The sequence below is a fragment of the Zootoca vivipara genome, chromosome 8 (genome assembly GCF_965207765.1).
Source record: "Zootoca vivipara chromosome 8, rZooViv2.hap1.1, whole genome shotgun sequence".
NCBI lineage: Eukaryota > Metazoa > Chordata > Lepidosauria > Squamata > Lacertidae > Zootoca > Zootoca vivipara.
The window spans coordinates 55445565-55499118 of NC_142591.1; the positions used below are offsets into that span (position 1 = coordinate 55445565).

Consider the following 53554-nt stretch of genomic DNA (forward strand, 5'->3'; position numbering starts at 1 on the left):
CTAAATAATATAGGACACTTCCTTCACATGCCTCTTCCCTCAGAAGGCACAAAATTGTTTGCAGAGAGGTCTGATTGCTGTTCCTTACCAGCCATTGGATGTCACTGTGACACTACTGAACAGCCTGCTCTGCTGCAATACACACACAGCCTCTGCAAATATGTGGGCATCTTGCCTAATATTTTTAAATAGTCAAAACCACCAGCATAATGAAGTTCGGTGGCCCTGGTCTCTGTATTTTATAAACTAGTAGGGTTTTTTGTGATTTAGGTAACAGTTCCACATTGTACCTACTGATGACAGAAATTTATGTGGAGCCTAATCACTCTAATCCAAGTGGACTGATCTAAAAATAAAGCAATGTAACCCCGCCAATTAACTCAGCAAGGGGGGGGTCATTAAAATTGAGTTTCACATTTTGTAATGCATCAGCTCCTGAACAAACACAATTCCCAAAAACAACATTTACGTGCTGTTACAGAGGAGACTTCTGCACCAATCAATTCACTAGATGAGAGCACATAGATATAATTTAGATGGGCAGATGAAAGCAATGCGGTGGGGGAGTAGCATCTGTACTTTACTCATTTGCCAACAATTAATTATACATAATTCCATGTGGTAAGGGTTGGAGGAGGAACTCTCCCCCACCCCAATAGAGCCTTTATAATAGCTAGAAAATTTCATCACTAGCCCCTTATTGTTCTGTATATGCTTAGACTCTGCTTTTCTAGAGAAGGGGGTAGGGAACCTATGGCCCACCACATGTCGTGCCTCCCATCAGTCTCAGTGGGCACCAGCCACCCACCCACCCACCCACCTACTGCTCCATCCTGCGACAGAGATCCCCAAACCCACACATTTGTGGTTGAGAATGTACAGCAACAAAACACACTGAGAAGCCATTTTTATTTCAAAAGGTTGAAGTATTCAAGGGGTTCACTTGCAAAGAGATGTTTACAACAAATTTTGCCCATAAAGTTTATTTTACAGGAACTTGCACATAGGGTTGGAAAACTCTTATTTGTTCCATGGAAGTCTTATTTAAAAACTTCACTAAAAAGAAACCTACTGTATCCATCAAATTGCATTTTTGTTAGCACGGGCACAGTAGCTAAACACTTTACCGTTGGACACATTAAAAAAACAACAACCCCATTTATGCAGTATAATCTTTTTAACTATCTTGCTCCTTTGATTAATACCATATATTTCTTTTCAGGAACATGGTTTAGCACTACGGAGATGGGTCTCAGTGAGTCCAAGTGAAGCTTATTGCCCCTTCCCCATGTTTCATTTTTAAAGAATTTTGATTTAGCATTACAATTTAGTTTGAGCCAGGAATGTTGGGTTTAAAACTAAACCAGCATCATAATCCATGGTTTGTAGCCAGCTTATGATGAAACTTCGCAGAATTTAAAAATGAAACAAGGGGGAGGAGAGGGGCACACCATTGCATGCAAGTAGCAAAGCCCCTTTTGCCCGGAAGAGAGAGAAGTAGCCAAGTATTTAAAAAGCTAACAGCGATTGAAAATTGCATATTTTTGAAGTATTTCTAGTTAAGTTAATCCCTGCAATTTTATTCTCAGGTAGAATTACTACATATTTCCAGTAAGCCTCAAACATGTGGTTACTGCACAGCTTTGCTAACTGCTCTGTTCTGCAGGAGAGTACTACCTTTTTTAAAGATCACAAGCCAAAAGGCATAGTTTGACTGTCTCCACTGACACTATCACCATGTTCATTCAGTATTAACCTGACCAAATGATTGTGGGGGCTATTTAGAAGGAATATCAAGTGACCAATAAATGTGTTTTATGTCTGCCACAGAAACCTTGAAAACTTGCCTATCACATTTGTTTAGCAAAACTGAAACACAGTGTCTTTACTATCCCTTTCCTGAAAGTTACATTTTCAGATCAACAGAGTAACAGTCAATTCTCCATGCCTAAAGTACCTAAAGATATTGGTTTAAATTTTGTACTACTTCAGCCAAACAACCAACATGTGGAGCAGAAGTGTGTGCCCAACCTACCAATAATTGTGTGCACTTTTGTAGACAACAATGAGAACTTCAGAAGGCAAGCACATGCAGCTATTTAAACTTGTATGAAATATTCTCATGCCAGAGAAAGAATTACTTCATCACATTAGCACCAGGGCAATATGTATCTAGTTCAAAAGGTAATCCAGTTGATTCAGTTGTTTGTACTGGAAGTACATCTTTCATTACTTTCTCTAATAAAGGGGAAGGGTTCAGTCACAGCACTCCTACAACAAGTCCTGGGCTTACACCCTGTGTTTTATGACAATGTATTGCAGGATACAAGAGTAGTAACATACACTATAAATACATAAATGACACAATGATCTGAAATAAATAAGCTCAGACTAATGCAGTACATTGGAGGCAACTTTGGATAACATTTCAGATTTCAAGGGTGTAAAACCAACACTGATAATTGTAGATAGAAGAAAAAACTGAAGAGTTTGAGGCAATATTAGGTTTGTATAAATATGCTTAATGCTACAACTATAAACATGTATTTACATTAATATTTATGGCTGCCTTCTTCCATTTACACTATATACAATGTTCTCAAGATATTTAGAACTTAAAACACTGTTGGAGGGGGGGGGGAACCTTCAACTGAAGTATTACATTGCTCCCATAAAAGAGTTGTCCCCCCTTCCTCCATATCTGAAAGGGTTGGCATCAAAGCAGACCAATAAAAGAACAGTAATGTGAAGCAATTAAGTTGTATGACCAGACCTCCTGCTACCGCTTTCAACAATCACAGTGACAGTGAAGGTCTCTTGAGCATGAATCTTCACAGACATGCGTACCACTTGGAAAATGCTGGCTGAAGGGCAATTTTGACTTGAAATCTGCATTTTCAACACACTTCCTTGAAATACAGGGCTACTGCTAGTTCATATGCAACCCTGGCTCCCTGCAAACCACAAAATCAGGAGCCAGCTTCATGAACATGAGTGCCGCCTCCTCAACTTTTCAGAACCACAGTGCCTCTGATAATCCATTGTCAGCACTAACTATGCTTCCACATTACATGTTCATCAATGCAAACTGGGTTTGGAAGATCCGCACTGCATATGCGCAGTGCCATAGCAACCACTAGCATCATTTATATGCACGTTACCTCACATGCTTCTCACTTTTTCTCACAGTATTTACCTTAATGCTTTCTTCTGCTAGAAATGTGGCCTGAAGCATTCGTCCTTTTCATATTTCCTCTTCATAATGCCTAGAACCTCTGACAACTGCATCCGCAAAGTGGGATTACAACATCCCACTGCGTGCACTGAATTCCCTGTACCGCTCTTTAACTGCAAGAAGGAAAACCATCACAACAGAAATCCTTCATAACTTCAAATACCTTTGATACAATACACAGCACAGCCTGCAGTACTTCCAAGACATAAACAACAATCTCAGTGAACACCCAGAAGCCTTTTTCATCTCACTGGGAATATACTGCATAAACTATCTGGGAATTACACCCCCACAAAAACGAATGCAAAACAAAAGAAATTTGATAAATTTAAATCAAACAAAACAAGAAAACCTGGAACTTTGGATCAAACTATATACAACACTTAGCTGTGTGATTCTTTCCATCAACAGTTTCAAAATATATAAAGTAAAAAAATATTTTAAAACCCAAGTTAAATGGAGGAAGAGCAAGCACGGCTGCTCAACTCTTCCTTCTTGCTATATGCCCACTCAGAAATCCACCGCCCTTCCAAGCTATTGCCCCACCTATCAGGAAAAGACAAGAGGGAGAGCAGCATCAGAGAAGCTGAAGGGTGTAATTTTTGAGTAAAGATGGGAAAGCATTAAGCATCTTGTCCTAGTGACAGTGCTCTACTCTAGACTGGTTGGCACACAAAAAACCACCCAACTATAAGATGGAAGAATCACACAACTATTATATATGTAGCTTTTGAATCTGTTTCTCCATACCTTGGAAGCTATATACGCATGTATCTTCTAATACTGCAGCAAGGGAGATCAGCTCTGGCTGTCCTACAGCCAAGCATCACTTGCCCAACAATTCACCCTTGGGGAATTGGAAAGAATTCAGTGCACATTACAGCAGGCCACATGGGAAAACAGGCATTTAATTGCACTATCACATACTCAGATTGACACTTAGTGCATGATGAGATATGTGAGTGGCGATCTGTTCATTTGACAAAATAAGCAAACCACTGTGCAATTCCACCAGCTTTAATTAACATGAGATTCTTCTCAAATTGCCACAACCCCAAAAGGTCATCCTTTTTGTGTGTGTCCATTCATTCTAAGATAGCTTGGGTGTGGAATTGGTGAAAGCAGTATTAGAGTATCTGTGGCAGATTATCTCCTTGTTGCAAGAATACACAAATACCGAGCTGCTCATTATGCACATATTTAAAATGCTTTAATGTTACTACAGATTAATACTAAAGTACTGATGGTAATAATTCTCTGTGCTAAACTAAAAAATACTACATCACCATGCTAAAATTAAATGAATTGAACAGGTTAAAACTATTATGCCTTAGAATTTCAGACCATACCCAGTGTATTTAACTGTTCTATGGTTTCAAGTACTCTTTATTTAAAATATAACAAAAATGCCCTCTTTTCTAATTCAGATGATTTGAGAAAATTTTGAGGGGGGGAAACAAAAAAGTTATCCAATCCAAGTTGCATAGCCGAGACTGGTTTTAGTTGTGCTTTGAAACAGAAGTCAAAATAATTACTTACTCCTCCCCAGTCCAGGAGTTGTGGATGCATTACCTTACTGGTTTTGTAACTTTGGATATTCATTTCTGTCAATCTTCTCTTGAGTTCTGCCTTTTTAAACACTTGCCTGGAACTTGGGGATTTAACAGACACAGCTGAAATACTTACAAACATGTTTTAAAACTCCCTTCCCAGAAAGGGAAGAGCAAGCTACCTGGGTTGTTTTGAGGTTTCCAGCCCTCAGATAGGTTATGGCTCTGTGCATTTAGCTTTGTTGGTTTGTTATCTTTTGCAGATCAGGTTAAGAAAAAGAAGGCACGGGTGTTTCCAAAGGCCCCATACTTAAAAACTGACCAACAAACCAAATTTGAGGTTACCAAAGGGCTCTACATCTCAGGAATGGGTACTTCTAAAACCTTCTCATCTGGGGCATTTATTGCTTCTGTAAGGGGGCCGGGATAGGTCTGCGCTATGTAATGCATCCCTAGTGACAAACCAGCATCTTCAGTATGTTCGCCTTGAGAGCTAAAAGTGGGGCAGGATCTAGTCCGTGCATAGTTTTGTTGAGCTCTGGTGTTCCCCACCACCTCACTCACTGTGTTGATAGATGAGCCCCTCCCCATCTGCCTTTGCAGCTTCTCTTCTTTGTATTTAATGGAGTACCAGGCAAGGAAAATGAACAGGAATCCAACACATTTTAGGCCAGCAGCCAGCCCAAAGTAGACGAAACGAAATGACGTCACATCGTATTCCCAACATGAGCCTTGCACACCACACTCCTGTTGCCATAGCATGCAGGTTGTGTCAATGACAGCTCCAAAATAAATTGGAGTGGGAATGTATGCTGAAATAAACAGGAAGACTAAATTAATTGACTCCCAGATTAAAACAGTTAATATACGATTGCATAATAAAACCGATTTGCTTTGCAAAGGCCAAAATACTTTGCAACAACTATGCATACCTAAAGTTTAAGAAAGGGCAAAAGATCTTGTGGATGATATTTACCTTTAAATGGGTTCAAATGTAGCAAAGCAACTTACTCAACTGGGTTCCAAGCCAAAACTAGTGTCTCAAATTTAACTCCATCCAATTACGTATTTTTGCAATAATTTTCCTTAATAATATGATCTGAAACAATAGGTTACCCCTACATGACTGCACTTACCAAGGGTTCTTAATAAAACAAATTGCATCCCAAGTGCAAAAGGCCTCTCACCATCTTCCACAGACCTAAAAAAGACACATGGTATTTTAAAGCCTTAAACTGCAATGCATATTTAGTAAAACCTTCCATTTCTCTTATTTTTTTTAAAAAAATCCTTATTGAGAATAAGTTGAGAGTGTGAGTCCACTTATTAGTATACAAAAAAAGCATTCACAGAGTTAAGTGCAAACAAGGCAGTTAATAGACTCAAATCCAAAGGTTCTCATGAAGTAATTTAAGTGACGAAGCAAACTAAAAAGCTTTGCATCCTGATTGAATCAACTCTTTTATCAGGCTTTGTTTTCTATCCCCATTAAATTGCCTCTCCACCCTACTTTGGAGAGCTCAGGACAAACAAGAATTTGGAAGCCAAAGGCAGCAAAGGACTCACTTTTGTTTCCTCTGTGATATTTGTATTCTTTTTATGACTTTTATTCTGTTTCTACTAAATTGTATCATTTGATGAATGTAATAAATTGACTGAATTTATCCAGAAAGAAAAGTAGCTTCTATACTACTTCTAGGACCTAGATCATCTTAGAAGTATTGTGTCAAGCAAGCTAAGAAGATCACAGATCATCTTCACCACTTCTTCAATCCATTAAAATTATTTATATATATTAAAAAGTTCAACATATACATTCTGAACTAGTGAGATCAAATAAAGCAGCGGATCCACTTCTTCCTGACGGAATCCCCTCCTAGATTGTTTATTAAGTGGTTTTATCTGCAATGGCCCACTCCTACTGTGTCCCTCTCTCACACTTTATCTTCAAGTGCCTCTGTGAACTGGGTGCATATAACTAAAATATATCAAAGGGGTCACTTCGATATCTATTATCAGGTTAATGAGGATAAGGCATATCCTGTTGAAGATGACACAGACCCCCAGAACCTGGTAGCAGCATACTACCCCTCTAATAAAACTGTAATGATTCAGGCACCTCTCACCTGAGTGTTACTATGATTGCTGATGGCTGGGCACATGCTGTGATGAGCGTAACAATGAAGAGAAAAATGAGGAATGGAATGAGTGTATTGCAGGTTCGATTACACTTCCCAGACACAGCATAACCATTCTCATTGAGATATGTTTTGACGATCACCACTCTCAGCTGACTGCGCTGTCCAACTGTCGGTGGTGTAATAACTTGTCTGCTTTGGACACAGGCACATTCTGTATAATTTCTTATCTGTGGAACATCAAAGACAAGGAGCATCAGATGCTAAGGTTTCTTGTTTGTATTTTATGCTTCCATTGAATTGGCACAATACTCTGGCTAGGGGGAAAGTGATGAGCTACAAAACAAAAGTGACTGATTGATCTTATGTTGTCTTATAACGTTAAGGAAAGGGCAAGGTATTTATAGGAAATAATCAGTGCAAATGATTAAGCACTCCCCCCTTCCACCCCCTATTCTCTCCTAAAAAACAACACCTGCACACACCTGTTACCTACACAAATGCAGGTTTGGAACATGTGCTTGCAGAAGTAAATTGGAGTTCCATCCTATATAATCATGCAGTTCCTTGTGGGCTAGGACAAGATACCCAAACTGGTCTGTGGACCACACATGGTCAGCAAGCTTCATTTGTGTGGTCTGTGGCATGCCTGCATTAAATATTCATTTTGATTTTTAACTGCATTTTTACAGCTCTTCTTGCTTATATGGAATTCAAATGGTAATGCAATAAAATAAAATCCAAGAAATAAAAGGAGCAATAAAAATGTAGGCAGCATCCAGCCCAGCCCATTACAATTGCCAGAACAAGCAGAAAAACCACTGAGTGGTCCTCCAAGACCCTCAACATTTTTGAAGAGCTCCATGAGGGGAAAAGTTTGGGAAATACTGGGCTAGAAGGAATGAGCTGCTAAAGACTTTAGGGTCTAAGAGAAGTCAGTGCAGAAATCAAGGCAAAGGAAGTTAGTTCTGTAAACACACTATGGTGGGTCTGGCAGGAGAGGTTAGGATGAAGTAGAGTTATGAAATATTAGAGCTGGACAGCACAAGTGGGAAATCAGGCCAAGAGTAGAGCTCGATGACCGAGTAGGATAGGTAAACAAGGATATAGCATTGAGGAACTCGGGGGGGGGGGGGAGTAGCAGATTAAACCACCACTTAGCTAGAACAACCTTCTCTAACCTTGCTTCCCCCCAGATGTTGTTGGGACTACAACCCCCCACCACCCCTAGCCATTGGCCATGCAAGCTGGGAGTGGTGGGGGTTGTAGCCCAGTAATATTCTAGGAGGACCAGGGTTGGAGAAGGCTGAGTTACAGCTAGTGACTGGCTAATTTGGGGCAGGCTAGCAGCTTCCCTGAATAAGATTGGCTGGTGGGTGTTTAATCAGTACAGCTCGCAAAATCCAAATGTACTGCCTCCCTGAGTGGAAACACCCACCCTTTCTGTGTGTTCTAAAAAGAGCACTAACACATCTTCAGTTAGTTATGGAAGGAAGGAGACCCTCCCCTTTTAGAAGAACAGGATCTTAAGGCAGAAAGACTATAATAGCAATTGGAATTAAATAATGCCTGAGGTTAGATCATTTGAAAAACAGAAGCCCTCCTTGGCTGTGAAAGCACAAAAGGGTTTTGCAAAACTTGTAAGCTAAATATTACGTCTGAAGAAGAAGGTCTCCTATTTCAGTCTTAGATATTTTTCCATGCTTAAGGCTGGGGATCTCCTTCCGTAGAGGAGCAACTGTCATTTTCTGTTAAGCTATATGTCAGTATCTTTAGGAACTTGCCTTATGTTAAGTCAGATCATTGGTCTATCTAGATTAGTAGTGTCTGCACTGACTAGCAGTGTTGGGGTTTCTGCATATACCAGGGGTTTAATATGGGGCCTTTTGCCAGAAAAGCATGTGCTCTGCCGCTGAGCTAATGCCTGTCTCGTAAGTTTGGGGATGGGTAGCATTGAAAATGGAAGAAAGGGGTAATGACCTTACTTGCTTAAGTGTTTTTCTGCATGGCATGAGAAGTACAGTTTGTGTACTTGTGGATATCCTTACCCCTGTGCTATGATTTCCACTGCTGATGCAACCAGCCAGACAAGGGTTGAAATACGTGATTCCATCTGACCCACACACAGGTTCATATTCATGGATTTTGCAGCCACAGTTGACATTACAGCTCCCAGTGAGATTCCTATGTGCCATGGTGAGTGTAGGACTACAGAAAAAAGATATTACAGTACACATTAGATGAAGAAAATGTTAAATAGTTATAGCGTAAGACCAACTGAACCACCCTGAGACCTGCGTGTGTAGGGCAGCATATAAAATAAGAAGAAAAATACCACCATTCGTCAAATGAAAAGTGACTTGGAGATGTGCCCTGCCCCGTTTTCACTGGAAGTCCTGCCTCCTTTTAGGACAGGTTTAGGATTCCCCCAAAATGTGATATTTTGGAGTGCTGCATTGTGGGTCTGATTACACCATTTAAGATCAGACTTGCCTGCCTCTTGCATCAGCAACAGCAAGTATTATAACTTGTCAACAATATTTCTCAAACAGAAATATTTTTTGCACTTTTGTGTTTATTGGTTGGACATGACTGGGGATCCTAAGGTTTTGGGGTCATATGGGGACGATTACTTGAAACATAATCCATGGGGTCACCATGGATCACAAACCACCCCAAAAACAATGTTTAGGGTGGTAAAATAGCACATCGAGGGGGCAGGAATCCTACAAGAGGCAGGATATTGAATAAAGGAGGTGGGGCACCTGTCACCTTTAGTCTGCTTCTCTATTCCCGCATTGGCACAGATACTTTAGAAATTGTTTTCTCCAGTCATACAATTACTAATATATGAAACAGCCATTAATTTTTATGTACCGGTAGGTGGGTCCACATTTTATGTGGCACTTCAGGGACACTAGAGTTCACTGCACTTACACAGCAGTTATATGAATGGAAGGCATGGGGTCCCAAACAATCAAAGATTCATGGACTGAAATTCTGTCCACTGTGTATGTGGAGATGTGCATCTTCACACTTTGCTTTTACACAGCATCACATGTAGATTGGTGCTTTATGCAGGAAGATGCAAATTAGCTCTTAGTTACTACTGCTAGAGGAGAAGAGCTCACGCTTCTGCCATGAACAAAAGGAGTCTGGTGGCCGTCCATGTAGATGGAGTTTAGACCATTTTCAATATTCCAAATCTTGACTATAAGATCATTTCCGATTCCAGAACCATTCAGATACACATCTTGCTTAAACTGACTAAATAATAAAAGTTCCTAACTATATAGTTGTTATTGTTTCAGTTTTGTTGCCTGCATATAACCATGCAAATAATAATAATAATAGTATTTATATCCCGCCCATCCAGCTGGGTTTCCCCAGCTACTCTGGGCAGTTCCCAACATTAAAAACCACATATGTCCCTCAAAAACATCTGTTTAGTAAGCATACATACCTGCATAGCAGAAAATGAAAATTCCAGTCATCTATTATTGCATAAGTTAGTAGGAAAGTACCATAAATATCAATAAAAAAAGTTACAGCACAGGTTTCCATAGAAACCTGGACTTGGCCCAGCAAGACAGCTTATAAATATTTAAATAAAATGAATAAATAAGACTTGTAAGAGTCTGAGTCTCTTTGCCTTTTAAAATGATCTTTATGTATAATGCTACCTTCTATAGGTTTTTCTACCCAATGTATTTATGCACTTTTAAATTATCTGATTTTTAAAAATACATTTTATTAAAGTTATTCTTCAGCTATCTCTGCATTTTCTAATTACTGTATTTATAGTACTGGGCTAAAGTATTAGCTTCAGTCAATTATACCAGAGGCAAGACTAAGTTTTGCAGTAGAAGAAAACACTAAGGGTGCTTCTTTTGTCTGCAGCAGAAATTATATTGAATATTCATGACCAACACTGAAAAGACATCACTGACCAAAGCTCACTGAGAAGCTCTCAACAAACAAATAACATTCTGCAAAACATAAAAGCGTTTTGAAAGCTGATTATATTTACACATGTCTTTTATGAACAGTTCAATACTGTTTGAATAAATAAGCAGTGAACTCAAATAAGAACACAGCACTGAGAAACTTTTGAGTCATCATTTTATGGTGAGCACTGGATTTTGAAGCATTACTTAGCTCTCATTGGGGGAAGGGGGACCAAAAAGGTGAATTAGATTTCTAAACGAAGTGTTGTTCACCTTCAGTGTTACTCAGGAATTTGAAAAACAGCTCTATACCGTACTTTAAGCAGCAACAGTGAACGCAACTGCCACATAAGGAGCGGAAAAATCCTTAGGGTTATTTCAAAGATGGTGTGATTTTATTTTTCAAAATAGGATGAAAATGATGAAAAGCCTTTAAAATAGCCTTTATCCAATCAAGTGTTGGTTACCAAAAGATGCTGACACAAGGGGAACTCCTTCTTCCTCCTCTCCACACAGCCCTCCTCACACACACACCCCAAAAAACCACATTCCTGAAGGTTGGGGGATTCTCCAGAAGCTAGAGTAGAAGTAGGGAATTTGGGGGGGGGGGACAGGCCAAGCTTCACTCATGCAAGCTTTCTCCCAATTCCCTTCTCCAGTTTCAGCTCTTCTGGTACTTATTCCAGGCCTTTCCTGAGAGTCCGCAGCTCTTTGGGAGAAGCTCTTCTGGGGGTGGACAAAGAGAGCTTTCCATTGCATCGTAAGCACAAGGGGACATAGCCCTATATTTGGGAAGATGGACCCCCGAGAGTGATGAGTGCAACTACGCCAAATACATTGTAAGCATGCCATTCATAGAAGGAAGCTCCTTAAGCAGCGATTAGCTAAGACTCCCTATGGAGTGTATCTTCGGAAGCAAACCTGGATTTGCAAAATGTACGAAATGGTACCAAGTGCTTTGAGCAGCCACTAGAGGAGATGCCATCCCTCAAAAGCACAGTTGCCCTGCGTACGTAGTGAAAAATGTGGGAAACCGCCAACTGTCTGCAGCGCGCCAGACGTGGCTCCTCTCTCTGGCAGAAAGCATGCTGCCACAGATGGTCAGAGAAAAAGAGAGGGAGCCACGAGATCGCAATCCTGCTTGGACAAGGAGGGCAGGGAAATGTGACTCCAGGGAGCTGCTGGGGCTGTTAGTTGGGGGAAACTGCCCCTCACAAGCTCAGAGAGAAAGGAGGAGACACAGGAAGTGCCACGCTCCTGGCCCAATCACTCTAAAATGAACTCCATTAGAATCCTAAAAGCCCAACTGCAAACACCGCAGCAACACCACTACCTCCTCATCCACAATTGGGACGAAGGGAGACAAACGAGTACAAACACCCTCACACAGGCAAAAAACTAATTACAATCACCCAGAACGAAAGACAGAGGAGAGGAACACTGAAGACTAGAATAAAATAAGGAAACTCCCCTCAGACAGCCCTCCTATCAAAGTAGTGGATTATCTGAGTCAAGTACTGTTGACTACTCTGCTTCAGTTACTTTCTGCAAAGATACCAAAATATTCACCAACTCATCCTTGAGCTGCATTTCAAATCTGTAGCATGCAAATTCCAGTTCCCTAGACCAAAACAAATGAACCAGAGACAAAGTCCCAAATATTAATACATTTAATTTACTGTGCCCTAAAGGAGCCTACATAACTAAGGAGGCATAAAAAAACTGAATTGTTGCTGTAATTGATCTTTGCTTCAAATTACTGATCAAGGTGAAGAGAGAAGGAATTGAAGCTGTTGAGCCTGGCACTTTAAGAAGTGGAGTAATGACTGATTTCTGGCTGCCATTTGGAACATTTTGTGAGCTCCTTCAGGCTTGTCATATAGCAGTCAGATACAGCTGCAGCCGACACAAACAACAACATGAATGTATCCAGCTTGTAAACAACAGACCCCTCACTAATGAATTTACTCGTGAACTCACTGTTGACACTGCTCTTTTTATTTTTCCATTTATACTCAATGCAATGAAGATTAGCCTGTTTGTCTGATATAAGGAGGATCCTTTTGGATCAAAGGAAGGGCCACTAGCTCCAGCATCCTATTCCAAAAGTGTCCAGACTGAGGGTTTGGGGAATCCTGCAAACAGGACTCAAAAGCTTCTTGGGCTCTTCTGTCCCCCTGGCCCCATCTTCCTCATTGCAGAAAAATATTCTTACTTGGCATTTAATCCCCCAACTTTATTTAATTACCTGTATTTCTCTTTGGAACATAGGTTTGAATACTCTGCATTTGAATACTCAAGCACTTCATCTTGATTTATAATTTATTGTACCTTTTGTGCTTCAGTTATTAACAATCATGCATTAAAAACTTAATAAAAATACTTTTAGATCAATGAAGGGCAACAAAGGATTGCCATTGTCTGTCCCACACACATGCACACACCAGAAACTTAAATGCAGAGGCACTGAAACCTGATGTTCCATTTGACTATCATAACCAATGTCAGCTATCTCCACAGCATAGATAATATTATAAACCTCTAACTACGCCCCTACTTAGCTGTCTAATAAACAACCTTCAGACACAATGGTCTAGCTGCCAATATCAATCCTAAGATATAATACACAGGAAGTCCTGGAGTTTTCAAATGATAATGGGAAATTATGGCATATCAGCATAGGACTGAGTGTGTCCACGGAATATCCTTTCAGTCGTTTCCCAACTTTTGCAACCAAGTGCAAAATCTAAGAATATGGAACACAAAGGAATATTAATGTTTCTCCCAAGCTGAAAGCTGTGTTTTTACACTGAACCATCAAAGCCGTAGTTACCCTTCCTATTACACTGGCATCAGTTTTAGGATACATACATCTTCCAAAAAGCAAATCTTTTTATAGCATTTGTTTATGTGAGAAGGTTTTAAAGAGAAGGTTCTGCTTTTGGTCCTGTGCATAAGAAATAAATCCATTTACTAGAATTTATAGAGCACCTACAGCTGTGTTACAGCTATTAAAGGAGAAACAAGACCCTTCTCTTAAGAGTTGAAAACCTAAAACAGAGGATTAAAAAGGATATGATAGGCAAATGTGAAAACATGTGGATATGAGAATGTAAGAGCGCTGCTGGAGCAGACTATCCAGCCCAGTCCCGTTTCCAACTGTGGCTAGAGAGATTCAAGGAAGCCCACAAGCAGGACATGAAGGTCACAGCATCATTTCTCTGACTCCAGGACTAACTTGTGTCACAGCCCCCCCCCTCTCTCTCCAGCAGCCCCCATTTGAATGGGTGGGTGCAGGGAATTGGGGAACTGATTGGTGTCCTTTTAGTCCCCTTTAAGCTCCTTATCTTCCTAGCTGCCTGATTTATATTTATACCCAGGCATGGCACTGTGGCAATATATTAATTATACATGAGTGACAAATGCCCTTTAAACATTTCCCTGCACCAGGGATTAGGATCAGTTTCCAGTCTGGAGACCATAGGCGTAAATAAATTCTTTCTTCACATGTGCTTTGGGACCTGTAAATCCGAACAGCAACACTCACTCCCAATGTCCCTGGGATCTCAATGTCACTTATTATTAAGGTGTTTATATTTCCTGCTCCCTGTTGTTCCTGTTGCTAGTTGATTGCTACACCCTGATGGCTCCTCCAGGTGCCTCAGAATTGGAAAAGCCTGCAGGAACTCAGGAGCTGTGGAATTAGTTAGCAGCTATCTTGACAATGCATAAAGTTGTCTATAAAGTTGCAGGCTTCTGTCCCTCCACTTACCCCTCCCTCTCTGTGTCCTAGTGCCTGCAGAATTTTGCTGAACACTTCCGTTTTCACACTGTTTCTAATTTGGTGGAACCTACCATACAAGACCTGGATGTCAATGACTGCCTGGTCTCCAACATCCCAAAGTCAGGGAATCAAAGATGGGGCCTAGTGATGTCACGAGGTGGCTAACACCTGAGAGGAGAAAAAGGCCGGCAAAGGGGCAGCCAGATAAGTGAGGGAGATGAAAATTAGCAATAAACTATACAAGATGCCCCTGTGTTTTGCTCTAGGGTGCTTTGGCCTCTTGGAATGGCTTCTTGGAACGGCTATCTTGTTCCCCTGCACTTATATTGCCTTGTTCTGCCTCACCACCATGTGGACAGTCATGCATATGTTCATCCCTTAGGAATGATTCATTTGAAACCTGATGATCCTGAGTTCCTGTTGACTTTACCCCTGGTGTCAGTTTAAAAGCTGCTCAGCTACCTTTCTAAAATATTGTTTGGATGCACTCTGGTACAAGTGGAGTCCATCCCTTTTATACAGGCCTGGTTTGTCCCAAAATCTTATTCAAGTCCAAACCCCTTCTCCTGACATGATCATCTCATCTACTCATTGACACTCGTCACCTCTGCCTATCTAGCTACCACATAAGTGGAGCAGGCGGCATTTAAGAAAGAAATAACTTGATGGTGCTGACTTTCGACCTCCTTACCTAACAATCTACATTTAGCTTCCAGGACCACAGAAGTACATTTCCCACTTCACTGGTGTCAACATGCACCACAAAATCCTGTAGACTGGCACCTCTAACAACTCATGTTAACAAGACATCCCCCAAAGATAGAAACAGGGACAATGATTTACCAGGGAACTGGTACCATAAAACAAGGATGGTTGGAGCATATGCTAAAGATGCAACACATGGTGTTGGAAAAATACTTCAAAAGTTGCAGAACACAGAGCATCTTCAGGCATTTGGTCCAAACTAAGAGGTCTGCCAAGCATATTGCTCCTGCAGCATGGTGGCAATGCCTGTGTATAACATGGCTCTGACTCCTCTTGCTTGTCACTTCTCTCAAACTGCGCCATTTTCTGCATCAAGTGAAATAAACTGATAAACACACACAATTAAGGAACAAAGAATGTGAAAGCATTAAAAAGCTTGTTTTAATTCAATTTAAATCCTTCCATTTATGCTACTATTTTCTAGGAATATTATTTACTAATATATAACTAGACCAAATAAATATGGGTTCAAGCTTGCTATTTTTGCTACACTTACTTTGACACTTTAGTTTGCTTCTATGCATAGTTTACTCAGAAGCAATTCCCACCAAGTTCAATGGGACTAAGCTCGCCCTGCAATTAAGTGCACGTAGGGCTGCATCTTTATATTCAATTAGCAAAACACATTTCAGTTTAACATGTTGTGTTAAGGGCTTTCCATGTTTACTCAAGCACCAAAATGCTGTGAAATTATATTAATCTTAACAGACATTATACAGGGGTATGTCGGGTTACACTTCGGGTTACAGACTCCGCTAACCAGGAAGTACCGGTAGTACCTCGGGTTAAGAAATTTACCTCAGGATGAGAACAGAAATCATGTGGCGGTGGCGCGGGAGGCCCCATTAGCTAAAGTGGTACCTCAGGTTAAGAACGGACCTCCAGAATGAATTAAGTTCGTAACCAGAGGTACCACTGTATAGGCAATATTGATAGAGTGTTGTATCTTATCCTGTAGCTAATTCCAGCTTCACTAGTGCCATAGCTGCCAGTGGCAGAGTTGTAGACCTAGTCCCAGATTGTTCTGTTTACTGAAATCGACACATGGAATCTATGCAATACCTTTCACAATACCTTTCCTGCTTAGCAACTACATGCTTCTTTACTTCCAGAAATAATAAGCAAGTCCACTGACTAATATTGGCCACAAAAATGCCTTTTTAATAAACCTATCATTAGAGGAAAGCACATACTAGACTTTCCCCTTGACCTAACACAACAAGCCATTTCTCAAAAGATGCAGTAGAAATTGAGAAATCTTTCTAGGGGGAAAAACATTTCAGCATAGCCTATGAAAGGGAAAAAAAACGTAACAGCTGTCAACATACCAGACTCAAGCTTCAAATCAGTTTATTGAACCATTTTATAACTACTGTATCAGCCATAAAACCTTATTTCCCCTAATTTCTCATTATTATAGCAGAATGTGTCCAGCCAACTCACCATTAACAGATAGGCACAATTATGGCCTCATAATGCAAATTATATACAGTACATTAAGATATATTACTGAGGATAAAGTCTGAATATCCATATTTATAGCTACTCATACGGTAGAATTATAGAGTTGGAGGAGATCTTGCACAGCCCATCTAATAAAACACCCTGCTTGGTACAGGATATCCAGAATTAGACATCCCCAACAAAAGGCTATCTAGTCTCTGCTTAAAGGCCTCGAGCAAAAGTGAGTCTACTATCCCTCTAGGTCAGGGGTCCTCAAACTTTTTAAACAGGGAGCCAGTTCATTGTTCCTCAAACACTGTTGGTGGGCAACTATAATTTGCACATATTTTATTTGTGGTGCACAAAAAACAGTAAAAACAATACAATATTTACAATATACTTTAAAGGCATTGCACATGGTGACATCATGCGCACTAGCCAATTTGCTCTGTTCTGCTGGAAATATAAGGATCTCCTTCTGCAGAACGTGAACGTTTTCAACAAGATTTATTTGGATTAAATGCAGTGCAGTTGCTCTAAGGGTGAAGACATGAAAGAGACAGCACAGGCAGAGCATAGCCATCATGACTAGTAACTGTTGATAGTCCAATCCAGCAACTTCCACAGTTTAACTTGGTGCTGTGTGGTTTCTGTGGGCTCAGAAGTATGTGGCAATGGGGGGGGCACTTGTGTTACATGCAGGTCTTTGGAGAATAAACTCCGATTTCAAGAAATGGTCAAAGGAGGAAGAAAGAAGGGGAGGGCAGATGAGAGGTGTGTGTAAGGGGGGAGGGGAGAGGAACGACTGGGTCCACTTAAAGGGAGAGGCTCTTGGAGATTTCTGAAACCCTGACTGTTGGGAGGCAAGGGAAGTGACCGGGTAAGGGGACCTCCCTGCCACCTGGCCACAGGCGAAGGCGAAGACTGCAAGCGCTGCCGACCAGAAGGGGAAGCTACAATGGAAGTAGCAGCCCTCATTGGGATCCCGCAGAGAAGCCATGGCGTCAGCACTGGCTGTTGCCGTGGAGGGCTTGGCTCTGCTGGAGGTGGGCAACGGCCATTGCAGGTCTCTTTCCCCTCAGCACGAGCAGGTGCAACTCCCAGGTTAAGGCTCAGCGTATTGATTCGCCGCCACCGCCCTCAGAGTCCAGGTGACTTTGGCTTGGGGATTTGCAGGAAAGGAAGTGGGTCTCCAGGTAATCGTATCTCTCTTAAGGCAGGCTGTAAATGCACAGGAGAGCGTGACGGCATAACGACTCCCCTTGTCTCCCGTTCCCTGCGATTTGATGGGGAACGGGAGAATGAAAAGCAAAATGTGGCACTCGAAGCCAAATGAGGGAATAGTTGAGTAAGAAACTGCCTTTGTACAAGAAATACGAGGGAAAAGAAACCGGGGAAAGAAAGGGAAGCGAGAGGAGCGGCTTTTCGGTTGAAACTGCCGGGAAGCAAAGCGGGGAGGGCGGGAAGTGCCAAGCGAACCAGGGAAAGAGGCCGCTTAGCAAGGCGGCGGGACGAAAGGAGCATGGAGTGAGAGAAAACCTCAGAATTCAGTCCACAACAGCCTCGCCGCTCCTAGGGATCCTCCGCACCTCGTCAAGCTAGAGCAGCCTCTCTCCCGGCCGACGAGGCCTCGCCTTCCCCAGCCCTCTGGACCGGAGTGTTCCATGGCACCGCCCACCATGTTCCTGTGCCGCTAAGGTTTTGGGCCAAGACCCATTAGACAGCGGCAGGTTCTACAATTGCCAGGCAGGCCGGGTTCAGGACCCTGGCAGGCCGGATGTGGCCCTCGGACCATAGTTTAAGGACCCCTGCTCTAGGTAATTGGTTCCGTTGTCATACTGGTTTTTCCACTGACAACTGCTCTTATTAAGATGTTTCCCCTAAATGTTCAAGCAGTTTCTATTTTCTGGCCCAGAGGTTAGGTCTTGGGTGTTTATCCCAAATATCTAGCATTCTGAGTCAGATCTGTCTTATTTAATATAAGACAGGGTTACTCACTTTGTAAGCCCAGAAGAAGAGGCTAGTTCTCTATTTTTCTCCCTTTGCTGAACATAGGCATGCACATACAGTCCACAAGGAATTGTAGAACCTCAGGCTGAAAAAGGTTCTCCACACCTGCACAAAAGCTTCAAATTGTGGTTATCTCTCCCCCTCTCCCCCCCCCTCTTTTGGTTGCCACATTTAATGTCCTTATGAAATGTGTCAACTTTACTACCATTATATAAGCAGGCTAGCTTTGATGAAGGCATAAATTATTTAGAAAGCCAAATGATACTTACCCAGTAGTATATGGTATGTTTATCCCCCCTAGATTAATGCTTTCGCATCCAACAATGAACAGTGTTGAAAAGCACAGCAAAGAAACACCACTGCAGATCATTGCCAGCTTTGCAGACTCTCTTGCACTGAGCTTGAGTTTTTTTATAATGTAGCCCCCTAAGACAATACCAACACCAGCACTTGGAACAATGATCACACCTGATTAAAAGGAAAGAAAAGGGTAAAATTAAAACATTTTCTCATTTTCTATGTTACAAAGAATGAAAGAATAAAAGGGGACGGGGAGAGAAAACTCTTCCCCACCAGTGTGGCTGTGAAATTTCTACACTATTTTCATTAAAAAATACTTAATATCCCATCCTTAAATTCAAGCAGAACTCTCAGGGTGTCATGCAGACAAAACAATATGACCCCATTGCCTAAGGCTGGTTCTCACACCACCAGATGAGGTGATAATTGGGCAATTTCATGATTGCCCCCCCACACACACACACACTGAATCTGCTTAAGATCAGCCTCAGAAGTTTCTCAACGGGGGGGGGGGGGGGGATGTATCATGACCTAAAAGTATTTATTTCTATGTATCTATTGCAAGTGGCAAAGCAAAGTCAAAGTAAACACATGGAAGGATGGTAAATTAACTGGATCTGCAAATCAATTACTTCGCAGTAAGAAAGTCTGTACTAGCAAGGTGTGGACTATATATGGGAAACAAATAAGAGTCTGAGAAACAAAGGGTCTGTTTTTGCATCTCTGCAAAATCTCCTCAGAGTTTGGGAGCTCCTTTCCCTTTGCTCCCTTCCCTTCTACCAACTGCTTCCTTGACATTTGAACTCACAGTTATCCCTGCATGAGGAGTTACTTCTATTTTTTTTATTAAAAAAATCATTATTTCTCATGGCAATCAAGAATAAGAAACACTATAGTTATTGTGCAAAACTATAAACCAAATGTGCTGAACTCATTTGCTTTGTTTTCCTTTTGAGAATCTAGGTGATATTTGTTTATGCTCCCTATATAGGTCCTTCTATTAATGAGCAACTGTACCACTAAAAATAAGAGGTAAACAATTTATCGACTCCAAGAAGCAGATTAAAAACAAACTGACTTTCTAAAGGCCACATGGGAAACGACACATATTCTTTTTGATTATGTATATGAAATGCAAAGCAATGCATTCTAAAAAGAGCAGTCGGTTATGCCATGATTTGCTCAAAGGAGATTCCAAAGTTAAGCATGTGCTAAGCAAGAGTGTCACATGTCATTTTCAAATCTAGTATCTGATTGCTTGCTACTGTGTCACACATAAGTTACTATCCAAAGACAGCTAAGAATGGATTATGAATGTGTCAAAGATGCTGCTGCATTAAGTGCCCCAAACCAAGAACAGTTTTGAGTCAGCAATATCCAGTTTCTGTCCTTGAGTTGGCGTCAGAAGGTTGCAGCAAAAAGTTTTCCAACATTGGAAAAAATAATAATATTCAAATACCTATTGTCATGGGCGTACCCAGGATCAAAACTAGGGGGGGCAAGGGGAGGGGCCAAGGCACGGAAGGGGAGGGGCCACAAAGTGGGCGGGAACAGCGAACTCGCGCTCCGCCGGGCTGTGCCCCTCCCTAGAAGCAGGGCTGGTGGGCGGAGGCGGAGCCCAGCCCAGCGGAGCGCGAGTTCAGCGTTCCTGCCCGCCGCGCCGCGCTCTCTGGTTCCCCGCCGCGCTTGGCCTTGCCAGAGGGCGCGACGGGGAGCTGGAGGGAGGGCGCAGCGCGGCGGGCGGGAACGGCTTCTAGAGTAGGGCAGCTGCCCTAACTTGCTGCATGGTGGGTACGCCCTTGCCTATTGTATGGTTCTCACAAGTGGCACTAGGCAATTTTAAACAAGGAAATAGACCCCACTGAGTAGAGTGAGGCTTAAATGTGAGGGAGAAATGGACAGAATTGGGCTGTGAGAAAGACCTTTTTCAGAAATCTAAGTTGATCCAAAAGTATACATCAACCAGTTTCTGTTTCTCTCATTCTTGGGTTGGACATTAGCAATTTGTCATATCAAGCTTAAGGCTTGGTTTACCCTGACTTTATGAGTACACATCTAATACTAGGCAATGATACCAATTAAGGCCCTTGGGTATGCCATAAAACACAGAAGCAACATTCGTTAAGAGCCTGAGTAGCTTCTGTACTAATCACATGGAATTTCAAGACTGTCAATCAAAATAGCCTTTACTGTACTTTATGTTATAGAATGCACAACTTCCATACCCTGTGGAGGTGTCCATACAGGGTTGTCTGCACTTATTTTCCCTCTTTTTTATTATTTCACCAATTGTACAAAATGTTTCTTGGTTTCTCCCCTTATACAAATTTACTACTGTAAAATATGGAACGTTTCAGCTATAGTAAGTTTCTCCTGCCCCTATAGGAATTCCATGTCAAGGTGCTTCCATTACTTCTCTTCATCTCTTCTAACTACACAGTTTTAACTACCCTTCCTAAACCTCTTCTTTGGCAGTAAATAGAAAGTGTTTTCCCATTCAAGGATTCTAGAGCAGTGAAGCCTTGCCAAGATGCAATTTGCATTAGGCTATTTTAGTTTAGCTAAATGGATCCTTTCTAAGTACATTTATAAACCTTGATAATTATGTTAGTTGGCTTTTTAAAGGAGGCTAAACTAATTCATGTAGGATGATCTTGGGAAAGGGTTTAGTGTTTTCAGGTTGATTTTATGATGCCACCTTTTAAAAAAATGAATTGTTTTAGCTATGTTTTATGCTTTCTGAACGATTGGTTTTAATATTTAATGTCTTTTGTGAGCTGTTTTGCGTACGTGGCCAAAAGACGGGAGGGTATATAAGGCCTATTATGATCGCCACCACTGGAACCCCCAAATTCAAAGCAACATCCATTTGATTCTCAGGTGCTGGAAGCAAACATTATGGAATGGCCTTGTTTTCAATTAACTCAGAAGCCTACAAATAGTCACTGCTGGGAGAAAATAGATGGACCTTTGGATTGATTCAGCTTGGTAATTGTAATGTTTTAATGCCTTTACATGGAAATTCATACAAGAGCTATATAGATTTAAATAACCATAGTAATAGCTTCAGTTATTGCTGAGATGAAAAATGAGTAAAGATATGGACAGGCCATTTGACCAATGAATGACCTGCAAACAAGAGAGTAAGACATGCTGAAAGAGCAGTAAAGTTAAGCAATCAATAGCAATCTAACAGGTCAGGACAACCTTTTGATGGTGCTGGCATGCCAGAGCAATTTTATATCTGCATGAGAAAACATTATCACACTACAGACATGGCAAATTGCTCATATATAAACAATGGGTTCCTATAAGGCCGAATAATTCCAAGCTGTAAAACAAACGATTAAAAATAGCATTGCTGAAACTTTTCTAACGTTTTCTTTTGCCAGTCACAGAAAAATATTTCTTACAAGTTCCCTTACTGATGGCAATGCCTTACCAGTGTAGATGCTGGCATTAGAAGCCGGGATGCCAAACTGTGACTCGATGAACTTGGGGATGAAGGTAATAAAAGCAGTAACAATGGCACTCTCGGCTGTGTATGACAAACTCACAAAAAGGAATGTCATGTTGCTTAAGATCCTGACAGCTGCTCTTGGAAGTTCTACAAATGACACAAAAATAAAAAATAAAAATAGAAGAATGACACATGAACTTTATATATACATAATGAATGGAAAAGGAAAAGGAAACCAGCCTGCTTTGAACTGAATTTTAAGACCTCTTCCTGGGGGTTTGTGTGAATACAAAATAATCTTAGCACATGTTAGGGCCTTTCCAACATTCCCAAGTGTACTTCCACAAGTAGAAGTCTTAGGAGTAAATAACTCAGTGACAGACCACCTGCCACATATGTAAAAGACCCCAGGTCCAATCTTTGGCATCTCATCCCGTTAAAACTCCTGGAGAGCCAATGACAGTCAGAGTAGACAATACTGGACTAGACTGACTCAGCATAAGCTAGGATCAGATGTCCCAGTCCCAGGAATTGTAATTGTAGAACTAAATGCACAATCCCACTTGGCAGGCCTTGGTTATAATGAACAGCAGGGTACAGCCCAACATTGTATGGATTTCAAAAGTTCCTTTTGATGTGACACTGGTTGTACAGAAGCTACTGCAGTATGGCTCCTTCATGTTCTGGTCAGGAAATGGTTATAAATGAACCCATGCTGCAGCTCATTCCTATCTGAACACTGCTCCTGGAAATAGGGGCAAATGCTCATCATATTATCCAAGTGACATGGGAAGGGGTTCTGCTACTGTGGTGGTTCCCATGCAACCATGAAAAAGGGAACTGAGTGTAGAGACAGGAAGAGTGTAGTGAGGACCGCTCAGTATGTCGTATGTCTTATCAGAAATCCTCTACTGCGTCCAGCTGCAGTCCTCAACCTCATAGGGACATTTGCAGGGCTGATGTTTCAGCAACTGTCTTCCATTTAAAAGTGCCAAGAAGAAACAGACTGGCCAAGCAGGCTATAAATGAGCAACACAGAACACAAGAGATGATAGGGGGAAACTACAACAGCAAACACCCTACTCTGCAACCTCCACTACTTCTCTCCTTACCACAAACACAATCCTATCCCTAACTTCTCATATCACTGCAATGGACATAATTGTTGTAAGCATTTCAATTTGCCAGAGAGAACAATCCTCTTCCTGGGCACTGTTCTACCAACCACTGAGCTGCTTGTGGGGACATAAGAGGGAGGAGAGGGGAGATCATTCCACTTTGCAGCATAACCTGACCATTTTCAGGTCAACTTAGCCAAACAGCCAATAAGGGTGATTTCTCCTCCAACGTCTGTAATGAATACTTTTAATAGGGGCCAAGGAGAAGTATTACTGCAAGCCCTGGGCAATTAAAGTGGAGGTGGATGCAGCAATTTTTCATTTAAAATAATGAAGACATATAGCAGTCACTGCAAAAATTCAGCAGAATGCTACTCTGCAACTTTTCCTGACAAACAATCATTTAGAGGACAATGCTGAAAATCTCATTTCCAGAAGACTTGCTCAGATTTGAACTACGCAAAAGAGAATGGTTGAGGAACTGCATCACAAAGTTTAGATGTGAAGAAAGCCAAAACTAAAAAATGGCATGAAGCACATTTTCTTATAGGCAATTAAATCTGCTGAATTGCTAACTAAGCAATTATGACACTGCAATGTCAGAGAAACAGAAAAAGGTGACATTTTCGAAGGTGAATATGAAACTATACCAATATGCCAAGAAATGATGGTGCAGTTTTATGACAATGCCACAACTAGGTCACCAAATGGTGCTAGAATTGTATTACAGAAGTAAACGAAAAGTTGCAAGAACTCGGGCCAGAAAGGATAATTTCAAAAAATATTCACAAAGTTTTATTCAGGATAACTTCCAGTAAATATCAACATCAGGACAAGGCCCTGTTTTGATGATTCTTCATCAGCGAGGTTTCTTAGGTCTAAGTGTACATACTTGGTACACTTGTGAATATTTTTTGAAATTATCCTTTCTGGCCCGAGTTCTTGCAACTTTTCGTTTACTTCTGGACTTTACCAAGAACTCCAATTTCTACTAGAATTGTATTACAGGCCACAAACGGTTGAAAGGTGGGGGGGGGGAGTTACCGGTAATACTACAAGTCAGTCACATTGGAAACCAACAATAAAGCAAGCAAAGATTTTAAAACAACTTCAAACCAACCATGGTTGAAAATCATGGTTTCTTTGGAAGCCGGTAATAATTTGCCTGCTCAAAGACTTGCTATTTAGTGACTTCCTGATTTAATTGTGACTCATACAAAAGGAAGGAGTGAAGAGGTTGTATGCACTGCCAAAAAGCTTATTCATAGATGGTTGAGCCACTATTGGATGACCCTAAATCAGCCTCTATGTACCCCTTTGTGTCTTATTTTCTGCTCCATTTGCTTATGGGCTTTGAATGCCCAATGAGAGTAGTTTAAATAGAACATTATATATATTTCTGTTACTAGTACCACCAACTATAATATTCACAGATATGTATATTAGTGTCTTAAAACAGAAATTGTTTCAATTGCATTCATGTATAGACAGAATTAAACTGGAGAAAAATGAAGGCAATTGTACATTTGCCCAATAGCAGATAACATATAACTCCTTTGCTTTACCAATTTGTATAACAATGACTAAATCTTTACATACAGGGCAAGCTGGTTCTGTTCTGTGCTCTGGATGTTATATTTCTACTGACCGCTATCTGAACACACTGAGTTGGATCCAGACTCACTGAAATCAATAGGGCTTAAGTTGGTTGTGGCAAAGAGTGGCTGACACAGCACAAGCCTAACATATCTACTCAGAAGTAAGCCCTACTGAATTCAATGAGAGTTACCTACTCCTCAGGTAAACAGGATTAGGATTTCAGCCTTAGTCTGGATTCAACCCATTGTATCAATTGCTTGGTGAGACAGCAGTAATTTGCAGCCAAACCTATACATGCCCTCTCAAATGTAAGTAAAGGTAAAGGTAAAGGGACCCCTGACAATTAAGTACAGTCACAGGCAACTCTGGGGTTGCGGCGCTCACCTCACTTTACAGGCCGAGGGAGCTGGCATTTGTCCGGAGACAGTTTTTCCAGGTAATGTGGCCAGCATGACTAAGTCGCTTCTGGCGAAACCAGAGCAGTGCACGGAAACACCGTTTACCTTCCCGCCGGAGCGGTACCTATTTATCTACTTGCACTGCGTGCTTTCGAACTGCTAGGTTGGCAGGAGCTGGGACCGAACAACGGGAGCTCACCCCGTCACAGGGATTTGAACCACCGCCCTTCCAGTCGGCAAGCCGAAGCAGAACAGTGGTTTAACCCACAGCGCCACCCGTGTCCCCAAAAGTAAGTACCAATGTGTTAAAAGGGACTTAACACCCAGTCATTACACATATAGTTGCAACTTTTGGCTACTAAACTTTATACTTTTTTCATGACAAGTGAGCTAATCTATTAGAATAACTAGCATTGCTTTGGAATTTCCAGTGTCTAGACCAGGCATCCCCAAACTGCAGCCCTCCAGATGTTTTGGCCTACAACTCCCATGATCCCTAGCTAACAGGACCAGTGGTTGGGGAAGATGGGAATTGTAGTCCAAAACATCTGGAGGGCCGAAGTCTGGGGATGCCTGGTCTAGACAATAGTTGTGAATGCAACTAACCCACACCTCCATTGAATGACTGCTTCCTATATTTACCTAAGCACCCGCCAGTTCTCATTTTTAGACAGATGCCGGCCAGCATGGAGACCATCTACATGATGAGGAACTAGGAAATCGTGACTGGTGCTATTCCTTGTGGTGATGACAAAAGCCACCATGCAGAGGCTGTTTCCAGCATATATTATCTAAGGCAGTAACAAAAACTGTTGTTGGTAAGAATGTCTTATATTCTTCCACAGCTACATGATCCATATGAGGCAACAGGATTGTGGGGCGGGGAAGAGAATGTGGCCACATCATGATTTATGAAGCTGTGGAGGAACACGGCAAATGTCTTGAATGCTTTGCACGGACTGCATGTACCAGGATGTTGCAATTTGCCCAACAGCAACTGTGGATTGGCCAGAGATTACAGGTGGTTCTGAGATAGAATACCATATGCTACAAAACACTGGCTACTCTCTCATTTCTCAAGTGCACTATTGCCTATTGGCTTTCATTATCAAATTTCAGCAGAAACTAACAATAATTTTATGATTTTAAACCTCATCCCAATCTGTTATTTAAAAAAACACATATTACCTCTAACATTCTTTCCAAATCCCATTGAAGCAGGGAGTTCATGGTCTACCTGACTTTTGCTGTTTGCTTTTTCTTTTATAATATCATCATCACTTGAAACATCATCAGCATGCATCTTCTTTTTCTTGTGTCGAGGTGGAAGCTTTTTGGGGAAAGTAAACATTGGAAGTATGACAAAAAGCATCACAGTGGCACAAAGGAGGAACCCACTCCACCTGAAGTTGAGAGATAAAAAAGAACAATTGCAGCTAGTGTTATATGTGTACTACAACCAGAAATGAAACAAAAACTAGTGACTGAGACTGTAGAAAGATTTTCTGCATCTTATAAAACAGAAAAGATCCAATGTACTTCTAATTATTTCGTAAAATATTTCTTTACATGGTGACTGAAATTTAAAAATTGACATACAAGTAAGAGTCACAAATAGAATCAAAAAGAAACCAACAGCCTGGTCTGCACATAACATTAAAGTGCAAATTATTAACTATGGTTTTATTAAGCTATGTGTGAACCCAACCAAGCAGCTTAACTAGGATTTGTGTACTGCCAAATCATGAACTGGCTTCTAAGAGACTGACAAAGCTTGGTTTGCTTTAACTATAATTTGGCATTACGGTAAGTGTGAATCCAGCACCCTTTTTTAACCACAGCTTGTTTGGCCATCCCATCACAGATGCTCAAGAAAGTGTAAAGCCATGAGGCAAGAGCAGCTAGAAAGCGAACCAAATGAAACATGGTTTATTTGATTGTCTATGGGAGAACTTGTGGTTTGTTTGTTTGTTTTTAAAAAAACATAGCTTAAAGTTTAAGCCATAAACAAACCATGGCTTCATATAATGTGTGAATCAAGCCAATATATGATACAAAATCAATTTCTATTAAATCAACAAAAACTAGAGGACAGAATATCAATCAAGTAGGCAAATAGCACTTGCAGTACAAACCAAAATAAGTTTGAAATGAATGTTAAGGCAGACAGCAGATGTCTATTTCAGCAGCGAATTAAGCATATCCTTCTCAGCATTTAGTAGGAAACTAAATGTTTTTCATAGGCCCAATGTAAGCTTTGTACATTTGTAACACACAAGAAGACAGTAATTGAATCAATTTCTCTTAATGTCAGGAAATTAATTCCCACTCCCCAGAGAGCACAATCCCAAAACTGATCCCACCTGCTGCCCACAGCTGCAGACTACGTGTTCAGTGTAACAGTTCAGACCCAAACGCTAGCCTATTCCAAGGCTAGATAACATACATTCTGGTCATTGTAGCCTATCAGAGTTATGTGGCCACTGATGCTACTTTTTCCTCATCTCTTTTGTCTCTAGTTACTAAGCCAAATTTGGCTCTCAAACTTCAGTTGTGTTCCAGTTCAGTCAGAGTTTTCTTTTTACCTGTATGGTTGATGTATAGCAACCAGACAGCCATTCTGAAAGAAAATTATTTTCTGGAGCAAAAACATTGCAGAACTGGATGCTGACATGGACTCGGTATTATTCCACCCTAATATTCTATTCTGTGTGTGCTTCACATGGGTTACCTTACTCTACCTGTGTTAGATTTTCCAGAATTAATATATACCGGTAGAGAGAGATGGAGACCTCCCACATTCCTAGGTCACCAGCTGCTGGCCATTAAGTAGCTGAGTGTACCATCTGCAGAACACCAATTAAGGAGCATCTGGTAGAAATAAGAAGCCATAGGCTTTATGGCTACTCAGTGCCTTGTAAATGTGTCTAATTATAGCACAGCACCCAGTTATTTCTGGCAGATGTTTGGCACTGAATGTCTGGAAAATCTAAGGCCATATTTCTTCAAATTAAGATAACCACTATTGTTGTCATTTTATTGTCTTTGCAGCTGTTTCTAACCCACTTGCTGCTAAAAACCAAGCAGGGCTTTGTCAACTTGGCTATCTCAGCAAACAGCAAGAAGAAATTAGGGTGTTAAAAGTTGTCAACACCAACCAGATATCATCATGGTCAGTACCTGGATGGAAGAATGTTTGATGTATCTATAGGAAGCTACTCTGTGCTCCCAACAGAGGGGAATGTGATTAATTGTGATTAATTAATGTGAAAATGCACTGATACAGCATGGGCTGCTTGGCAAGCGAAACATAACAAGTGTCCTGTTGGTTCCAACCAAAAGGTCCATCTACTCCAGCATCTCTGGGAAACTCACAAGCAGGGCATAAAAGTGATGCCCATCTCTGTTGTTTGTCCCTGGCAACTTATGTTTAAAGTCAGTTCAGCTATCTTGCCCACAAATCTGCATAAATCTTTTATTGTGACAACCCCTCTGTTGCTCAAGTAGACATGTTAGACTAGAGCATCAAAATTTGTGTCAGTACAATGTCTCACAACAGCAAGCTATAAAATGAGAATGCATGACTAATTATGCAAATTGAATTATTCTCACATACCGGTATTAACTCCTATATACCATAGTTGGATGTGCAGAAGTGTAGCTGGATAATGGCATAGAAACACACACACATATTCCAGGAAGGGAATCTAAAGGCTTTGCTGCAAATGCTAATGTACTTGGTTTTTAAAAACCTTTTCAACTTTGAATATTTATTCATAGTTCTACATGTACAACTAGCAAACAACAGAAAAAAAGTGACAAACCAGCAATCAATCTGGTTAAACAATCCACAGATGCATCACACACTGCTCTAAACTCAGAACTGCCAAGGACACGGTCAAATGTTAAGCTGCTTTAACCACCTTCAAAAAGATTTTATTAGCTGATCATGAATCCAATGTCAATGGTCATTCTCATGCATAACAGACATACAGCTGCAACTTACCAGTTACCGATGAAACGAGGGTCACTCTGGTCAATATAAACAGTACTTCTAGGATCCACATAAAACCCAATAAGAACTCCACCTAATAAATATCCTGCTGCAGGACCAAGTGCTCCCATTACATACATGATGGCTGAAAAAAGAAAAGCAAAAACCAACCTAGGACATGTCAAAATATACCATGTTACAGACATGACAATATTAAAGCACAACACTAAAGTAATAAAACATTTCACAGATAGAAATAAAAGGAAGACGAGTGCTTTCCTATGATTTTGCATATTCTAAGAGCAGCCACTCCTGGCTTTCTCCACAGTTCCTATTGTTTCTCCCACATCAAACATCCACCCCCTTGCAACCACATACAGGATTGCCTTCTAAAAAGCAAGTTCCATTTCTGCTGCATGTTAAGGAATGGTAACATCATACCTTTTTAACACTTTTAACAGCTAGATATTTCAGGGTATTTTTTCATTCCTTATTTTCAGAATAAGGAAAAACTATTTGCAATGTCTGATTATTGACATAAAAGCAAGTGAAGTAGGTAGACAGCAGGGGAGGGGGGAGGGGGAGTGTCCTTTTACATGAGGCTTGGGCTTTTTTCTGGCAAGGGTCCTTGGGAAGGCGAAGGATGGAGCCAGAATTCCAGGCAGGGGACATGTGGGACCAGAACCACCTTGGCAGACTGGGGCAGAGGCATGGGGATGGCATGCAGAATACCTTAGAATCCAATGTTGCACTGTGGTGGGGAACAAGCCTCTCTTGAGATGTAATGCTCTGAACTCTCTCCAGAGTAGACCCAGGTATAAATATCCATATCTTTTGGGTAATACATGATTTGCACCCAAATCATCTGCATTTCCACTGGAATGTGCAACAGCTATTTAGTCTAAGCAGACATTACAGGGCATTGTTTACCGTAGTAATGCTGAAAACAAGTTTCACAGTAAGCAGAAATACTGTATTGCAAAGATAAAAATAACAAATGCAGGCTATATTCCATTAGAGATGGGAATGCTGCCTGAAACTTAAAAATTATTATGAAGATACTGTATGTGATTCTCCTTTTCTGTAAATATATCTTACTGGCAATATAAATATTAAACACCCTGACCCTTAAAATAATGTACTTAACTCTTCAGTGCATAAATGGAAATTAGGAAGTGGTCCCCTCCATTAACAAGTTACCAATCCCCACTGTGGTGAAATGTGATCCTGAATAGTCAGGCAACTGTGGTAAGATATGGAAAGTGAAACTAAAATTTGGACTGAAGCACAAGTAAGGTGGGCTGTTCAAGTCACTTTTAGACAATAAAAATGCCTGCCATTCATTAAGTACCCACTATGAAATTAAAAGTAGCTATTGAAGAAGAGTTCCTAGCCTAAAACTTATTTACAATTGTATATAGCAGTAAATATTTGCCTATTAATATAGAACTAGTGGGGAGTGTCAGGTGCTACCCATGATTTTTTAGAACGCAACAAAAAATGGTTTCCCCCCCCTTAATTAATACTGTAATTTGTGAGTTTGGACGCATCACTCCAAAAAATGACTGAAGTCATGCGCCAAAGTCATATTTCAGTCCGTGATTTCATCCTTACAACTTTGTGAGGCCGAAAGATAGAGACTGGTCCAAGTTCAGGCAATGAGGATCATAGCCTAGTATGCATTTGAACCCCAATCTCCTTGATCCTAGTCTGACACTTTAACCCAGAGGTCACCAAACCAAGGCCCAGGGGCCGGATGCGGCCCAATCGCCTTCTCAATCTGGCCCGCGGAAGGTCCGGGAATCAGCATATTTTTACATGAGTAGAATGTGCCCTTTTATTTAAAATGCATATCTGGGTTATTTGTGGGGCATAGGAATTCGTTCATATTTTATTCAAAATATAGTCCGGCCCCCCACAAGGTCTGAGGGACAGTGGACCGGCCCCCTGCTGAAAAAGTTTGCTTGACCCCTGCTTTAACCACTGCACCATACTGGTCTGTGGGGTTTTAAAGAATCTCAAATGTCGTACCATAATTAGTTTGAATTAATGAGGAAGGAATTTGGGCAGAGCAGTCCAAAACCTTGATTTCTAGGGGGTTTGGTTGAAGTGGGGGTGTCCACTGGCCCACTGATTAGGAGCACTTGAATGCCCCTGTCTAAATAGCAGGTGGACAGATGCTACCATTGGTAGGCATGCCACTGGTGGTAGTGTCACTCCACCAGCCTGGTCCAGGGAGCTTGTGCAAAAAGAGGCATTCTCCCCACCACCACCACCACCACCACCAAGACCTTGTGGGTTCAAGTGGTGATGCTGTGGCCATGTCACTCTATCAAGTCCTATGTGAACAATGACCATTGGGTAAGTTTTAGCATCCCACCTAACTCAACTTTTATTTTTTTTACAATTAATATAGCGTATATTGTCTTTAAAACTTCTTAAGTGAAGCACCATTCCTGTTATAAATTAATCATAGTTCCTGTCTTGTGGTAACAGTGCTATTTTTGAAGCTTCAGGCTTACATTAGTATAACTGAAGAGTGCTTCCAAAGGAGGTGGCTGCTTTTAAAAGCAACAACTAGGGAAACAAACTTGGATTCACTTTCTGTTGTCTTGCCAAACTTAATTCACCCAGACCTTATGGAGTCTGCATAGATCTCACTCAAAATCACAATTAAAGCTCTCCAAAGATTAGCAATGTCTAGAAAGCAGTCAGATTATTCCCCCCAATACAGAATAAATTATATATTGTACTGTCATTTATAACAACTGAAGTATCTCCTACAATACAAAAAAAGGATTTTACTTTTTCCAATACTAAGAAAATAAGCAAAAATTATCAACTATTATCAACAGAGGTGTCTGGCAGAAGGTTAAAGACACACAAGAAAAAATACCTGTGAAATTCACTGTCACATATAAGGTTGATCAGCTTTAAACAAGCTTTAGAAAATGATCAGACTCAAGTCTTCTTCAGCCATTCTTAATTTGTACCCATGGAGGATGTTGGGACAACATGCATTGACCCAGCACTCCTTACCTTTCCCCATTAAGTAGTAAAGTCTGAAGCGGGGTTGTTAGTGCATTTGACCAAATGCACTTACAGTTTTCCCCAGTCAAAAACCCTGAAGAATCAAAATTCCCAACACACTGAGGATTTTCAGTTCAACTGAACAAACCAGCTTTAGGTCAGCAACCTGCCCTTGAGAGAAAGTTGGACAGCACAGGAGCAGTCCATGTGATCCCTCCACAACCACCATGGAAAACAATTAAGAATGTCTGCTGGTTACAAGTACAGTAATGGAGAACAGGTCTACCAGAAGCTATTATATGTAATACCCTAGTGGAATTTCTAGGTTCAAAAACAACACATCTCTGCATTCCAGATGCTTGGGACAAACAACAGAGAATGCCATCATGCTTGTGAGTTTTCAGGGGTATATGGCTGGTCGCTATTAGAAAGAAATTATGGGTTTTCACTTGTACCTTACAGTTACTTATTTTCATATGGCAAGATTCATATCAACCATATTTTGGAAAACATTGACTTCTGAACATTTTTCAGCACATGGTAAATATTAATCTTACCACATGGAATGGATTTAAAGACCTTTTAAGCAGCAGCGCAAAGCAGACCTTTTCCACAAATGCCACATTAAATGGTTCAACACTCTAGATTTAAGACACAGTTTTAAAAACTAATTAAATTAAAAGGTATTTACATTGCCCTGGAAAAGATAATAAAGATGCACCAGGAGCCTCTTCGAGAAGGCTTTTCCTTAGTTGAGGTGCCACTACCAAGACGTTCCTCGTCTTAGTAAGCCATTGACTGATCAGGCCAAAGGTAGAAATAGCAGAGTTCATATTATTTTGCTCTCCTATTGTTGCTCCCCACAAACTTCTCAAGATGTCCACTAATGGATATTCAATCTAAAATCCATGTCAGAACAATAATCAGCGAACAAAAATGTTACAAGATAATTTTGGTTGGACTAAAAGATATATCCCTAACACAGATTTTGTATTTTTTCTTATGAGCCAACACTGCTACTTTTCCTTTTTGTGTGAGATACTCACTGTTTTCTTTCCTTCACTTTCCTATTGTAGGCGTGTGGACAAGGTCTGTTTTTAGTTTTTGCATAGCACCTTATGGTTTTAGGTGTTGAATAACAATAGTCTATAGATAAAATGTTACATAATTTTTGTAAGTAATTCAAATGCACGCTCATGTAAAAGGATTCTTGATGTAGAGGAAGGGTGCATGGACTGTGTTCATGGTCCTTATTCTCACTTTCTACACATATTCTGCATGACTTCTGCCTGTGTATGTGCGAACAGGAATTCTGCCTCTTCCTGAGTTCCAAATGTGCCAACAATGTCTATGTACAAAACACCTTGTTCATATGTAGTTATTTCAAAAGTGTTGTTAAAGGCCAATTATTTTTTAAGCCAACTAGAAAATAGGGTTTTCTTAAAGTTTTCTTTGCAACCAAATATACTCATGTCCATTATGAAAAAATGTTTTGATATTTATAAATTAAATATCATTATCCCCTAATAACAATGTCACATTCTAGATAACAATGTATAGTTAATTTAAAAGGCATCTTTGTAAGCTGTCCTTAAACAAAGAAGCAAACAAAAACAAGAGTACTAAGTAATACTATAGAATATATTTCCTAATACTCAGCTCACAGTAATTTGATAAGACAACCATGTTCGTTCCGTTATTCAGGATATCATCAAAATCTCCTTAAGCTACATGATGAGTTGCTTATAACTTAGTACATGGAGCTGTGCTCAAGATGTTGCATTGGAAGCAGCTACCACTGCACAGGTAGTCAAATGTATGAATCAGACCTAAGATCTAGTATCATAAGACAGTATGACACTTAGGCCAGATCTCCATCTGTAACATGTTGGAAGGGACCATTGGGACTATTCTAAATATTAATTAAGAACAGCATAGTATAGAATCTTTGCTCCTAAAAGATTTCAATAATATGTCGTGGTGTTTCCTCTCAACCAAAATTAATCTCATTCAGAATAATGAAGGAAAATAAATGTTACAACAGCAATTAAAAGCTAAAGACCCTCTAGCATTGCTAGTTTCCCCACACATTTTCTATAAACATTCCCAAAATGTCAATATAAATGTAAAAAATATGCACATGTACATAATTTAAAGTCACCAAGTAAGCTCCAGGGAGCTTTCAATAAAGCAATAATGATTTTATTTTTCAGCTGAATACTTTGAAACCATCTAACAGCCCTAATGTCCTATTTCTCTTATTAATTATAATTATACATTTTTAACAAAGTGTTTTTGCCTCTGGAAATAAATCAGATTTTGTCACATGCTTTTTTTAATTTTCGGTTCGCATGAATTAAGTGCAGTAAATTAAATTATTCTGCGTCACAGAAGTATAGCCAGTTGAAAACTGCATTTGCAATCTGTGTTTCCTGAGATATAGCCATAATGTGGGACTAATTAGAAAATGAGGGACCCAGGTGGCGCTGTGGGTTAAACCACAGAGTCTAGGGCTTGCTGATCAGAAGGTCGGCGCTTCGAATCCCTGCAACAGGGTGAGCTCTCGTTGCTCGGTCCCAGCTCCTCCCAACCTAGCAGTTCGAAAGCACATCAAAGTGCAAGTAGATAAATAGGTACCGCTCCGGCGGGAAGGTAAACGGCGTTTCCGTGCACTGCTCTGGTTCGCCAGAAGCAGCTTTGTCATGCTGGCCACATGACCCCGGAAGCTGTCTGCGGACAAACGCTGGCTCCCTTGGCCTATAGAATGAGATGAGCGCCGCAACCCCAGAGTCGGATACGACTGGACCTTTACCTTTACCTTTTTAATTAGAAAATAAACTGAAGATCTGTTATCAGATACATCACCATTGCATTTCGCATCACGTTTAGTTTGGTTCTAAGAACTGGTTCACAGGATCCATTCTTGCCTCTTTGATTCCTTCTCCCCTTTGTCTTCTCTCTGGCTGTCAGCTCTAGTAAGAACGTAAGATGACCTGCTGCATCAACCCAATGACCCATCTAGTCCAGCAGACTGTTCCCATAGCGGCCAAAAGCAGGACCCCACTAGCAGTTGATATATACTAAAAATGGTATGAATCTTCACTTGCCTAATACAGTGGTGTGGGATGTAGCACAGGATTCATGGAAGATAAGTGAATGATAATTTTAATGGTATGAAGGCAGAAACACCCCCCAAAAAAATCTAGCTGCAAGTTCTCCATATATACCTCTAATCATGTTCACCATAAAATTCTATTTGCTGCAAGAATAGTTTGCCAAAGTATGAAGAAAGTAACCTCCATTCCCATTTTTTTTATCGCTGTTTGCCATATGAAATTTACTTGGAATTTCTAAGGAGCGGACAGAGGTATTTTGAGAACTGCAGTTCCATTTACTGAATTACACTGATAGGAAGGTGAACGTATTTTAAAAATAGATTCGTGCTTTGAACATCCTGGTTTAAATAATTTCAGAAAATGTTTCTATTGGTGTTTCTTATAGGGGGTTACACTGGTTGGGGTTATTAGAGGCCAATGAATATCTGTTTGAAATTGTTTTAACATTTGGTGATTTTAACAATGACTGACAGCACTAGCTCCATCCATGCTATGATCCTTAACTAAATCTTCATATCGGAGTTGATAAACTGACCACAAAACAAATGCCATCAAGTCATTTTTTAAGAAAAAGGCAATGACAGGAGCTGGGAGGGAAAGTGAAGTAATTTATTGAGCCCAAGGCAAAATCTAAAGAGAAACAACAAAAAGCCCCGTGGGACCTTAACAAGGAACAATATTTTTCATTGCATAAGCACTTGCGGGCAACACAGGGGCGTAGCGAGCTGCCGCGACACCCAGGGCGGCAAATTGCTATGCACCCGGCGGCACGCCGCGCTAAGCGGGCTATCTACCTGGAGTTCGTAGCTGGAGGTGCACTGCTTTGGAGGCACAATACCCCGCCACGTAATGACGCCTGCGCAGCATCCCACTACGCATGCATGTTATGTAGCGGGGTATCGCCGCCGCCCCGGAAACTCCAATTCGCGCGCCTCCAGCTACAAACTCCAGGTAGAAAGCCTGATCAGCGTGGTGGGGGGAGGGTGCCACTTGGCACCCCCACCCCTGCGACTCCCAAGCCGAGCCTCCAGCCTCCCGGTAAAAAGTCCGCTCGGCGCGGTGCGGTGCGCCGAACGGACTTTTTACCGGGAGGCTGGAGGCTCGCTTGGGAGTCGCGGGGGTGGGGGCGCCAAGTGGCACCCCCCCCCAAGTGGAACCCGGGGCAGACCACCCCCATCACCCCCTGGGGCAACAGACCCCTTTATCAAATGAATGAAGCATTTAAGAAGGTATATTATAGATATGTACAGCCAAGGAAGGCTTGTTGTAAGCACTTAAGGCTAAAGACCAAAGAAAATTGAATAGAAGATTGTGATAGGTACTGGAGATAGGCTTGATTACTGCAATGCTCTCTATGTGGAGCTGCCTTCTGGCCTGCTTGTATCCCAGCTCAATAACTGAGATTATCTGCAGCATTGCTGTTGGTTTTGCTTTTTATGGTTTTACACTGGTTGTGTTGCTATTGTTTTTAATGGAGGTTTGATATTATTTTGCATTTTATCAATTCATACTTTTTGTAAACTGCCCAGAGGAGTTTGCTGATGAGCAGTATCAAATTCTAATAAATAAATATTGTACATTGTGATGGGAAGATGGACACTAGCATGCTTGCCCTCCCAGTGATCCAAACAAACCATCCACTGCACCAGGTATCAGTAATTGCTACCAAAAACAGACAAATCAAACTTAGAAGCATCCTCAACCACTTAATCATACCTTGGCAGTCATCCTAAAATGACTTACTAGGGAGCAAGCATCACTGAACAGTGGGACTTATCGGTATGCAGAGCTCTAAGAAACATCTTTCCAGCAGGTCTAGCCTGAACAACTCATGGGGCAGGATGTCCATCTGGAATTGGTATTGCTGTTGTTATTTAATACTTCAAAGATACTATCAAGTTGTGCTTGTCTGAAGTAAAGGAGAAACCATGCGATTCAAAGAGGTTAGATGGAAAAGAAAACTACAGGATATGCCAATTTGGGCCACATACAGGGGTCGCATACATGAAGAATATAATCCATTTAAAACATTTTTGAACACCTAGATATCCCTTTTATATATCAAGGACCAGGTTTCTACGAATTGTTTCCATCTGACTGTATTCTCAGACCCATTAACTTCTCTCACACTGAGGCAAACCTGGAGAGCCACTGTCAGTAAGTAGATAGTACTTAGCTGGATTGACCAATGGTCTGACTTGGTATAAGGCAGCTTCCTATGCCCCTATTAAAAATCAAACTACTACTTCCAGCTACCATTGAAGATGAAAGCTGAGCCTAAGTCTATGGCTTATTTATTGCTCATCTCTACTTCACCAATCACTTACACTCTTAGCATGATCAGCTTATGCATGGTACGCTAGACTGGCATACCCTTTTACAACATCAGATTCAAATATACAAGTCTGTGTAAAATGTTGTTGAACTAATTATGTCTGCTACATTTGCAAACTCTGCATTGCCAATATTTTGCTCATTACTTCTGCAAAATGCCTTTGAGATATTTTGAGCTGGAAAGATGCATAACGTGCTGCATTCTGTTTTTGGTGAATCGGGTTAATTAAAGTCACCATCTGCTGAACGGAAGAAATTGTTAGAGGCAAAATTCTATTTTAACTTTGATGTTCTCTTTTACATAAATGGATGACAAAGGAGATCAAAGTACTGCTACATGCCTGATAGAAGAAACCAGATATTTCCCCTCTATATTCACACTTTAAAATTGTTCAATGTACATTTTTACATATCTTCAGCAACCGCTAAAGCAGTCTATTAATTAAAATGGCCTGCAAAGCTATTCCTATCACAGAATTATAGTCATCCTCTTTGAGGGGCCTCAAAGAACAGCTTCTTATATTCCTTCATTGTTCCTTGGATTACACTTTTAAGTCCACTGAAATTCCCAATGATTACACCACTACTTGTGTCAGGAATCTGGAAGCGACATTTTGAAATAGTGGGGTGCTACAGACCTGCATAAGCAAATGTGAGCTTTATTATTTAATTATTTACTTACCTATTTTTATTTCAACAATTTGTATGCCACTTAATTACAGTTGTTTGGGTAAGTGGTGTACAAAACCTCAATTTGCATGTTATTCATGCAAATTTTGCATGTTATTCAGGCAAACTTATTGGGGCCAAAGGCAGACCCTTGTGGTTGTATGCTAGATATAGGGAACCTGTGGCCCTTCAGATGTTGTCAGATGTTTCAGAAGGGAGTTGTAGTCCAACCATTTCTGGAGGACCACAGGTCCCACATCCCTCGTGTATGAAGTTCTTCAAATAATCTACCCCAAATCATATAGGACTTTAAAGAGTAGAACTAGCACTTTAAACTGACCCCCCCCCCAAACTGCTGCTGATGCAAAACTGGTATAATATGATTAAGCATCATTCTTGAGGCTTCTTCTCTGCCTTTCCTTGAGGACATGAGTTAGCAGCAACTTATTTTTGTTGACACATAGGAAGTAGATCATCAACGGCCAAAAATTTGTACTAGCATTAACATTAACCACAACAATTACTGTATTATTATTTTCTGGAAACATCCTTATTTAAATTATTTTTATCCCACATTTCAAAACAGTTTCCCAAATGTAAGTCTTTAAAGTATAAGGTGCCACAAGACTCTGTGTTGGTTTTCTATAAGGCCATTGGAACTGAAATTCTAAGGGGGCTTTGCAAAAGCTATTGCCTTCAGCTCATGAACATTATGAGCCATAATTAGACACAAAAACGCAGTGATACTTGAAGAGCTCCCATTAAAGAAGACAGGAATAAGTTATTAAATTTAAGAAGTGATAATCTGTGAGAGAAAATGCCACAGATGATGTATAAAATATGAAGTATTCTAATATGTATTTTTATTTATGCTCTATATTAGTAGGTTGCACTTCATATTTTGACTTTTCTAATTTTGAAGCAATTTTGAAGCAGCAGAAATACTTTAAAGTAAATATGTAACATTTCCATTAAAACAACAACAACTCTGAACTCTTAGCACTTATTTGTGCTCTGTTACTGCTTGCCTCACAGAGAGGATTACCTTGGCAGCATGCATAAGACAAATCAGTGAAAATCATGCAATAGATGACAGCTGACATAGAACACCAGACTGTGACACCATTGCTACCATCTGTTCCTTCAGTCACATTATGTATGCTGTGTTCACATTTTGTATTTTTAAGTTGTGAACTGCCCTGTGATGTTTGGATGAAGGGCAGAATACAAATTTAATAAATAATAATTTTCATATCAGTGATGCTAAAACATCAAAATGTACATTGTACTTGGAATCTGTTCTACTATTTTTTAACCATCACCACCATGATACATAACGCATCCTAAAATTTATGGGACCTTCCAGTTCTGACTTGTTTTTAAAATTTCTGTATACATCTCTTTCTATACAAAATCACCTTAGTATTCAAAGATAAAAGTCAAAAAGAAGAACTCTTCTGTGAATCATTCACATTTACTTACATAACATTGTAAAAAGTTATGATTCATTACAATTTTAAAATGAATTTTATCATTTCATAACAGTTAACTGACTCGTTTCTGAAAGTCACATATCAGAGTTGTTGATGATTAACGTATATTTGTTCCAACAACAAAAATGTTGACAGAAAAATGTTACTTGAATAAAGTTGATGCTTTGAAAATATTTAACCAATATTTGGCTGGTCAAAAAGATATCGTCAAATGGCTAATCAACTGAACCATCCTGTATCACACCAAGGAATATATAAATACTTTACTTGATTAGCAGGCAAATGAATATGCCGTTTCAGTTTTTAAAGGGTGGTTTTAAAGGGTGGTTTAAAAGGGTGGTTCAAATCCCTGCAACGGGGCGAGCTCCCGTTGCTTGGTCCCAGCTCCTGCCCACCTAGCAGTTCGAAAGCACATCAAAGTGCAAGTAGATAAATAGGGACCGCTCCGGCGGGAAGGTAAACGGCGTTTCTGTGTGCTGCTCTGGTTCGCCGGAAGCAGCTTTGTCATGCTGGCCACATGACCCAGAAGCTGTCTGCGGACAAACGCCGGCTCCCTCGGCCTATAGAGCGAGATGAGTGCCGCAACCCCAGAGTCGGACACGACTGGACCTGATGGTCAGGGGCCCCTTTACCTTTACCTTTTTAATATCCCATAGCTCAGTTACCAAGTATCAGTTTCTTAAAATAACCACGCTTCTTGCTAAGCCAGTTAGACAATCCATCTCAACCAGGCAGAAGCAATGCGTGGTACAGCCCTTCTGTATTGCTATAGACTGCCAGTAGGGAACCACATGTCTGAGTACTTCCCCCATTATAAAAACATACCAAGAGAGACTATTTTGTCAACACAAACTGGCAATGGCTCTCCAGGGTTTCACGTAGGAGTCTCTTTAAACCCTACTTGGAAACACCAAGGATTTAACCTGTGACCATGTGCTCTGCCAGTGAGTTCCAGCCCTTCCCCCAAGCGAGCATATTTTATCTGCAGGCAAAAATACAACATGAAAAAGGTAGTTTTCCCCATTTTGGAATAAAATTCATCATCTTATTCTATGCATTCCCACTTTGCTGTTTATTTCAGTCAGGCTGGAACTGGAGGCCAAAAGCTCCCAATATACTTATTTCCTCTCAGATGTCCTGCTTGCCTTTTATCACTGTCAAACCCTAAAATTATTGTTTTCATAAGGGTGCCAACAGGGCCAGATGACATTGCTGATGGCCTTGAACTGCTATGTACTGGGCACATGTCCATTAAAAGCTAGCCAGTCCTTGTCTGTACTACTGCCAACATTTTAAAGCTTCCTCAGGTCCCTCAGTGCAGTATCATTCAAATACCTCCCAAAATGGGCTACACAAAGGCAGTGTGTGTGCATGTGCAGTTGCCCCACTGCACAACCCAGAGGAGCTCTCCAGTTATACGATGCAGGGAGTCACCTGGTCCTCCACACCCGTTTGAAAGTTCTGGCCTACATCTATTCTCACTCAGAAGCACACACAAAACCCATAGGCGTCATTTGTGGAATACTGGAGCACTTTGGTCTCTCTGACCTGAGAAACCTGAATTCAATGCCAACTTCAACAATTAATGGCTTGAGGAAGTTCCTAACTCCTCCTAAGTCCCATCAAAAAAGTGGGAGTAATTTCATTTATGTGTTTGTATGCATTTATCCTCCACATTTCTACTTAATGGGCCTAAAAGGCAACTCAAAACAGTAAAAGTGAGCTACTTAGTTTCCAATGTTCTGCCACACCTTTGCATAATCAAAAAACAGAACCAAACAAGAGGCTGGATAGAGAGAGGTTGGCTTGATTATCCATGCCTGTGGTCATTGGAGAGAGGATGTAAGTTTACTTCCTGCCCAAATAATAGTCCAAGGGAATCATTTACTTTCTCAATAGCAATTCCTATTGAGGAAAATAAAATTCTGCAGGGGTAGGGGTGTAAAAGAGGAGCCAGAAGAATAGTGGAGAGGGGAAAGGGAAAGGGTTGTGGGCTATTTCTGCAGCTTAATTGTGGCCTTGCAGATCCAACTACCTAATGCTCATCACGTTTATGATAGGGTTTGGTATCTCCTTCTAAACTGCAGAATAGACACACTGCACTCAGTGCACATTTGACACTACAAGGCTTACAATCAGAATGAGAAATATTGGTACATCTTTCTTATTTATTACATGTATACTCTATTGTTGTGACTCATATATGGTCCTCAGTCAGCCTCTCATCCAGACAGTTTAACAGAGCTAGACTTGCTTATCACCACCAGCACAACTGTATCATGTGATTTTAAACAATTCTCTGAATCTCCACTAATGGAACAATATCCATATCGAAGATACAGATCTTATCTCTGTGATCAGAGTTCACTGAAGTAGTCAGAACTGATTGCGAACAAGTACTATGCATCAGACATTACGTTATTTATCAGGGATTGAAGTTCTGAGATTTTAAATTGTGCCATTCTTTTCTGTAAATAAAGTCCAAAGCATCGCCTCTCTCACTAATGCTACTTATATCGGGGCATTTTAAAAATTGCTACTGTGTCAAGCAATAAGGGGATTGACTCATTCACGGTCTTTGCAATCCACAAGGAAGCCCACTGCAGGGGAAGAGAGAGAGGAGAAAAAGAGATGCAAAAACCACAGGACTTTGCAGGCTTATCTTGCTAAATGTATAATTGCTTGGCACCTTAGCCTGACTAAAAAAGACACTTTACCTTGTAAATTGGCACAGCGCCATCCTGACAGATGGACTGGGATGCAGACAGCCAAGAGATTATGTATAAGCATCAAATGCACTTTCTAAGAGCAAGACACCCAGTCAGGAATGTCAAAACAGCTGTCCCGCCTGAGCTTGCATGCCTGCACTTAAGAGGATATGACATTGCCACTCAACCCACTGAGCTGGATTAACATGGAAAATAAATAAAATAGCTCCCACATCTATATAAGGTGAGTTTTGTAAAATCAGGATTACTACTGTGTAGTAACAGGCACCTCTTAAAGCAATTGGAGAGAACAAAGTAGTAACAGGAAGCTCTTAAAGCAATTGGAAAGACCAACTTTCAAGTGACTATGTATCAAAGCATGTTTTTTCAAAGAAAAGGAGTTGTGAAGTTCTGGGGAAATGGTCTAAAAGACTGAGAAATAAGTTTATATTCTGTGATTTAAGTACAAAATGCAGAAGTCTTCACTAGAAATACATTGCAAAAACTCTGTGCTCCCCATTCAAAAACTGAGTTATATTTTTATTTTTTAATCAGCCAGGAAGTCTATTCCTTTCTGCCTACAAGTAGAGGCACACAAACTTTTGAGGGTATTTCTGACTTGCATCTTAACTTTGGTCATGCAAGTCCCATAGCCTTGCCCTCGCACATGTATGTTAGAGGATGGGACCCCTACCGATACCACTAACCTCTTAACATCTTGAAAAATAAGGCAGCTTGGCATATAAGATAAGGGAACATCTATGTGACTGAACAGCACAGCCACGTGATGAATGCCATTTATCATGTGCCCTTGGCTGCCTCACCTGCCCTCTGCTCATTTGACTAATCCATTTAGAGCAGAGATTATTCTCACGTTCCAACTGCCTGAGCAGCTTTCAACTGAGGCCTGTTGAAATCAATCTGCCATATAGAGGTGCTTTTCAAGTATGAGGAAGGTTGGAGGGAAGAGAAGGGATAACAAATCCTAGTCCTTAATTATGAAATTTCAAGGCCCTAAAGATTAATCATATACATATTCCAAGCACTGAATTTTACAGATATGGATTTCAGGCCTTACACTCTCCAAATAGTGACATTTCTAGATCTTACACTGCCACAAAGAGCTGGAATTCCTTTTATCTGGAGAGTTACCAAACTCAATTCCTCTGAGAAACACAGAAATACTTTTTTTTTTATTAAGCTGGATTTCAGTGCCTGAGATAAAGCTAATAGAAGTAGCAATGTTTCAGAAGTTGTGCATTATTTTATTTTAATCTGATCTTTATTGGATACTAGGGAAATGCTCATGTGGCTGACTGGATGATCACCTTTCCTTGCATCCTCCCCCAGAGGAGGAAAAAAGGGGATGGGCTTGGTTCTCTAGGTGTAGCATCTCTTGTGAACAGTTTTACACTATGCTTTTTCAACTTTGTGAACTCAAGCCAAGCCAATTCAATTTCAAAAGTACATTTCTGCCGACTGATAGCTATAGGAAGGTGTTAATCTGCTTCTCAAATGAGTTTTTCAGGTCACATGATGAAACCAGGGCCGGCCCTATGGTTTGGGTGCGCCCACCCACCCGCCGCAGAGCTGCACCCCTGGTAGTCACGCTGTGCACGGCACCCGCCCGTGCAGCTCCACCCGCCCGCCGCGCTGGGAAACGGGGCGGGGGTGCCGGAGGGATCCGTCGCACCACAGCGCCAAATATACTTAGGACAGCCCTGGATGAAACACCAGCACCAGATCTTCTGGCTCCAAAAAGCACTGCAATCACATGCAGCCTCAATCACATATGATTCTGTATGGCCACCAAACCACTGGACTAAAAGTTGACTCAGGCTGCAATCATAACTGCACTTATTTGGAAATAAGTCCCACTTAATTCAAAATGACTTCCTTTTTTAGTAGATATGGCAGAGGTGTATCTAGGGAGGATCTTCCAGGGTTTCTGCCCTGGGTGAAGCCTCTAGAGGGGTGCCATTGAGGCTCCCAGCATGCCTAGGCTTCAGCTGGAGAGAAAGACGAAGAAGTGAATGATACTGTCTATTTTTTGTCCTTTACGAATAAAGGTGTGTGTGTTTGTGTGTGTGTGCACGCATGCATACACATATCTGGGGGGTGGGCGACCAAACTGGGTCTTTGAACAAGGTGACAGAAAGCCTAGTTTCAGCCCTGGATATGGTTAGGGTTGCACTGATAGCCTCGGTGGGTTTCCTTTCAAGTCTGTCTAGCAGCCATATTGCTAGCAGCCAAGTGACCTTCCCCCCCCCCCGTCCCACTTTTTTACATTGCCACACAAAATCTCATTTAACAAGTAATTTCAAACAAACCACGAGTGGCCAGCCAAGATCAAACCTAGGTTATAGGTCATCATTTAGAGCAAGACAAACCACAAACCTGGATTAGTATGTAATGCTAAACCAAACTATGGCTCAGTTCTCAGTAGCACAGCAGCAGCAAGGAGCAAAGCGGTCACGATTTTCCAGATGTGCACCAGCATGCTTCCTTGTTCACAATAAGCCAAATGTTGGCTTAATATTCTATGTGAACCAGAGCACTATCTGGATCCATTTCAGTCTGGTTTTAGGCTCAGTTTCTGCATAGAAACTGCACTGTTCATCCAGGTGGATGGTTTGTTTTTGTAGCCAGGCTCTCCGGACTTGGAGCTAGAAGCATGGCATTCCCACTCATATGCAAAAAGCCAATTCCAGAAGGTGGAACTGAGAGACTCCAATAGGATTCCACCTTGTCCCTTAGGATTTTTAATAGCTACATGAAACCACTGAATGAGAACACCCACTGATTTCCAGTTTTGTATCATCAATACACATATTAAATTCAGTTCTACCATTCCTTTCGACCATTCTGTTACATCTGATTCAGGTGAGGCAATTAAAGTGCTGAATCAATGCTTGGAATCAGTAATGGACTGGATATAGGCCAAGCGAATGAAGATCAGTACTGACAAAATGGAGGTACTTTATAATAGGTGATTTCTCTGTCCAGGGAGGTGATACTCAACCTGTTCTGAAGGGCAATGCATTTCTGCTTGAGAATGAGGCTCACAGTCTGGGGGTGCTCATTGATCCAGCCTGGTTGCTGGAAGCCAATATACCGTAGTTTCAGTGGCACACAGAGCACCCTTTCACTAGCTAAGGCAGGTACATCAGCTGCAAGCCCTCTTAGAGGCAATTTTATCATGGCTGTCCAGGCTGTGGTAAATTTTGGACTAGACTACTTCAGTGCAGGCTGCCTTTAAAAACTGGTCACAAATTTCAGGTAGCTCAAAATGCAGCCACGAACCAGGACTGGTCATTGGAAATACATCTCACCAGTGCTTACCAAATCAATTTCTAAGCATAATTCAGATTGCTGGTACATAAAGTCCTACCCAGCTTAGAACCTGAATGTCTGGGTAGCCATCTTCTCCCACACCAACTTGCCCATGCACAGAGATCTTCTTTTGAGGCCCTCTTCCATGTAATGAGGCAGGAGATAACTAGAGAAGGGCTTCTCTGTTGTGGTACTGTATTCTGCTTAAGAAAATCTCTTCTCTCTGTCACACACACACACACACAGACAGGGGGGGAGAGAGGGGGTTGCCTGGCATTCACACTAATGTAAATTATCTTTTTTATTTCCCCAAGTTGGGTGGATTTCTAAACTTGATGAAAACAGTGCTTTTTGATCTGTTATTTTCTTGATTATTTCTATTAAATGTTAATGTTTTTATATTGCTATTCTAAAATGCTTTTACTGATGAGCAGCATTGCAATAAAAGAAACAAATATGCTGAAATCCTCTAAGAAACCGGATGGAATAAACAAACCTTCTATTCGTTTTGAAAATCCATTGGAAAAGTGTACTTAGGACACACACTTCGGCATGGGCCACATTCTACCATGCTGAATCAACTGCCTAGTGATGAAAAAAAACACAGAGCTTTGAGCAATGCTTCCTCCAAACGAGAAAGGAAGTACTGTAGATTCATTGGAGTGGAGGGAAGAGAACTTGCTGATACAGTTGCAGTTCTCAAGTCTGTGGAAGGCTTCATAAGGTTAAGACTGGTTTATTTATTTTTCTACCCTGCCTTTCCATAAAAATAATCAATTGCAAACAATGTATTTGATCTGGGCTTGAAGATTAGTGCTATTGCTGCAGTGCTGGCTTTACTTGCTATTAGTTCCATCTGGAAGAAGATAGGTTGCAGCAATCTGTACCAGCTGCATCTTCAAATGGCTGTCCTTGGTAGAGCACTCAATTCTGAGTGTTTTATGAGTGCAGGTCACAGAAGGGTGTCCTGGTGCAAAAGAGTACAGGGCTTCTGAATCTTTGCTATGCAGCAGAGGGGATTTCAGTAGGTGCAGCTTGCATGTCCAACTACACCTGCTGAATTTTTCTCTTCTGTGCATTTATTTCTTCTGTTGCATCTGGACACCCTGGATCACAGCGACAAATTTCTTGTTTTCAAGGAAACCGTATGGTGCTTTGGACAGAGCATTTTTTCATTTATATGGTGCAACCATAATTTTTTAGAAAAATTGTAATATGCATGCATTACCAATCTCTTTAAGAATTTCTGCTCTCTTTAAAATTACATAAAACAATTTGCTTTCTTAAGCTTTTTTAAAATATATGAAGGCATACCACCTTCACCAATGATATTTTTTGAAAATAAGCAAAAGAATTAGGGAACCTAGCTGTAACATGGAAAAGACTGAACTGCTGCCAGTATTTTTGAACTGACTTTATAACTTACAGAAAAGTGAACTCTAATCAGACTAAGCAGAAGAACCTGGAAGCATCAGCTTGTACTAAAATCAGTTACTTGTTGTAGAGTGAGCTATTACAAGCACAGTCTGTAGGAGCCAGTATGACAAAGAGTAAGAAAGTTTTGTGGTTTAGCATGCAGATATTTTGCCCATGCATACATTAGTACCCAAGTGGTACTGTTAAAAACAGACAACTAAATTGTAGTTTTAGGTAATTGTAAATGATTTCACTGATATAATCCACCATGCATACTTAATTGAATTCAAAGTAGACCAAGGTACAAGGAGAAATAATCAACTCCCTAATTTTAAGAAGAAAAAAACTGCATTAAGATATAAAAAAAAACCAAGTCGTAAAATCTAAATTTCAACATTTGATCTCTGATTTAGTTTTCAGTTTGGAGGGTGAATTTCAGCCTTGTGTCAGCCTTTAAATGTTGCTGATACAATCTGATTTTCAGACGAAAAATGGGTTTTTGAAATTTAAGTATCTTATTAACTTTTCCTAGGAATTACATCTGTATCATTACAGGTCATTACACAGCCAAAGGTCTATTTTTGGTGAAATGCTGGCTGAGGTAAGTAGGCATAATGTCAAGTATGCATAGAATAACTAGATTGTGTAACCTCCAGCCATTTTCAGCTCTCTGAGCTGATGGCACTGAGGCACCCTTGTTTCTGCTGGAAATTGGTATATACTGTATAATGGGACTTCATCATCATTGCTTCAATAATCTTTGGTATCCTGGGCCCCAACATCATTCCTATGGGTGTTGGGTCCCTAGATAGTGTTGGACTACAACTCCCATCATCCCTGACCATCGGCTAAGATGGCTGAGAATGATGGGTGTGGGAATCTAAATACCGTATTTTCCGTGTATAAGACTAGGTTATTTTCCTTTAAAATGTCAAAAATTAGGGGGCATCTTATACACGGATACATCTCTCCCCATTTTCTTAAATATTAGTCCCCCAAAATAGGGGGCGTCTTATACATAGGGGCGTCTTATAGATGGAAAAATACGGTACATCTGGGGACTGAAGGTTGGAAAAAACTGACCTGAGTGGATTGAACTATTTATCAGGCATTATCAAAAGCAAAACTCAAGAACCCGTAACAACCTGGTCACTGAGGGAATAATTCAAGGCTACTGTCTTCTAGTCGATCCAGCAGTGCAAACATTTCTGCTTGGCAGATGGAACAATTCCCCCTATATTCCCTTGTGTGCTGTTCTGGGGGGGGGGTCTACTGACCTTCCAGAATGGCTTTGGGGGAGGCAGAAAGGAAAAGCCCTGGTGTGCTAATGGGAGCCTTACACTGGCTTCCACTAGTGTGCTACATTTGTTGAATCTGGACCTGTATTTTAAAAAATCACATATAAATAAGAAACACCATTGGTGCATCTGCATCAGCACAACCCGACACCTTCATCTGCCCAGCTGCAACAAAGCATGTCTCTCACGTATCGGTCTCTACAGTCACAGCAGGTGCTTTAACTCTCCAATGGTTTGGCTTCACCCCCAAAGGCACACTCTTCCATTGTCTTCCAAGACAGATGAGTGCTAGCCAACCAACCCACTGAAAATGAAGCATGTTCACATACCTCAGATTTCAACTGAAAAATCAAGTACCTAATTAAATCTTTCCCAATCACTACTTGAAAAAGTAATTCATTGTGGATGAAAATACAAACCGTGAGCCAATGAAGCAAAGTTCTCAGAAGAGCTGGTAACAGCTGCCAAAGTCTGAGTTCTTATGGAACATTAAATGCAACATTTACACTACATAAATGCTAGTGAATTTAAATGTAGAGCCAATACCGCTGCTGACTGTCTTCTGGGGCTTTTTTATGTGGGAGGTGATCGCCTTCAATGCACATCTGTTTTTACACACAGCCATCTTACCTAAGTAGAGTGATGAGTTTTCTTTCTTGACATTGTCATCCAAGTAGGTTGGTCCCAAGGTGTAGATGGGTGTGGAGCCCATGCCAATGAGAATTTGGGCACAAATAAATAAAGCTACATAGAGTGAGTGGTCTTTTCCACCTGAATCCCTGAAACACTCTGGCGACTCCGCATGGTCTTTGGAGTTATTGCCAGTCATACACAAGCCGTCATTAGAGACAGAAGAGTTCAATTCCTGGATCTGATATGGTGGAGAGATGAAATGAGGTAAAGAAAACATGGCAGCCCCAAGTGCAATAAATAATCCACCGACAGCAAGCCACAGAGGCCTTCGTCCTCGTCCCCCAAAGTAACTGATGAAAACCACTACCACCAGGCTGCCAATATCAAAACAGCTGACCAGCAGCCCAGATTCAGAACTTTTCAGACTGTACCTCCTTTCAATGGTGGTGATAACACTGCTCAAATAGCCAGAGACCATAAGGGACTGGATGAAAGTCAGTAAGCACATGCACACCAAGAAGAACCTAGAATCTATCAATACTACATTGAGAAATTTTCTACCTGGGATTGCCAGCAGCGTAGAAGCTGGTGAAACCCCTTTACTAATGCTGGCAGAGTTATCGCATCCTGTTTTTTCAGCATAACTCCCAATTCTTGAAAAGCTGGAAGCTGTAAAAGAGAACATAGTCCTGGAAGAAGCAGTAGCAGCAGCAGCAACATTGCTGCGATGTGCTAATGTGTCAGGGTCAAGGCCACATCTCTGATCAGAACCCCCCTGGAAGCTCTGTAAGTTCCTTTTGGCTGTAATGAGAGCAGTTTGTGAGGTGTTAATCGGTGGAACAGATCCATTCAGAACCGGCAAGCTCTTGGACCTGAAGCTCTCATCTGGCTTTTCTGGCTGCTGTCCCCCAAGAGAATATGGGCGCTGGTGCTTCTGCTGCTTTGTTATCCCTGACAAAAGCATGCTGATCACAAGCCCAGTTTGGACTGAGAGTTACCACTTTCCAATCAGATGCATAATCTTGTTGAAAATCAATGCTGTCTTTTCATCCCATGAGCACACAAGCATGCACAGTGGCTTTCAACATCAGCCACAGCCACAGCCACTCTGGAATAAGGGAGTCTACAGTCCAACACTGTCAAATCAGTGCATGAGAGCACGTGCCCAGCAGATTCTTTTGTGGCTCCATCCTTCTTAGTACTGCTTAAGGACCTGCTCCCCCCTGCCAGCAGCTGAGCTATAAACAGATCGGACTGGGCCTCTCCCCCTCTGCAAGCACATTCCCACGTGGATTAATTGGACACGTTTAGCAGCGAAGAAGTGCCAGAGCTCTTAGAGAAGCCTAGCAGCTCTGGGAAAGAGTCCTTGAATGCCTGCATCATCGGCCACCAGGATATGGATTTGAAGGATGTCCTCTCCCTGTCTCCAGTTTAAAGACTCCTGGTGGTAAATCTGCCAATCTGTAAGGCAGAGGGAGAGAGAGAGGGAGAGGGAGAGAGAGATCAAGTAAAGAAGGTCAGTATGCTGCTTTTGTCCTGCTTCACCCAGCAGTAGTTCCCAGCTGCTGTTCCCTGGGGCTAGAAAAGGACACAGCAATCTCTATTATCAGGCACTCTCCACTGAACAATAAAAGCAGGATGGCTGGAATCTTCTTGCCCTCCACCACAATCAGAAGCAGTAACAGCCTGTCAATAGGACATTCATTTTAATAAATGAGAAGTGGTTATAGCTCAAAAATATATGAACGCAAAATCAGGTTCATTTCAGCAATTTCTTTCCCCACCTCACCAGTCTACCCTTTGTAAAAAGAGATATTTATAAAAGAATCACATGCATAACACATGTGTCCTTATGCAGACACTATAGCCCCTTTTATTTACTCCAATGCAATAGCAAATGTCAATATACTAACTCCTATATTTTTGTGGCTAAAAATAAATATGCTGGAATAAATATTCAATTACAAATAGCAAGGCATCAAAGGCTGTCTGCACCTCATCCATTTTGCTTCCTTGGGCTCCTGATAACAAAGACTGGAGTTTCACAGGAGGCTCTTGGAAAGACAAGGTGGGGAAATAGGCACAGGAAATAAAGAAAATCTCAATACATATCTGACAGACATGTGCCATTCCAGTATCAACATACAAGACAAACATTATTTGTATGTCACTTGTACACAGTAATGGCAAGCAAGTGCAATTTCATGCACATATCTTCATGCTCAAAACACCCTCACACAGGCAGTCTTGGGGCACAGAATGATCCACACATCCACATGCATCCGTGTGTTTGGCCAGAAAAAAGTGCCCATCTGCATCTCCATCTGGAAGAGTAACATTTATAAAGCTCCGTACTTGGCTTTGTGAGCGTTTGCCTGGGCTTTGTGCTAAAATATAAGGGCATCGCTACATACTGGGGGGGGGGGTATCAAAATTAAAAGGCAGGGGAAGGCTTAGGGAATCAGTTTAACTAGACAGCTGCCGCTGCCATGCAGCAGCCTGCACAATAAGTTCCATGCACGCGGCATGCACACTGCCTTCCCAAAGAGCTAGAAACCAGTTTGCACATGCCAGCCTGTCTGTAACATATTTTAATCTCTGAAACTCCAGGACTTTCAGACCAATTCTAAACCCGCACCCCCTGAAGCAAGTCCCGCTGAGTTCATTGGCAGTTAAACGTGCATAGGACTGTCACCTTAGATGACTTCCTATTTCCACAAGTTCTCCCTACTACACCCCATACTATTAGCCCATCCTTGTGGACCGAGTTCAGAGATTCCCCTACGGAAACAAAGCTGGTCACTTAGTGGTGGTGCCCAGGTGGAAAAGAAGCCTCTGTGTCAACCCCCAGCCTCTCCCGCCCGCTTTTGTCTCCTTTCCAGCTGTGTGGGCTCGCTCCGTGCAACGCCGACTCCAAAACTTTAAGCCTTGAGGAAGCTACCGGTAATAGGGAAGGCAGATCTGGAAGAAGTTAAAGGGAACCCGCGAAGGAACAGGGGAAGGGTGGGAAATCAAGTGGGGTGGTGGGGAAGAGAGAAGCGCGAAGGGATTATAATGCAAGACATTCCTCCCAGCCATCCAACAGCACCCTTCCGAGATGAAGAAATAGCCTATTACTCACACAGCTCGCTGGCTCGTATCCGTGGGAAGCCGGGAGGGAAAGCGGTGGGGGGGGAGGCGGGAGAGGAAGGGCAGAAAGCCAGCAGCCCCGGCTCTAGCTGGGTGGCTCCTGCCTGTAGGTAGCAACTCCCGAGTGTCTCCCCTTGAACTCGCTTCCTCACCCGGCCTGACACTCAATGCGGAGTTTCCTCCCCCCCCCCCCGCCGTCTCTAGGAGCGAGGCCGCATGGAGCGCGCAGGCGCACTCCGTCCCCTCCCCTCTCCTTTGTCAGGAGAAACGTCTCCCAGCGGCTGTGTCGATCCACCTGCTCCTGCCTTTCCAAGAGGGACGCAGATTGGCTTCCCTGGAGTCGAGAGAGGGAGCCGCGGCGGGGCTGGCGAAGAACCGCCGCTGAGAGGAACTCCCGCCGGAAGGGGCAAAAGAAGAGAGAGCCCTCCCTATAGAAGATTCCATGGCGAGCACACACGACACACCAGCATTCTCCTCGGAGCCGAAATCCCCCCCAGAACAAGTGGGCTTGTTCCAGGGATAGTAAAATAAAAAATCCATCCCATAATGCAGTCCTATATGCACGCTAAGGGGGAAACCCGTTGAATGTTGCGGGAGTCCCTTCAAAGTAAACTCGCTAAGGGTAGAGCGGTTCTGTTTTACAGTTAGTAGGGG

General features: G+C 41.4%; 1 protein-coding gene across 1 annotated transcript; it reads right to left on the reverse strand.

Moving 5' to 3' along the window:
• Positions 1–4430: 4430 nt before the first annotated feature.
• On the reverse strand, positions 4431–53308 carry SLCO5A1 (solute carrier organic anion transporter family member 5A1). The gene is made up of 10 exons (XM_035125698.3): positions 52893–53308; positions 49769–51232; positions 29754–29886; positions 26936–27150; positions 22615–22779; positions 19142–19340; positions 8972–9131; positions 6912–7153; positions 5922–5986; positions 4431–5597 (listed from the first exon to the last, which is right to left on the reverse strand). The coding sequence occupies exons 2-10, from the start codon at positions 50733–50735 to the stop codon at positions 5140–5142; spliced, it is 2604 nt and encodes an 867-aa protein (XP_034981589.1). The 5' UTR covers positions 50736–51232; positions 52893–53308; the 3' UTR covers positions 4431–5139.
• Between the last annotated feature and the right edge of the window lie 246 nt (positions 53309–53554).

What these genes read in the sequence shown, in the direction of transcription:
- SLCO5A1 (XM_035125698.3), bottom strand. Translation starts at nt 50,735, where the DNA reads ATGCTTTTGTCAGGGATAACAAAGCAGCAGAAGCACCAGCGCCCATAT. An exon ending in TAATGCCAGCATCTACACTG is followed by an intron (nt 19,341 to 22,614) that starts GTAAGGCATTGC and finishes CCTTTTAATCAG; the next exon opens with GTGTGATCATTGTTCCAAGT. An exon ending in GTGGAAATCATAGCACAGGG is followed by an intron (nt 7,154 to 8,971) that starts GTAAGGATATCC and finishes GATGTTCCACAG; the next exon opens with ATAAGAAATTATACAGAATG.